This window comes from Cyrtonyx montezumae, unplaced genomic scaffold (assembly GCF_038088225.1).
Source record: "Cyrtonyx montezumae isolate F1298 unplaced genomic scaffold, pur_monq_1.0 scaffold_25, whole genome shotgun sequence".
NCBI classification, from domain to species: Eukaryota; Metazoa; Chordata; class Aves; order Galliformes; family Odontophoridae; genus Cyrtonyx; species Cyrtonyx montezumae.
Genome location: NW_027071992.1, coordinates 5,151,163 through 5,223,251, shown reverse-complemented (window position 1 = coordinate 5,223,251; position 72,089 = coordinate 5,151,163). Strand labels below are relative to the sequence as shown.

General features: G+C 39.2%; 2 protein-coding genes across 3 annotated transcripts; both read right to left on the bottom strand.

Annotated features, from left to right (window-relative positions):
• Positions 1–12,693: 12,693 nt before the first annotated feature.
• DEPDC1B (DEP domain containing 1B) lies at positions 12,694–33,341 on the bottom strand. 2 transcript variants are annotated; one of them, XM_065739850.1, is made up of 11 exons: positions 33,266–33,341; positions 32,502–32,767; positions 23,657–23,792; positions 21,476–21,603; positions 20,614–20,744; positions 18,845–18,892; positions 18,294–18,434; positions 15,920–16,086; positions 14,274–14,450; positions 13,482–13,667; positions 12,694–13,178 (listed from the first exon to the last, which is right to left on the bottom strand). In XM_065739850.1, the coding sequence occupies exons 1-11, from the start codon at positions 33,311–33,313 to the stop codon at positions 13,017–13,019; spliced, it is 1,590 nt and encodes a 529-aa protein (XP_065595922.1). In that variant the 5' UTR covers positions 33,314–33,341; the 3' UTR covers positions 12,694–13,016. The 2 variants fall into 2 exon arrangements, with proteins under 2 accessions (XP_065595922.1, XP_065595924.1); XM_065739852.1 differs by having other exon boundaries at positions 33,258–33,291.
• A 2,407-nt stretch (positions 33,342–35,748) lies between these two features.
• Positions 35,749–66,842, bottom strand: ELOVL7 (ELOVL fatty acid elongase 7). The gene is made up of 8 exons (XM_065739854.1): positions 66,789–66,842; positions 47,448–47,541; positions 44,882–45,072; positions 42,645–42,725; positions 42,217–42,273; positions 40,493–40,598; positions 37,711–37,847; positions 35,749–36,944 (listed from the first exon to the last, which is right to left on the bottom strand). Exons 2-8 carry the CDS (start codon positions 47,509–47,511, stop codon positions 36,741–36,743), a joined length of 840 nt encoding a protein of 279 aa, XP_065595926.1. The 5' UTR covers positions 47,512–47,541; positions 66,789–66,842; the 3' UTR covers positions 35,749–36,740.
• Between the last annotated feature and the right edge of the window lie 5,247 nt (positions 66,843–72,089).

Below are 72,089 nucleotides of genomic sequence, written 5' to 3'. Positions count from 1 at the left end.
CTTATGCCAACAAACATCAGCACAAAAGAGACCTTCATTCTCCCATGCTAACAATGGGCTTGTACCACCTTTCTGATCCTGCTATGTTTTTTTCCCTCAAATGGATTTAATAGCTCAAACTTGTCTTGCCCTGCAAAGCCACTGTGAGAGTATGTGCTGGACAGAGATTCCAGGAAATTAGTAACAAGGTGATTAGTACTGTAGGTGGTCTAAATAAAGAGCTCCTTACTTACTCCATTTTCTAAGTAAAAACACATTCTCTGAAAATTATTACCCAATGAACTTTCTAAACAAACATTTAAATGCTTACATGAAGTACACTTATCTTTGTATTGATTACTGCAGATTAATGAGTCCAATATGAAATATCTCTCACACTGGATCTTTGAGTACTACTGATCCACACAAAAGGCTACAAGATAGTCCTCTATAGACATCGTTACATAGGATAAAATAAAATTTTTGTTTTAAATAAAGAGAACTGTCAACCACTTCCTGAGTAAGATGAGTACCAGGTTTGAAGACTGCAAGTTTACTGACTTCTCAAGTACGGTGATTTTAAGATTCTGACTGAAAAATGCAAGATCTTAGTTTGTTAGCTGTGCTTTATCTAACAAGGCTTCTACTAATAAAACTTCTCTCTTCATACTGATGGAGCAAGCTCTTAAATCCTTCTTAATGTTACGCAGATCTTTTGTTAGTTCTAACTCTAGCAGTAAATTAGAAGATGCTTCCAACAGGAAGCCAAGACAATTAGGTATAGGAAATGAAAATTACATAATACAATACTTACATATTAATAATAATAATTTTTTTAAAAAGCTATTTTTGATTAATTCAAAGAACTCCTAGAGATTCTGAACAATGTACATAGGTTGAAATCAAATAATCTGAAACTCCATAAATATGAGAGACTTTTTCTTTGACAGTTTGTAGGGACCTGTAAGACTGCTTGCCAAGATGAGAGTTAAACAAGGCAACAGTTAGGAAACAGCTATCATGAAATACAGTTGCTGTCTTCACCGGAAAACAGGAAGGATGAAATAATTCAGAAGTTGCAGTCAGAAAAGTAAAGATGTTCTTGGCTTTTAAGATGGGGGAGGCAAAATATTCATGGGTTGTAACATGAATGGTAGACTTGTGAGGAAAATCATGTGGCACAAAAAAGTTGATGCGAATAACTACAGCTGATACAAGTTATGATGCCTGAATATTAGTCTAGAATAAGTTTAGACCTTTCTAGTTTAAGGCTCAGGTGCAAAGCTCACCTACTAACTCAAAGAGAGGTAGTAGGAAAAAAGAAACTGGAAATGTGTTCTTGTGCTTTTCAAGAGGTGTGGCTATTTGGCAACCTTGTCACATACTGGAGTGTTGGCAGCCCTGCAAAGGTGATTTCAGCATGTAGCACTGTGCCAGTTTAAGTAAGATTCATGGCAACTGCTGCAAGCAAAGGAAAATAAATATCTCAGTGGAAGTCTAAAGGATGATTAACATGAGGCCTTACTTGTAATATAGTTAAGATAAAAACATTGTTGTTCTCTATCCGGAGTGATACTTCTGAAGAACTTCCCACAGTATAACAACAGCCTGCAGTGCAGCAAAATAGTTTTCCTTCCCCATCTCCAGGCTCCATAGAAGCAGCATAGTATCTTCAAAGCTACTGTAATGGAAGAAGAGATAGCAAAAGGGAATTTCAAACATAAGCCGTTACAGCTGCATCAAAGAGACTAGAACTGCACTGGATATCACAAGCTTCTATGATTCTCCCTCAGAGCACAGACAGTGAAACTGACTCACTGAATCAATATCATGGTCTGAGAGGGAAAGAGAAAATGCAGGAGGGTGTATTTAAGAAAAGAAGAAAGTACAACACTAACAGATTACACTAACTTAAATAGTAATTTCTCTCACTTTGAAAAAAGACACGAGTGCTAAAGTATATGTATGGAAAACATTTCATTCATTATACACTTGCAGATTGATACTGATACCTTTTTCCATAAAAATGAAAATAAAATAATAATTCTGTTTGAACTCTGTCTATTAACATAATATCATCCTCATGTTCTCTGCAAAAGAATGTCAGTTAAAGATGGGATATACTTTTATACACTTGATTAGATATCAGGAAAGTGCTTTGTGCTTATCTGCATTGCTGGGGTATGTGGTCTCCTTATTTTTGAATGTCTATACAATAACAACAAAATATGCCAGTCAGCATGCTCTCTATAGACACCAAAAGGCAAAGAGATATGTAAATGATGAAGAAGATTCTAATTTAATCTACTAGTTGGTGCCAATTAAGAATACAATAAAAAAATCAATTTACTAAACATTAAGATTAACTAAATAATTAACCCTAAAATTACGTTAACAGCCATTATGTTTTTGAGGCAATCTAAGGAGAGATCAGTACTACTACAGAGTCTTTAGTTTATTGGGAAACAAAACAGAAGAGTATTTTTGCCCACTGAGGTAAGCAGAATTTCTCCCACCAGCCTTTCTTGAAACCCATAGCAGTTGACCACAATCTAAACTACGACAAATTAGGTGTGAAGCAAGCACCTATAGGTAAAAAATGTTGTCTGGAACACACAGCAAAGGAAAAGCTAACAAGGTTACAAATATTCTTTATGCCTGAGCCACTGGAGAGACCAAAGCAAGTCTGTAGCAGTAGAGATAAACCTCTCATTTTTAAAGACAATACGGAACCATTCACTTTTTTGTCTGCTCCTAAAGCTGCTTATTGGTATTTCCATTTCTCTCCTCCAGTGAACTTGAAAGGGGTTTTCTGAATACAAGAACACCATAGTTTTGTTACTGCTTATTGCAAATTAACAACCTTTTAAAAAGCTGTCTGACAGATCCTTTCCTGACTCCTGAGCTCAGACTAGCTTTCTAAGTTTCTTCTCAGAGAACTGTTGAATATCTTTTTTCCTCCCATGGGCTTATATTTCATTTTAATGAAGACAGAAACTTGTTCTCAATGGAAAACAATTCAGACAACTACAAGTCTTCAAACTGGTCTCTGGAAAGAAATACAAAGGAGGGGTTTTCCTTCTCCCTGGTAAATCCCTGTGTAGCAAAAGGCAGCCATTTCTACCTTCTAAGTCTTTCCTTAGTTTAATTTCCCAAAGATAGTACCAGACTAAGCCTAGTCTCACTACTGAATCCTTTTGGTTACTCTTTTCTGCACTACTTTAATTTCTGCATTACTTTAATTCCTGTTGTTCATTTTTTCATGTATAAATTCAAATGACACCCCATTAATGCATGCATTCTTGGATAAAATAGGCACCTTGATAGCCAGATAAGGTTCCACCTCATTCCAATACCATCACTGCATGGATTTTGTCTGAATGATGTCTAATATCATGGCTCACATTTCTTAATTCACCTACTTTTTACTACATCTTGCATTTGTTCTACACTCTACGGTTCACTTTTTTTTTATTTTGACAGACTTGCATAATACTCTTGTGTAGTGTTTCAGTACAGTAATGCTACTCTTGTATGCAATTACAAGTACAGTTATGACTGTTATTGGAGAACAGCCTTCACAAGAGCTAGATTCATGGGGCTCACACGGAAAATCCGGTCCTTACTTTGGTAACAAAGTACATCTAATTGATATTTGATAGATCAGTATCAGAGAAAAATGCTCAAAAAGATGATACTCTGAGCATGCTAGAACAAAGACTACTAAATATACAGGAATCTGAAGGCTGTAACATTATATTGCTTAATATTTTCACTGACAAATAAAATTAACAGGCAGAATCTTGTATTAATAGTGTCTATTCTTCCTTAAACAAAGGCAGTTATATACATTGAAAAGCCTGTGCCACTGAAACCAAACACTTTGGAGGACAAGTATATAAATAAATCACCTTTCATAATCTGGGATTATTCAGTTTATAATTTCTTCTCCATCTGAAGCATGTGGATGGCATTCATTCTCTAATTTGCTCAATGTTTATCTCAAGACAGACTCTACACTGTGCTAAGCTTTTGGAATGGTGTTAATGGAGTAACTTAAGCACATTCCTACTTAGCAATCAAGACAAATTTCCTGTTCTGACAGTGGAGGCCATTCTCACCTGATAAGCCCATGACATGCTGCAGTAATATCTCCAAAACAGCATATTCCACAAGCATTAGGCTATTTGTTTATCCAGGCTGGATGGCAGCAGACTTTACTTTTTAAATAAAAGTGATGTGTGACAGAAATTCATTAATAATACACCAGAGCAAATGCTAATGAGAAACACATATCATTTCCTTATCAATTTTATGTCCATACAGGGCAAGAAAACTCAAGTTCTTATCATATCAGTGTCTTTTTGAAGTAGTTCATCCCTGTGTTCATGAGGTAATTTATCTCTGTCTTTGACCTGCATTTTGATTCATCATCCAAAAACTTGCAGGCCAATATCTCAGAGTTCTGTCTTTCGGACTATTTAATGCTTCCTATTTGAACAGTCAGAAAATATATTTATCCTCTTTTTTTATTACTTTTAAAACCTCCCTTGCTTGTTAATTCTTGGCCATGTACTTTTATTATTCTGCGTCAAGTTGTATTCCCCATACTTATCCTGAAGAAAATACATTTGTCATAGCCCCCTTTTTCATAGATAAATATTCATAGTCAGAAAAGGAAAACTAGCTAACACGATTTCTTTTAAAGCTTTTCAATTTCCCTGGGTACATTTTTAAGGCTATCACTCAGCATAATACTATTTGATAGAAGCTGGAATTCTTCATTTTTTTATCTTCTATTCTTTAAATGCATGTTCACAGCTGTTTTACTAATAATTATATAATTTCAGTATGCAAGTAATTGCATCAAAATTATGCACTTTTCAATACTCTGTAAAACTGCATTCAGATTCATGTGTTCCTCAGGAACTTCTGATCAGCTGTTACCTAAAAACTAATTTTTTCCCCAGTATAATAGGGTTGCTCCAAAAACAATGCTTCCTATTTTATTATATTAGCCCACAATATCATAGGTGGTGGTTGAATCTTTACAACAATATTCCATTACATTTTGATTCTGTGTGACAGACAGCAGCATAAGGGCAGTCTGACAAAATGACATCTGGCATGGAAGTGTGAATGAAGCAAAGATGAATTCCTCCATGTGGAAAAGACTGTGTCAGTTGACACTCACTGATGCTTGCTGAACACTGATGGAGACCAAGCAGCAAATGTGAGCACAGTGAGGCAGTGGATGGTACACTTTAGCAGTGGTGACAGTGATGTGAAAGACAAACCATACTCCAGTCAGCCACTTAGATTTTTTTTACAAGTGCAGTATGCAGGCTGTTGTTCATCGCTAGTGAAAATGCATAGCTAATAGAGGTATCTATGTTGAAAAATAGTGCTTTGTAGCAGAGGATTTGTCCTATCAAACAGTGTTATTGTCCACTTTGTTGTAATTTCCATGGAAGTAAATAGGAGTCATTTATTTCAGAGTGATCTGACTATTCCAAACATCTAAGATGAGAACAGTCACAGCATTGAGCTATGCTGGCCCTAATAATGATTCTAAGATAGAGCACAAGAGCGAAGACTTCTGAGTAGGTCAGAAATCAGAGTACACGATGGCTCCAGGCAGGCTTTTAAGATATACTGAAAAATAAAAAATAAAATAAAAATTTACTTTAGCTCAAATGGCACTTCCTTAAAAATGGTAATAAAAGTGATCAAGTTAGGATTTATCCTTTATTTGGCTGAAGTTAAATATAACAACTTCCATCTTACGGAACAATATGCCTGCAAAGCTTTCTTAGTGACTTTATCTTTGAATTTCACTTTTAGGCTCTGGGGCAACAATTGCTTTCATCAACAGGAATCTGATATATTATTAACAAAATTTGGTGAATAATACAAAATAAGATTGCAATGTTTGTTACTGAATCTGGTCTGATACAGAAAGTTTGAATTCCAACCAAATCTTGAGGTAGAAAAAAAATGTAGTATTTTGTGTTAATATTACAGAATTGATGTTATACCTAAAAATGTTTTATTCTAACCAGGATTTAAATGTCCAAACAAAAGTGTTATCCTAATGGAAGCCATACAGATTTATACACTTCTGCATTTTCTCAGGTTACGTAAACATCTCTTCACCCCTAGCTGGGAAAAACAGAAAGTAAATCTTTACAGAATTTCTTGTGTTGTTTTTTTTTGTTTTGTTTTGTTTTGTTTGTATGTTTGTTTGTTTGTTTTTAATATCCGTTTTTTTTTCTATCTATCTCCTTCATAATCCACCATCCTTATTTTGAAAGGACAGAAATGGACTTTTTATTCCCGTTTAATCCAGATGTTTAGAATATCAGGGGTAATACATACTGGGTAAAAATATATAGATCAATTGAAGACATATGAGAAACTTTGTATACAGCATCCCAGAAGAACCTGAGCAGTGCTGTATACTTCCAATCAACTAAATTACTAGTCTGAAATGTTTACGCATGAGATAAGCTTATGCATCCCTGACAGATGCAGATGTCTAATGTTTGAAGAGGGTAGCTGAGGCTTACATACCTGTGTGAAATCTTGAAAAGCAAGCTTCTTTGTCAAAATCAAATCAGGCCTTTCTGTGCTGTCCTCTCAAATTCAGGAGTGGTGCAGGACACAGTGCAAACATCCCTGAGATTTTCCATTTAAGATAGTCTACATCATGTTGGATTTATTAATTTCAGTGCACCTTGACCTAAGTTGATTAAATTCAGAGCACCTGTTTTTGCACTTTGTTTTTCAATGCTTAAGAAAGACATACGAAATTGAAGAGTAGTTTACAAATCTGGATTTTCTACATAACAAAGTGCCTGGCAAAATAGGATTTTAAACTAAAGATTCTTAAGACAGTAGAGTAAAGGAGTACTCAAGAGTTGGAAGGCACCATATAATGGTAGTTACTCATGCACATTAACAATATATTTCCATTAGGTTAGAACCTAATTACATAAGCACATACTACCCAAGGCATCCAATACTATTTTCGTTTCCATGGAATGAGTGGACATACGTTGTTGCTCATAAACAATAATTAGGGCTTTTCATGTTAAGATCTTGGTTTTCCTACTCTTGAGCGAATGATAAACATTAAGTTGACCTCAGTAACATGTTCAAAAAGAGTATGCTGCAACATTCTCAAAACAGTATGCTAATAAAATGTTTTGATTTCAGGAAAACTTCAATTTTAACAGAATTATTATTTTATCTTTCTATGTTCTTATCAGATTATGCAAAATTATTATTTTATCTGTCTAACTATGTTCTTATAAGATTATGTTCTCTGGCTGACAGTTTTTTGGATAGTTTGTAATCATCTTTTGCAACAGATAATAGATGCTGTGGCTCCAAGCTGATCTTGCCTCCTTGAAGGCAAATATGAATAAATAAATAAATAAATAAATAAATAGTATTACCAGGTAGAAAAAGAATGCATTAAAAGGCAGTCTCCATTTCTGAGGGGGATTTTTGCCTTGAAGCTTTGCTGATGAAAAGAGACATGAAATATATTTCAATTAACTACTCTAAAATCTCAGACTATTATTCTCATCTCAGTGTTTTTAATGTTTAAAAAATACCCTCAGAGTATCTGTAGTCTCCCGTTTCATGGATGAAAAAACAAAGCAACAGTTACGGATCAAAACAACTTTGTGAAGTTTAGAAAACAAACTGGCTGAAAGAAAAGGGCAATATCTTTTTTCAGTTTCCAATGTCATGCTTTAGTCACTAATGCAAGCCCCACTGAAGCAGAAGCTTTGACAGTGTTATTGCACACTCACATCTATTGTCTAAGTGGATAGAGCTACTAGAGAGCTGGCTCATGTTACAGAGAAAATCATGATCAAACAAGGCAAAAATTTTACAATACAATAGACAGTCCAAGTACACAGAGAGAAGTTACACTGAGGTATTTAATAAATCACACTAACTACAACACAATATTATCCAACGCTAATTAGCAGAAATATATTTTATAAAAACAATACCAAAAAACCTTTCAAGAGCTTTAAAATGAACTTTACTCCTTTTCTTTGACTTTGTGACTTGAAAAATGTCACAAGGCTGACCTCTGCTGGGTCATAAATTACCAAGCACCTAAAGGGTAGTAATTCTAAATAGTTACAAAGCACGAGAAAAGGAAATAATTTTTCACAGGATACCAAACATTATTGCATAGATTCTAGCATCAAAAGGCCATTTAATTCACACAGTTTCGTGGAACAATAAAGCTAATATTCTACATGTCATTGTAGTAATGAAAACAGATATACTCACTAATCATTATCTCACCACTGTTTGAATGCAAAATTAGCTTCAGAATAGAACTACTGCTTTTGGTGACATCAAATTTATAAACTAGTGCTACACATCAGATTTGAAATTACACAGCATATCCTAATTATGCACAAGGACAGATCCTCATGCAGATAAGCACTTAAGGCACTTAAGTTAGACAAGGAAAAAAGGAAAAATTGCAAACATAAATATATCATATTATGCCTTTTATTCACCTTCAGAGCCTGTCTAGAAGTGTCAAGGTCAGTCCATCCTCTCTTCAGCAGGCAAGCTCAGAAAACACTTCTCTCACAGTCATTGTTTAAGTTTCAGAGAGCTTTGCAGAGATTTCATACCATGAATATAGAAAAAGAGTAAAACATTCACAAGAGCTAGCTATAGACAGCTTTATGGTAGTACTAAGATAAGAGACACTTTCAGCAGTTTTGGATGTTGGAAGCTGTCTTTCCTAGGTATGCATTTGATCAATTCAGCATCATATAATCCCAGGCTGAAAAATACAAGACTAAGGCATCCATTTTAGAATGCTTACTTAAGACAATAAAGCAACTGAATTGCTAGAATTCACACCAGCCAACAGATCATATTTCTAAGTATCTTATCCTCTCTCTAATTCCCAGGCAGAACATCTGCAGTACATAGAGACATACCTCACCCTCCCTGAATAGATTGTTGGGTAGAATATAGTTGATTTTCATTATTCCCAGATGCAGCTGTGCCATCACAAAATAGGATGTGATCCCACTTTGCCTATATTCATGGGCTTTGTCTGAAAAAAAAAAAGATACTGTTTTCTTTAGATGCTTTAAATAAAATAAATAAATCCAGAGAGGAATGAAAAATAATTCGTATCACCTACTGAACAGTAGATCACTGAATGAAACCAATAAATATGAACAGATGGATACCATGTTAAAATCCAGAGCATGCTGAGATCTTGTCCAGTCCAGAAAAAATGAAAATAAAAACCACCTCTGAAGACATCAAGAAAAGATAAAATTTACTGCATTCTCATCATTCAGTGCCCTCAAAGACATTAAAAAACCCCTCTATATTTAAACGTATCTGGCTCTATCTTCCAACTCCCATCTCAACTGATGTTGGTGTTGCTTACCAAAATATGTACTTCTTCATGTAAATGTACTTCCACGAGCTAATCAAGTGACTTCCTGTTCTTGTTTCTCATAAATGGAAAAGAATGAAGTAATGGAAACTCGGAATTTAAGGAAAGTAATTTTGAATTCTCATCTTCCATCATCTATAGTTTTATATAAAAACTGCAAATCCTGCAATGTTTCAGTATCAGTCACTCAGTACTGAGCACAGAGGTCACACGAGAGATGAGTCAGCTGATTTTATGTAACCACCTCCAATTTAGACCTTCAAGAATCAAATTAGCCCTCTGCCTCAGCATAATATTGGGAAGCCTAGTTCACCGTAGGAGGAAACTCTTAGAACTGTAGTTTTCCAGAGCACAATCCTTCCTCCTCTCTTTCCTTTTCAGGCGACCTAGATTCCCTGATCTTAGATGTACATTTTGGTGTTACTATGTTTGAATTCATCTTTAACATGCACAGTTCCTTTCTGATGCCTTGATTATTACTGAGCATTCTAAAAACACTGATATGGCAACCTAATGATACCAACAGTGATTTTTTTTTTTTAATATATTTATTTTTCACATCCTCATTGAAAACACTGACAGGAAAACGCAGTACGGATTTTCTGGAAAAATCCATAAAGTACATCTCCATCAGTTACAATGCTCTTGTGATTACACTTATGCCGTTCTTTATCACTTAACTGTTACTGGCTAATGTCAATATTCAATCTGAAGCCACTAGAAGTAATGCCATCAAAAGCCTAATATGTCCACAGTCTTCAACCACGTGTGAATCCATCAATACTTTCAAGGAATCCGTAATAAAACTAATATAAAAATATAAGCTAAGTATATTATCAATTTACCTAAGCATTCCATGCAGTATTCTCAGAAACACATTTTGAAATATAATTGTAATCTCCATCACTAACAAAACCACATTCACCATATTGCAAGTGTACTCCGAATGAAATATTAAAAACAATATATTGAATAATAACTAGCTATTTTATTCTGAATCAGATTATTCCCACTAAAATTCTGCATCAGGTTTTCCAGTATTCTGCAAGAGTTTTCTATCAGACTCATACGTCATCACCTATTTGGTGTTAGCACACAAAAATCAAAACTTCACAGAAACTTCTACTCAAAGTTTCTGATTCTTTTCCAAAAAAAGCCTAAGAGTAACAGATAATAGCATTGAAATAGAAAGATACAGATAATAGCATTGAAATAGAAACCTCAGTACTAAGAAGTTAAATTTAAAAAATGAGGCTGACTTCTACTTCCATACGAACTTGAAAGTAGATATTTAAGATACTGCTCATCTATACCTTTACTGTGTTTTCCACCTGCTGTATTTAAAAAGAATGTCAGCTAAGTCTTAATTTAGCAAACCTCTTCAGTAACAACCACTTGCATAAGCAGAAGAATGTCTGGTCCCCCAGTTCAAGGGAAATAAAGCCCAACTGATCCAAGGTTGTTCAGCAACATAAAGACACTAGAGGGCTTTCATAGAGAAGTTAAATTCCTGAGACAGGTAGTAAGAAAACTGAGGTTTCTATTCATTTCATACTAACAAAACAGAAACATTTTTATTCTTTACCAAGATCAGTCTTCTTTTTCTAGCCTCCACTCTGAAAGGATACCATATTTGCTTTGCATATATGCAGTTAGTTCAGTTATGAGACAAGGAAAAGCTGTAATAGCAACTATAGCCAAATATTCTTTATTATCAAGATGAGTTTTTGTCTGTCTATAAGATTAGACAGCAGTTAAAATTCAGTCTTGCAAAACTACAATTGCAGCTGCCATTCTCTTCCTCCAGTCCCCTAGAGGTTTTAGAGATTTTCTTGTGACAGATCTTTTTGTCAGGCTTGGGAATTTTCAGCAAATGGATTTGCTTGGTTTATTTTCATTGCAGATAAAGAAATAATTATTTGAAACGCAACTATAATTAACCTACAGAAACATCATGTCTTCTTCAACTGCTACTAATAGAAACTAATGACTAAATGCAAAATGCTGTTTAAAATAGGCTACGTGAGCAGTAGAAATGGATCACTGGGGGAACAATTCAGTGTGAGACTAGAAGGATCATATATAAGTAGTGATATTATTTCCAGTGCCTAATAGATGGAATTCCACTTTTCATCTGCAGTTAAGAACTGATATCAGTGCTGAGGTTGGGTGGATTTCATTTCTATGAAAAACACTGGCCTTATTTGCTCTTACACTCATTGATTACAATTGATTATAAACAAATGTTTATATAACAAGCAGTCAGCCTGAATGTAAATAAGAATATACAATACTATGAAAAACATGAGAGGATACGTTAGCACCAGAGATCTAATAAAAAAGCTAAATGGTCTCAGACTACTTTATTACTGATTTTAGTATGTTCCTCATATTTGAAAAGTATATCTTTAGCACCACATTTGCTTAAGAAGTGCAAGGATGAAGAGAGACCATGAAAACATGTACTGGTCATCAAAAGCACAATACCTGAGAAATATTCCAGTCTATTAAACCAACAGCCTCACAGCATACATCTTCAAGCTTTTTGATGGGTTGGGGGGTTAGCAAAGTGGATGTTGCAGATTAGTCAACATGTTGCTTATTGGAATTTCACACAAATTGGTTGAGATATCTGCTGCCTTCCCTCCTGCATAGACTTTGAGCAAGATATGAAAAAACTGTTCTTTAAAATAACAATGGATAACCCAAAACTTCCATCAGCATCATACCAGTAAATGCCTGCAAACAATTTTTAATAGCTCAAAATAGTTGCCAAAACCAAGTCAAGTTGCATGTAGAATAGTTTTCATAATGCAAAACAAACAGAATCACTGAAGGTATTCAGTACTTGAATATCAAGTCAATATTTGTATTTCATCACCAGAAGAAACACAAGGCTTCAACTTTTTCTGATAAAATGAATTTTAGAGGACAGGCATCCAATTTTGTACAGCACTATTTCATAACAGGCTTTGCAAAAGGCTTTTAAGTCTACATTGCTTGAAAGACTGAGTTCTACACTAAAAGAAGCAGCTCTTCAGCAACAGTTGACTCCAGATGTAATGCATCATAAGAATCAAAATCAAGCATGAGTTTTTACAGTTTTATGAAACAAATTTTATATAAGAACAACAAGGCACACAACAGCAAAACAAAATCCAGTGTTACAAACTTATGTACTTACAGAAGAATTTCTCAAGCTACACATGAACAAATGGCCTAGTTTATACAAAAGAAAAAAAATTCTCTTGATTAACTACCAACAACAGTACACTGCACACTAGTTTGATCATCGTTTCAACGTCAAAACTTAAGCAAGTGTACTTTATCCCCAACACAAGTTAATCATCTTGTTTTTAAAAGCTACAAAACAGACACTAAAAAAATCATGTTTTACATAAATACTGATATTGGTTCACATTTCTACCTCCTCAACACTTCTCCTTTAATGTTCTCTACAGTCTCAACAGTATCTCCAGTATTCTGAGGAAATTACATGCTGCTCAGTCTTCTTTTTTCTATCCATTGATAATCTGTTTTGATTCAATTTACTGATGTATTACATACAAACTCTTTACATACGAAAGCTTCTGGTTCTGTGAAATGGTTGAAAAGGTTTTCTTAAAGCCCACATCAGAAGTGGTGGCTTCTGTTTCGATTTTTCTGGAAATAGCACTGCTTCAGTTTCAGGGGTAGGAAATCGTACTCTATACACTTCAGGGTAAGATTTCTGAAACTAGAAAAAATATCAATTTAAATGAAGAATTCAGTCACATTTAGCATTTAAAAATATTAACTGTCACATCCAAGAAAGGAGCAAGAAAATTTCTCCAACACACTATCTATAACTCTGTATAGAAAATTAAGTGATGTTTTCCAGTTTGGCTTATTCATCATATCACCTCTATTCTAACCAATTAAAAGTTACAAAAACCCAAGATTATCTTCTGCTTTAAATCTCATTATTTTCTTACAGGACCATATATGTAAAAATTCATAAAGCTTTTAAAAATTTAATAAAGACCGGAGAAATTTTTACTTGTTTGAGCTTCTTCTTCTTATCTTTCACAGACATTTCTTTATTCATTGCAATTTCTTCCAATAAAGCTGCCAGTGGTTCCTGAGAGCCAGTTGCCCTTTGGTATTCAAATTCATCTGTGCTGATTTGGTGACAAAACAATGGAGCAGGAAAAGTTGCATCAGTATCAGCACCAGCATATTTTATCTGGAAAAAATATTTAAAAAGTTGTTCTCTGCAACAAATCAGAAAAAACAAACAAACAAACAAACAAAAAAACCCCCACTTCGCTAAGTTGACTACCATGTCAAATTATTAAATATTACTCAAAGTCATTCAACAGAAAGAGAAAAGACCCTAAATTCTACCTACTGCCTCTTGCACAAATAGAGTGAGTTCTAGTAGGTCAAGTAGCATGAAAAAAAGGAAGCCTGTGTAATTCCTAGAAGAAGAAATTACTAAATACTTCAGCAGAAATTAAGAAATGTTTAACTAAAAAAGAAAAATATTGTACTGCAAAAAGGAAATAGTTATGAAAAGGTTAAGCACATATGGATGCCTCTAAAATGTTGTGACCCCATTCCTGGAGAAGATGGAGTTGACCAAGATGGGAAGTTTACCTCTAAGCCATTCAAGATCTGTTTAGTTTCATTTAACTATATAGTTAGATGGAATATCAGTAGCCAAAATAAATTAGTTCTTCATATGCTAATAGGGACAGACCAAAGTCTAACATCAAACTCAGAAACAGAAAGCATGAGTTTGCTATCGTAGCAGAGTGACAAAAGATATTTTTTTCCACTAAATACCTACTTGAACTCTTTGGACATGTGCAATATGTTCCTCTATGGAAGATTTTAAGGAGGAAGGAACACTTAATATCTCCTGATAATTATCCATGAGAAATGATACTAGTTTAGCAGCAAGCAGTTCATCCAAGTCCATTTCATCCTTAGAGCAGAGAATACAACGGGAAAATGACTGAACCATCTGAGAAGAAAAAAAGAAAAGTTCATTTTTTATTTATAGAGAAAAGAGTCTATTTTAATATCTTTCCAAAAAGATCTCTTAACAAGAAATAATTTACCATACTTCCAAAGCATCGTAAAAAAAAAAAAGGAAGAGCATTGTGTACTGTGACACTGAATGGACTTGGCTCTTGCTGGCTTGGCTCTTGATGGCTCTTGACACTGAATGGACTTGGCTCTTGATGGCTCTTGCCTCAAACACTAATTCTGTCCTAAGGCATAGAATGGATGAACTCCATTTTACTCTCAAGACTTCCACAAATAAGCATTTCACTTGTTTTTTCCAGTCAAATAGGGCAAAAATATGTCAAAGATTTTAAAAACAACACAGCAATTGAATAGAAGTTGATCAGTGGAAGGAAAACTTAATGCCAATACGTTCTAATCCTCCAAATAAAATTTCAGGTCCATCTCACTACATGTAACTGAATACTTGAATAGAGGACTAAAAGAGTTTTCTAGCTGTGAACTAGTCACTTTTTACATTTTTAGCACAGTGAGTAAATGAGGTTTTCTGCTTTGCATCGTAGATTACACCACTGAAATAAAACAATACAAAAATACTTGCATTGGATTCGCTTCCAGAAAGTAGCATCTAGCTTATAATTATTTTGTTATTATTGTAATAAAGAATCATTTATAGTTAGATTATAAGTAGCAGTCAATAATTTATTTTATTCTAATAGTTAATTAAAATCCTAATTGCTATAGAACAAATTTAGATGTACACATCCTAGGATTTTTATGGAATGGCCCTAAAGCTGAGTTTTCCATTTCTCTAGTCCTTGTAAAGGATTTGAATGTTAACAAAAAGAAATAATCTGTCAGTTGGAATCGCTGTATATTTTGCCTAGCATAACCAATTCAAATATAATTGTGATAACACGTCAATGAGAACAGTGATAAATATATAAAAAAACCCTACAAAAAGAACATTGGCATAAACCAATGGTTTGTCAAAACCTAATAAAAAATAACATATAGAGAATGTTTCTGTAGTTAAGTGATGAACAAAAATGAGTACTGAAACAGCCTGGCAGGATTTGCTTTTCTCATTGCTAAAATCAGGTAAAGCAAAAATTCATATACGTATTTTTAACACTAACTGAAATTGAATTCTTTCTCTCACACTTGTTACAATGACAAAGAAGAGACCTCATCTATTATTTTGCTTTTTTCTCCTCCCAATGAATAGTCTATTTAAGACTGAGTGGAAAAGTGGTGATTTAACTCTAAGAATGAGGAAACCATCAAATCCTGAGCAAGTTCTGCATTTGCTCATAAATTCAAAAGCAATTCAGAGTTGCATTTGCATAGTTAGAACTACTCATCAAATAAGCAAGTGCTATTTTATATATGCTCTCCAGTAAGAATCTTATCTGTGCTATTTTGAAAGCTTTGTGAGATCTTCTACCTTATTACTATACATACCAAGACTCTGGTCCTCACTGATTCAGAAAGAGGTGGCAAATCTTTGTTACAGCTAATTCTTGCCATCATTCTCACCAACAGCTGTAATTTTCTACGATTTTCTGGAGGCAGCAGGAGGCAAGATATTTGAAGAGCTTCTACAGCCTCGCTGTGTTTTTGCAGCAGACCTGGTTTATTAAAAAAATAATAATAATAAAAAGACATATATCATTGAAAAATGTTTCTATTTCCACAAATATTTTCTAAATATTTTATGCATCCATCTCCCCAGATTCCTTTTCAGGGACGGAAATGTATTTGTCCCAGGTTACCCATCCTGATTTCCACCCTCTGTAGGTTTTCTTTCTGTCTTTCAGTTTTGCCAGGAGTTTCTTGTTCATTCGTACAAGCATCTTGATATTTTCGTCACTTTCTCTTTGCTGGGATATGTTGCTACTGAGCTTGGAGGTGACTTTTGAATGAGCATTCTTGAGCCTCTCTTCCCCCTAGGACTTAATCCCACTCTGCCAAGAAGATTCCTGTAAATGGTAAAGTTTGCTCTCCTGAAGTCTGAGGTTGAAAGCTGGTTGTGAACCTTTCTAATTCCCCTAAGGATCATGAACTCAACCATTCTGATGTCACTGCAGCCAAGACTTCCTTGGATCTTTACATTCCCCACAGACCCATTCTTGTTGGTGACATACATAGTATGTCTTCTCATTGAAGAAGGAAGTAATGATTCAGTCATTTCAGGAATATTAGTGATTATTTATGTCCTTCTTTGTTGTCTCTACAATAGATATCACGGTGCTTAATGTACCCCCAAGACCAGGCCTTGTGAAAGAGAAGCTTCTCCTTTTTGAGTAGAACGCCTCATCCACATGTTATTCTAATTCAGGCAACCTACAGCAAATCATCATGTCACCTGTCCTTGCTTTCCTGTAATCCATAAATTCCATCTGTCCCTGATCTACTCCCAAGTAGAGCTCCATGCACTCCAGCTGGTCACTGACTAGAGTGACTTTACCTCAGCTATATGCCATTCTTAAAGAACCTATGTCTCATAGGTTCATAGGTTCATAAGGATGGAAAGGACCCACAAGATCATCTAGTCCAACCATCCTCCTATCACAATCCCTACCCAACTACTAAATCAAATCCCTGATGTCTATCCCATCATGCCTCTGTGATGCCAATAAGATCATAGATCTAAAGGCATTCACAAGCAATTTCTCATTTATTCCCTTGTTATTTGCATTTGCATAGAGTTAGGCCCCTTATTTGCTTCCCTACTACTAGTTAGAGCCAATTTTTGTGTACAAAAATGGAAGTTAGGCATCACAACAGGACGAAGAGTCTTCCTTGACTTCTTGAACTTCCTTTATTAGCTAAATAGAGAATCTAATCTTGAATCATAAAATAATAAACTGGAGTGGAAAAACCATCTGGGAATACTGTAGTCCAACCACACTCATTCTTGCTTAAGTAATTGAAGGTACCTAAATCAGGTATCCCAAGACACCCCGTTTCAGCCAAGTGCAACATTTTGGACAGATAAATGCCAGTAAATTGGTGTCCAGAGCAGGCAGTCTAGGCTAAGCAAGAAAGATCTGACATTTACAAGCATATAATGTCAGTACATTTAAGTAAATTGTTGAAGTACGAAGACTGAAAACAAAGTAGTTCTTAAAAGCCTATACTTTCATGACTTTTGGAATTTATCTACTTTTGTTAAGAAAATATTCTAGATGGAATACACAATTTTTTGTGAAGTAAATGACTCTTTTTCACACTTATTTGAAACAGCGTGCAATTCATTTTCACTTCCACATAAGTGTTGATATGAATTCCTCATCCTCAATTTTACATCTGAAATACTGTGAAAAAAAACTCAGTCCTGAAAGATACTAATACAATAGGAAAACAAAAAAGCATGAAAGAGTAGAAAGGATTTTGAAGAAATTATCAAGAAAATTTGTTGTCTCAAAAGGAACTATAATTAATTTGAAGTAAGATTGTGAACTAACAGAGTAGAAAAAATACTATGTTCCAAAAAAAAAATGTCAGTAACTAATAGGTCCCTTTGCTAGCTGAAGAATTATTATATAACCTTAGCAATTATTGAATTATTCTTTTTTCAGTTCCAAAGTTGATAAAATGCAGTGTGCCTCTTTGCAGAGAGGGTCAAAAACAAAGCATGCCACAAAGCGTGTTTACTTTTAAACTCAGAATTTTTTCTGTCCTTAAATTTTCCATCTTTCTCTATGGGTCATCTATATCCACATGGTAAGTTAATTCGTTTTTGTCAGTGCTTAAAAAGCTATAGCTAAAAATTAAACTGTTCTTTCTCAAAAGCACAAGGAATACTTATTTTGTTACATTCCAGACCACTTACCTAGCACACTAACAAAAACATCAAAAAAATTAAATGTAAGAAGTGGTTCTTTCATCTGACCAAAGTAGTCCACTATTGTTTTGAAGACATCTCTTTCAAATCCTGAATATGAAGGCTGCTTCAAATCTGAGCAGATGGGCCCTATTTAAAAAAAAAAAAAAAGATGAAAAAAGAAGTTAATTTGCAGCTATCAACTTGATCACTGTTTGCTATTCCAGCTAATATAAGTGCAAATTCATGCAGGAAAGCTTTAATACACTATTAAGAACATTTTATTTATGTTTTTAACTGATATAGTGAAAACAAATATAACTGAGGGAAAAAGAAATAGTTTAACCAGATATTTCAGTTAAGCAAACTGCACTGGCAGGAGAACATATGCTGACTGACTGATCTTTTTCAGCACTGTTTTCAAGGTCATAATCAGAAAAAATATTAACTGTGAATGTAAGTGGTATTTGGTGAAATTTTGATAAAGTTGTTAAAGGCACAGTTAATTTCAATGATTTTTTTTAAAGAAAGGTTTCAGATTTTATTCCAGGTTTACTTACAGTTTGCTAGGCATTTCATTGCTGATAATATCCAGTGCGGTAAGTCTTCTGCACAAGGGAAAATTGATAAATAAATACATAAAATTAAAAAACCAAACACCTGAGAAGAACAAATTCTAAGATTATAGTAAACTAAAAATTCTTTAAGTTCCTCTTATTAAAAAAACAAAAACAAAAAAACGGCCTACAACTCATACATCTTAGGAGGAAAATTGGATCATACAGTAAATCCTTAATCTGCTTCATAGAATTTAACTAAACTTATTCAACTTATTATAAAGGACTAGTGAATGTGTAAAGTGGTTATTTTGTACTGAAGGTTCTGTCATTTCTGAAAATAAAGTAAAATTCTGAAGTGTTCCATCTGTCTTGGAGAATGAACACGCATATGCTCTAGAGGTGGTTACCTTCATAAACCAAATCAGGTTCCTACCTGAAGTTTCACTTCTATACAGATCTTGTGGAAAACATGGCTAACATTAAGTACTCTCAAATATCATATTTAATGTTTCCCTAGTGAGAAAAGCAGCTTTACATAGTGCTTGTTTCAAAATATATTGATTGAAAATGGAAAAATGAAAAGTTCTAAGACTGTGTATATTCTGATCCTTTCTAGTTTTTTTTGTTTTTTTTTTACTATATGTTGCTCTCATGTAGATGCTCCAGTTCAGCCACAAATAGGTTGACAAAGGCAGCTTCAAAAGATATATCCCTACAATTTTAACTGAAAATTTTCTGTTCTTTTACCTTCATTCAATACTGCCATGATGTTTTCACACTAGTAAGAAGGGTGAGCTTCGCCACACAGTTCTCATTCCTTCTCAGTCTCCCAGGGGGAGAAAATATGATTTAAAAAAATTTGCAAGTTGAAATGGGACAGATCACTCAACAATCACTGCCACAGGCAAAACAGACTCAGTGTAAGAGAAATTAGTATCACGTATTGCCTATTGCTAACAAAAACCTAAAGCATTAAAACTAAAAACAAACTATAACTCCCTATCCTCACCATCTGGAACGGAATACCTAGTTGTGGTTTCGTGTGGGCTTCCTGCAAGAACTGCTCCAGTGTGAGTCAGTACCACAGGATCCACCCCTCAAGAGTTAAACGTTCAAGTATGGGTCCTCCACAGGTGGCCAGCACAGGGCCTGGCTCCAGCAAAGCTCTCCATCAACTGCAGCATCCTTCAGGCAACATCCACTGCTGCACCATGGACCACCCCTCCCCCCCCAATGGAAGAATGCAAGCAGAGATATGCTCTGTGCCTGGAGTGCCTCCTGGCCTCCACCCTCCTCTTTCTCTGAGCTTGGTTTCTGTAGAATTGTTTCTCCCATTCCTCATGCCTCTTTCCAATCCACTGTTGTGCAGTATCTTTTCCCCTTTCTTAAATACGCTCTCACAGAATATGGATCAGCTTTGGCTAACAATAGGGTCTTTTTATGGAGCTACCTGGCACTGGCTCTGATCTAACATGAGGCAGCTGCTGGGCTCATCTTACAGAGGACTCCCCAGCATTATTCTTGCTGCCAAAGCTTTGCCATGTAAACCTAATACATGTCCTAAGGCAGGGATACAAAAGTGTAAGTTAGGAAAAAAAGACCATACTGATTCCTGCTATTGGGATGAACAACAATAGTATATCCCATAAAAACTCCAGTATAATGTGGATATACAAGCATGAAGTTGCTACATGTTTGTATAAATCTGAGTTAATGTTATTAACAAACAACAATATAAAAAATTAAACAAGAACTTCTAGAATACTCACTGGATTTGTCTTCTAAAGTGACAATGCCTTGCTTATTGACATTGTATGCATTTTGTACAATATGCTTTGAATTCACAAGCTTTGCATCTATCACTTCATCCAGGGAATCCAAACCCAAGACTTTCTGTAGTCTGCAAAAATACATTAACACACAATAAATACATCACCTAATTTGCAAAACAAATATCTAGCATTAGTTCACATACAGTTCTGAAAGAGGCCCTTTACATCTATTGTCTTAGTCACAAGCATGCAAAGTAGGATTAGAGTAGACTAACACTATTCTATGAACATACAAATTCTTATGCTACACTGCACTGCATCAAGTTTATTACATAGAGATAGCATGCCAGGTTTAGATGAAAAGAAATCATCATGTACAATTATCTAAAGCATATTTTTGCAGGAGGAAAAAATGTTCTAAAATAAGGTATTTAGCTTTGCATAGCATATTCCTTACGAAAAATAAAAGGAATGTCTCAAAGCCTTCTGGACATAGCTATTTCTTTCCTTATATTAAGTTTTGTACTTTTCATTAAGAGGCTTAATGGTATCATCTTTCTACATGAGTTCTTCAATTTCATAACGGGAAAAGAGAAAGATTGAGGGAAAAATGTGGTAAAACAAAACAAAGCCCACATCGTAAAAGGACATTACAAGAGAAAAAAAGAGAAGTCAAGAAGTACTAAAGTTTTCTTGTGAACTTGATGTGCTTATTTTGCAGAATAGTTGTTATCACCACTACGGCAACAACGAAAGGTGAGTGGATAAAGTTAGAAGCACTGCCAGGGAAAAGAGACAAATTTGTTAACCACTATACAGTTTTACTCTATCAGCAGATTACTAATATATATATACTCACCGTGACAAAGTCATTGATCTCCATATATCTTCTATATTTTCTTGTGTTAACTCTCTGCGGAAAACAAGCTTGCATGCTGGTAGTTCCCCTATAGCTATACTGTGACGTTTGTACCACATTTCAGAGTTCTAAAATCAGAAAAAAACCCACTGCTCATTTGCCAGTGATTTTTCAAATATTAACCAGTGTAATGCATTTGTGTTACATGCGATAACTTTGAAACATCTAAAGTTCTACCAAATCTCCAAGATTCAAGCATTATTAGCTTTTATCAATTCTCTGTTATTTAACATCTCCAAAGCTGAAAAACAATGCGAGTAGCCATTAAAATTCACAAATAAGCAGTCTAGTACTTGGTTCATCTTATTCATTACCAAAACCAGTTCAAATCAACTATAATACTAAGACTAAACACCTGTTTATAGAAAAATTATTGTAAGTTTTTTAGATGAGATAAAAACTTTTTTGTTCTTGTTTATCATGTGTTGATCATAATTAAATAGTAAACTCAATAGCAAGTTCAAAACAGCAATAGAATAAAAGTATACTGTTACAGATAAAGACATCCACCATCATACAAGAGAACTAAGGAGCTAATACAAGTTTATGTGACTATTATATTTTATTAAGAATCCTGATCCTAGTTTGGTACTTGAAAATTGTCATCAGCGTGCTAATGTGTGCATGTATAACGCAGGTATGTACACAATGGAATCTAAAACAAAGTTTTGGTTCATTCCCAGTTACTGTGCATTGGTTTGCAACACAGCAATCCTAGAACACATTAACAGTATTCCTTGTGATCACAACTAAACCATAAAATGCACTCCAGGAATGCACCTAATCACTATGACTGCTAACTGTCCATCACTTCATGACACTAGACTACAGATAGTTTGAAATAAAAAACATCCTCTGCAATTAATATCTGGCTTTCCACAAGAGTATTTCACCACCCAGATCCATGTCTGTCAATCCACACATAGGAATAAGTGCTATATTTGATGCTCCAGCAATTTAAGATTTGGTTAAACCACTTTCAGTTACCCTCACCCTTCCAGTAGAAGGCAGCTAGCCATAAAACAAACAAACATAGAACCACTTTCTTCCTTTGCCTCATTTGCTTCAAGTTATTAACTAAAGCTGTCAATGAAAGCGTTTTTCAGCAATGCCAGACTGCATATTGTCACATATGAGGCAGTTGTGCATAGGCAGACATTCGATAACGTTTTCCAGGACAGAATGCTCGGATGGAAATTTAGCGCACACAGTTGGAGGCCATAATGTGTTAAAACTGCAGCAAGTACTTATTTAAGTAATGATTTTTTTTTTTTGTTTTCTTTTGGTTTTTTTGCATGCTTTTCTTTCCTCCTTATAAATCTTTCACTGTTGCAGTTCTAAGGATGGTGCCTCCCCCTGGAACCTGCTGCACATGAAAAGAACATTTGATTTGCATGAAAATAATTGCATTACAAATGTGGAATAGCAATTTACTCAGAACCTCTTGATGTTCAGCAGAACAGTAGGAACTGCTTTTCCAAACAGATTATGATTCATCAAGAAATCCAAGGCTAAAGTCTTGCACTGAACAGCATTAAGAAAAAGGCTAACAGCCTAAAAGAAGTCCCAACAGTTTATAAAAAGGATGAGAACACAATTTATACGGAAGGAAAGTCTTACAACAAAGTAAACTCAAAATGCCTAGCCCTGTATGATATAAAATTGGAGATAAGCGACAAAATCTTGTTTTATTAATAAAAGCAATATTTCTTTCCCAACTTTGCAAAAGCTGGATCAATCCAAGTGAGCACAGAGCAAGATGATTCTCTTATGTTCACCAAGGGTAGCAACAAAAGGAGCACAGCTTTTCCTTCAACAGTAAAGGATCTACTAAGTCTTATATCATAAGAAACGTGTCACTGGAATTAGAGCACATCGAGATGCAAATATATCAGCAAATGACTCCATGCCAAACTTAGGATGCTAAGTACATTACAACCTGTAACAGAAAGAATATTCAAAGCCAGAATCCTCAGCAAATCATTAAAAATAGCTTTGCTCCACACACTTAAAAGTATTTTGCATGTAATTCTCTAACCAAGTAATTATGGCACAAAGAATTCCTAATTGAATTTTGCTTTCCAAACATATAGGTCTGGAGAAATTAACTGGACATCTTACCATCATGACTGATTTCACGGGGATGTGTTCTTGGGAAGTGCCAGCCTTTGGATCACTCCAATCTGGAAATTTAATGACTTCCTTTCCAAACGAAGGTTTCTTTGGATATGGCTTCAGTGGTGAGGAAGGAGGAAATCTATAATTGGAGAACACTTTTAAAGCTTCTGAACTTCTATTTCATGTTTACCAAAAGGAAAACTATGCAAGTAAGCCTTCACATGAATAAGTTTAGCAGAAACCTTGGACATTTACAGAGCCAGTTAGTTGCATGAAGATAGGTGATAAATAAAAGGTCAGACAACCTAAGATGTGTCATTTGGCCTTCATCTGCTGTTCAGGAACACTTTAAGTCTTTTGCTTATCCTATGATGTATCTGAAAGCCTTGAGTGGATGCCCTTGATACTCTGGTGCATCTCAAATAGTGTCACCGGCCTATCACTAAACACCTGAATCTTCTTTAGAAGGTGTTTCTGCTGAAAAAGCTGTAGGTACATTTTCCCCCTGTGTGCAACTGCTAGCATGCATCTCCTCAAGCAAAGATATATAATTAAGCCACATGACTACCACTTGCATTTAATTAGCATGCACTCAAGCCAGTGCCTGCATAAAGTTCTGTCCACATTACTGTATTCTTCTGTGTCTACATGCTTGCTATGCGAAGACCATATCCTGCAGTTTTGAAGTCTTTTTTCCAGCTGATTGTGAAGGAAACTCACCTTTTAAGGCATTTCAAGAAGTGCCTTGAAGAAATTGGCAGAAATAAACCCTAAGCTAGACATTATAGGATTTGGAATATAAACAATCCTCACCTAGTTGGGAGCGTATGTAAAGAAATTAATGACAGCGCATTAGAAAGAAATCTGTTTGATGATGATCTTCCAACAGTCTGATTCAGATCAAATCTCATTTTCCTGCAGTCCCAAGTTTTGGGCGCTAAGATTCCTGATGCTTCAAAAAACTGCTTCTGCCACCCCCATCCCCTTAATCTGCCATGTAAAGGGCAGTTATAGCTATACATAAGCAACAAGACCCTGTACATCCCTAGTTTTCATACATTCATACCCAGCCAGAAGGCTTCTCATGCTCAGGAATTTCTGAAGTTCTCTAAGTTCATAAGTTCATAAGTTCATAAGGTTGGAAAGGACCTATAAGATCATCTAGTCCAACCATCCTCCTATCACTATCTCTACCCAACTACTAAATTAAGTCCTTTAGCACCTCATCTAAACGCTTCTTGAACAGCGCTAGGGATGGTGCCTCAACCACCTCCCTAGGCAGGCCATTCCAGTGCCTGACCACTCTTTCAGAAAAGAAATGCTTCCTGAGGTCTAATCTAAATCTTCCCTGGCGCAACTTGTGGCCATTCCCTCTCGTCCTGTCATTATTTATCAGGGAGAAGAGGCCTACCCCCTCCTCACCACAACCCCCCTTCAGGAAGTGGTAGAGTGCAATAAGGTCTCCTCTGAGCCTCCTCTTCTCCAGACTAAACAATCCCAGCTCCCTCAGCCGCTCCTCATAAGACTTGTGCTTCAGGCCCCTCACCAGTTTTGTTGCCCTTCTCTGAACACGCTCCAGGGCCTCAATGTCCTTCTTGTAGTGAGGGGCCCAAAACTGAACACAGTACTCGAGGTGCGGCCGTACCAGAGCTGAGTACAGGGGGATGATCACCTCCCTGCTCCTGCTGGCTACACTATTTCTAATACAGGCCAGGATGCTGTTGGCCTTCTTAGCCACCTGGGCACACTGCCGGCTCATGTTGAGCCGAGCATCAACCAACAAAAAAAAATTAAAATTAGCCCATTTTTTCAATTCTGACATCTAATTGGTTTTCACATTAATTTTATTTTCTAGCTTTATTAGTCCAGGTTCAGTGTACTGCATGGATTAAACATCTTATTTTTATTTTGCTTTACAGTACTCTCAGTAGTTTCCCATTTCCCCTCCCGTTCATCGTAACATCAAAATTTGTCAATTCAACATCAACCCAATCAGTAAAGGAGTTCTTGAAACCAGAAAAAATAGGCACATTCCCCTCTTTTCAAATAACATGTTATAGTTTTATGACTTTTTATTATTGGTATATCAGATAGATCTAGAGATAACTCCATGACATAGCATTACAGCAAGATTCAGAGAGTCAAGTCGTTGAATGTACAGTGGAAAGCCTCTGGTTTATATACAAAAATAACCCAAGAGTTAGACTGAAACTGAGGAGCATTCATGGAAAAGGACCTCAAAGATCTTCTAGTTTCAAACCCCCTAACATGGGCAGGGTCAACAACCACTAGAGCAGGCCACCCAGAGCCACATGGGGATGGGGCATCCACAACCTCTCTGGGCAACCTGTTCCAGTGTGTCACCACCCTCTGAGTGAAAAGTTCCTTGTAACATCTAACCTAAAGCTCCAGTCTTAGTTTAAACCCATTCCCCCTTGTCCTGTCACTACCAACCTGTGTGAACAGTCATTCCCCCTCCTGTTTATACTCTCCCTTCGAGTACTGAAAGGACACAAGTTCTCCCAGGATCCTTCTCTTCTCCAAGCTAAACAAGCCCAGTTTCCTCAACATTTCCTCACAGGAGAGGTGCACCAGCACTCTGACCATCTCAGTGGCCCTTCTCTGGACCCATTTTAAGATCTCTGTGTCTTTCTTGTGCTGGGGGCCCCAGGCTTGGACACAGTACTCCAGATGGGATCTCACAAGAGCTGAGTAGAGGGGGATAATCACCTCCCTCTCCCTGCTGGCCACCCCTTTTTTAATGCAGCCCAGAATATAGCTGGCCTTCTGGGCTGCACACTCTGCTGACTCACCTCCAGCTTCCAAAGATGGTATGTCAAGATTCACATAGTTTTCTACCAACTGCATTAGTTTTATCAGTTTAGACAAGCAGGTAGTAAAGATAGCTTTGTGTGTCAAGTAACCTTGAATCAATAATGTAACAAATGTCACAGATGAATTTCCAGACATTATGGAGATTTAAAGGCAATTCAGAGACTAAAGGCAAACACTTTTAAGGAATTAAGGAGTTATCCTCCAAGAAGATGGCAAGGCCAGCTGCCTAGTTGAATAAGTGCCTCTACACAAACACACACAGCTTGGGATACAAACAGGAGTTGGAAGCCACCATGCTACTGGAAAACCACTATGTAGTTGCCATCACTGAAACCTGGTGGGATGATTCCCATGACTGGAGTGTGGATACTGACAGCTACAAGCTGTTTAGGAAGGACAGGTGAGGAAGGAGAGGAGAAGACATTTCCCTCTACATCAAGAAGGAATAGAAGAATGAAGAGCTATCCCTGAAGAATGGCCATGAGCAAGTTAAAAGCCCACAGATAAAAGTCAGAGGCAAGAAAAGGAGCCTTGTTGTTCACATCTGCTGCAGGACACCTGATCAAGCAGAGCCTGTTGTTGAAGCCTTCTTTCTCCAGCTACAGGAGACATCACTGTCACAGGCTGTCATCCTGCTGAGAGACTTCAACTACCCTGACATCTGCTGGAAAAATAGCACAGCAAGGTGCAGGAGGTCCACAAGGCTCCTGAAGTGCATCAAGGGTAACTTCCTGAGCAAAGTAATAGACATCCTCACCAAGGGAATGCAATACTGGATCTGTTGTTCACCAACATGAGTGAAAAGATTGATAACAGAACTTGAGATTGCCTGGGCTGCAGTGATAATGCAATGGTGGAGTTCACACTGTTGAGGGGTACTAGACAGGCAGAGAGTAAGACTGAGAAATTAGTATTAGGAAAACCAAATTCCAGCTCTTCAGACAGATAACAAAACCACAATGGAAACAGCCTTTAAGGACAAGGGAGTGGAGCGGAGCTGACAGATATTTAAGGAACCTTTCCATAGTGCACAAGAGCTCTTCATCCCCAAATGGAGGAAATTAGAGAAAATAAAAACATGAGAAAGGCATGGCTGAAGAAGCGATCCTGCTCATCGAACTGGAGAGTAAGAAGAAAATGCACAGGCATTGGAAGCAGGGACAGGTAACCCAGGAATACTACTAGGCTGAGTAGGGGTGGCATTGGGAAGGCTGAAGCCCAGCCAGAACTGGACTCGGCAAAAGGTGAAAATAATAATAAAAGATTCTACAGGTACTTCAACCAGAAAAGTATAATGAGCAACAAAGACAGGCTGGTAAAAACAGACAAGGAAAAGACTGAGGTGTTCAACATTCTTGCCTCAGCCTTCACTACCAACTGTTCTACACACAGCCCTCAAGAAGACGGTTAGGAAGGTGGAAATTGGCTGAGCAACGCTCATTCTGCTGTAAGCAGAGATCAGGTTTGCCATCACCTGAGGTACTTGAGCATCTGTAAGTCTGTGGGTTCCAATGAGATGTATTCCAGAGTCCTGAGGGAACTGGCTGATGTAGTCACCAAACCACTCTCAACGGTATTCAAAAAGTCATGGTAGACAGGTGAAGTCCCTGGTGACTGGAGAAAAGGCAGTGTCACACCTATTTTTAAGAGTAGAAAGGATGATCCAAAGAGCTATCGAGTTGTTTGTCACACCTCAGTGCTGGGGAAGATCATGGAGCAGCTCCTCCTGGAAGCTACGCTAAGACATACAGAAGAGAGGAAGGTGATACAAGATAGAAACCATAATATCTTCACCAAGCACAGATCCTACCTTATCAAACTTGTCACTTTTTAAGATGGCTCAACTTCATCAGCAGACAAGGGAAGAACCACTGATGTCATATATCTGGACTTTAGTAAGGCCTTCAATACAGTACCCCATAATATCTTTCAATGGCTCAATATCCAGGTGGAAATCTGTGACAAGCAGTGACTCTTAGGCATCTGTACTGGGACCACAGCACTCTAACATCTTCATCAATTACATCAACAGCCAGACTGAGAGTAACCTCTGCAAGTTTGGAGGCAATCCCAAGCTATGTGGTATAGTTGACATGCCTGCGGGATCAGGTACTATTCAGAGACCTAGATAGACTAATGCAGTGGATCCAGGTGAACTTCACAATGTTCAACAAAGCCAAGAACACTGTCTTGCACCTGGGTCATGTCAAGACCCACTGTCAGTACAAACTTAGGAACAAAAGGGTGCAACACAGCCCTGTCAAAGAGTTCATGGACGTACTGGTTCACGTCCATCTTAACATCCACCAGCAGTGTGCTCTCACAGCCAAGGAAGCCAATCATATCCTGGGCTGTTTAAAAGAAGTGTGGCTAGCAGGTCAAGGTAGGTGATTCTGCCCCTCTGCTCTGTGCTGGTGAGACCTCACCTGGAGCACTGTGGCCAGATGCGAGGACTTCAGTACAGGAGAGACATGGACCTGATAGAGCATATTCACAGGAGAGTCACAAAAATAATCCAAAAGATTAAACACCTCTCCTCCAAGGACAGGCTAAGTGAGCTGGAGCTGCTCAGCTTGGAGAAGAAAAGCCCACCTGATAGTGGACTTTCAGTATCAAGAGTGGGGCTTGAAGAAGAAAGGAGACTCTTTAGCAGGGTCCGTTGTGAAAGGACATGGGAAAGCTTCACACTGTAAAAGGGACATTTAGACTGAATGTAAGGAAGAAGGGTTTTTTGCTGTCGTTTTTTTTTTTTGTTGTAGTTTGTTTGTTTTTAAATAGGAGTGGTAAGGCATTGGAACAAGTTGCTCAGAATGATGGTGGAAGTCTCATCCCTGGAGAGGACCAGGGTCAGCTTGGACCAGGCTCTGTGCAAAATGATCTAGCTGGAGCTTTATTGCAGGGAGCTGGACTAGATCACTCTTTAAGGGTCCCTTCCAATTCAAAAGATTCTGATTCTATATCAGTTGCGTATGTGCCCTTTTAATACAACTGTTCAGATTCTAAGAAGTATAAAGCCTGAAAGCTTCCAAAACTGGAACATGTCATTTGTTGTTTTAGTCTACACTGAGCCATTAGGTCAAGACTCACAAAGTCTTCACTCTTTTGCAGAAAACATACTTTTTTCACATTCACATTTAATAATTTCCCTAACTATTTCAGGAAAAAAAGCATTTGACAATATATGCTTCATATACTCTATGGCATAAATAGAACTACAGTTACACAAGAAATTAAGGAAACATCTAACTACCTTAGTTTCCAGTGACAACTCCACATCGTAGTATATAGTTGCAGTTACAGTCAGTTAACATGGAAATTTATAGACGAGATACAAAGCAAGTTAAGATTTCCAGAGCAAGTATTATAATTGGAAGTAAAAACTACTTTCAATTTATATTAGCATTGTAAGACATGTATCTAAAAAATTAACATTAATGAAGTCCACCAGAGGGAGCTGCCAGGACATTGAATATGTGAGTAAAGGCAGGTCAGAAAACAAATGTTATAACTAAAGTGTATATGGGGAAAATAGGGAATAATAAATATTACAATTCTGTGCTACCATTCCTACAAAAAAGTTGCTTTAATGCAAGGATTCCACAGTTCTTCAACAGTATTTTGTAAAAACAGTACCCTGCACCCTCCCCTAATTCTCATCTTTTCCCGTGTTTCTTCAAAATCCTCCTTTCCTCTCCACTGATGCTGAAATACCTATGTGAAATTAACCTTAACACTAAGTACCTAGCCTTTCTATTCCAAACGTAACCTCTAGAAACATCAGACTAGCAGTACACTGATGACTGTTAATTATTTTGTCTTCTGTCATTCTCGGCAGAGGATGCTGGCATAAAAATATGACAGTCTTCCCAGCAGAAGGTGATTTATAGCTTTATAAACAAGCTGATACCACATCATTCCTTTATACTTAATCTTTGACTCCAGTTTAAAGACAAGATGCAAGAGTCCCTCATCTTCCACTATGAACTAACCAATGATTCAGCAAGCTAACTCAATATCTGCTCTCTCCTCCCACCCCACAGAGCAGCCATAAGCAGATGGCCAGAAAAGAGTTTAAGAACAGGACAACGCATTAAACTTCTTAGAATTCTTTCCCAGACTTCAGTAATTCCCAGTTTATCATCTTCATCATAGAATGGCCTGGGTTGAAAAGGACCTCAAAGACCATCTAGTTGCAGCCTACCTGCCATGGACAGGGCTGGCAACCACTAGACAGCTGCCCAGAGCCACATCCAGCCTTGCCTTGAACATCTCCAGGAATGGGGCATCCACAACCTCTCCAGGCAACCTGTTCCAGTGCATCACCACTCTGAGTGAAAAACTTCCTCCTAACATCTATTAGTTTAAAACCATTCCCCCTTGTCCTATCACTATCTACCCAATTTATAGACTGCATGAGCCATATTTTGTAGGCAGACACTTAGCAAGAGACTTTCTTGGGTGAAGTCATCAAAATATCTTCCTTTTACAATACATTTCATCCTTAGAATTTGAGTCTCAAGTTTCAGAACTTAACAACTAATGAATTAGTGAAAACTAATGAACTAGTGAAATTCATCCTATGAGGCTAAATTTGGAGAGCACAATCATTTTTTTTTCCTCCAAATTTATTTGAAATTTCTTCCACAAATGTTGATTAAAATTTGTTCAAATATTTAACTTGTCTGGCTAAGAAGTCACAACACTCATGTATTTCTTTTTTTTTCTTCAGAATATTAAGCCAAGAACTTGCAGCCTCTAGCTAAAAGATGTCATGCTCAATCAACGAAATTTGATGTATTAATTTGTTAATTGAATTGATTACAAATCCAACTGATTCTAAATCATCTGCATAAGTTTGTTAACAAAAAATGTTAACAAAAATTTCTCAGCCGTATTCTGTTTATGACACCAGAGAAAGAATTACATCATACATGCCTTTCACTGTTAAAGAATTCCAAGTTAATAAATAAAATTAGGAGTAGTGAAAAGCAGCACTTAAAGCATTTATATACAGATTAGATGGAAAAAAAGCTAAAACATCAGTTAACAGACTATTTAAGATTATATAGCAAAATGAAAAAACTGACTTCACTTTAAGAGGAGAGTCCACATTACACTTGTAATGATTTCTTATTGTTTTCCATGGGGGAAAAAAAAAGAAAGCTTCATGAGAAAAACTCACAAGCAGAAATGTAGCATTACTGCTTCCATTCCTTCAAAAGAAGATTCATCACAATGTAAGTTACAAATCCATACTCAAGATAATGTTTACTTGCACGTTTCTAAACAAGACAATATAAGAAACTGAGAATTCAGAATATGCAACTTCTTGATACCCAAGCCCTAACTGATGCCACAAGAGGTGAAAGAACCCTCTCCAATGATGCTTTTGACTCAAATAGAATTGTTTTCCTTTGTTAAACAAGTACAAGATGTTAAACAAGAATAAACAATTTGATGAAAGTAAATAATCATTTCTATCAGAATTTCTAGAATATCTACAGGATATACTGATGATCCCAGGTGTAAAGAAAAGCATTGTTACAGATGATTCTTAAATTCAAATAGCCAATCTTCTTAGGAGTGGAAACATCATCCAAGGCAGATGAGGTAGGGAAGGAGAACTGGAGCTAGATGCTCAGCATCATACTCACTTTCATCAGCACTTTACCTTTCAATGCACTTTCAGCTAGTGACAAGCCTGAAGTCTACCAACAGCATAAAGACCCAGCTATCTTGTAAAATCTACAAAAGATTGTGTTAGTATCTATAGCATGAAATCAAGTACAAAGTTCTTCTAAGAATATATTTAAAATACAATAAAAATCAGGCATTAAATCCTACCACTTACCACCACTAGAAGAAAAAGTGTTTTAACACGAAGGAAAGGAAAAAAGATACACTGATACCTCTGCAACAGCATTTTTCAGAAGGATCTGTAAGACCAGTACATAAAAACTACTGATGTTTTCATGAAATGTAAGTTTTCCACAGTTGTGATACATAGCTTTACCTATACAAATGGCCATCATCTTGAAAGTCCTCTTTGCCCCATCTTCCTTTAATATCTTCAATAACGTGATTTTTCAGGAATTTTTTAAGCAGCTTAACCGTTTGACTGCGAGTCACTTCCGGGCCAAAATTTTGGTTAGAGCCAAGTAGTTCGTGCAAACAGTCCACTGCCTCCGAGGCTTTGAAGCAGCGCTCATAGCTCTTGAAGCGGCACCGATGCTTCCGCAGAGGCATCCCAGCACGGAAAAGTTCTATTATCTCGTTCCACTAGGAAGGAGACACAAAGCGAACCGTTAGGGGACTTCCACGGGGAACGCTTTAGTTACACAGAATCAAATCGGAACTCACGCAGAACCGAACATACGTTTGGTTAGATTTTGTTCACCCGGACAACAAGCACGCTGGTGCCATTTAAACACTCGAGACGTGAGTACGGCAGCCAAGACGCCCACATCCCGCCACTCCTGTCCTCTCCTTCGGCTGCCGTGCAGGCAGAAGCCCGGACCACGGCTCCTTTCCGCAGGGCCGATCGTCCCGCACACTCACCTCAGGTAACCAGCACCTGGATGGTGCATACCTGCACGCGCTTCAGGACCCGGCCGCCCGGGAACGGCTTCCTGTACAGGCCCAGGCCCGCAGCGCTCAGCCCTCCAAGTCCCAGCTGTACAGAGCCGCCGTACGGGAAAGCTCTCCCCAGGACTCGGTAAGGGTGCCGAGCGGGAGAGGGGCACCCCAGTCCAGCCCAGCCGGCACTCACTCACTCACCAGCCGTGTGGCGCGGTAGGGCCCGGGCCCGACAAGCCCCGGCTCCATGGCCGCGGCCAGGCCACCCCGTCTCCACGGAAACCAGCAGCCGCACGCGCCGCGCCCGCCGACCGTTTGAATCAGAGCCCGCGAGACGTCGCCTTCGTTCATTGGGCGCCAGCCGCAGCACGTGACGGGCACGCTCCCGTTTTTGATTGGTGGACGGAACACCCGTCTCGCCCCCGCTCCCTTGGAACGTACTGCAGCCCTACCCTTCCAGCAGTCCGGGAGGAGGGGCGGGCAGACGTGGGTGGGGTTGCGCCGGTAGCGCCCTGCTCGGCTCGCTGCCAGCGCGCCCTTTTCCCGGTGAGGAGAGAGCAGAAAGCGCCGTGTGGGTAACGCCCAGCCGGGGGGTCCTCCCTTGGCCCCAACGGCTGAGCTGGCCCAGAGGGAGCAAGAAATGGCAGTGGTTGGGCAATACGGCCCAACAGCTGCTTCCCATTGCGCACTGCAGCGGGACACTTGGGCTTCCCAGAAGATAAGATTGCTAAACTGTTGAAACGAGCGTTAAGCACTCGTTGTCTGTGCTTCCTCCTGGTCCAGAGCAGTAAAGTGGTTGTGCAGAGGGGCTAAGGTTTGGGGCTGGAAAACATATGCCAGCAAAGAAGGTGGACTGACAGCTGCCTGTGCAAAGAACAGTGAATCACCACAGTGATTTCATTAATTCACAGAAAAGGAATAATAATAAGATACAGACTCAGTTCCTCAGGAGTATGTAGCAGTATTCACGTCTCTTCCTGCTGTAAGCCTAAGCCTAAGGGGGACACAGTCTCAAAACCTCTTCCTATTTTTACTGTCATACGGTTCCTGTATCACACAGGTCTACCATTAGGCAGGAAAAAATGAAACTCCATGTGCAGAACGGCTGATTTTCACAGGCAACAACCCAGAATGGGATAATGCTATCAAATGAAGCACTTAAGGTAGTTTTCTATACACACCCTCTGACAGAATCCCCATACAACACACAGGTCCACAACAGCTTGCAAGGAACTACCCAAACAGACTCCAAAGTAATCCTTGCAGACAGCTCACAGACTGATCAGCATCTCCTACTTAATTTTAATCCCCAGCACCTGCGTGCAGAGGAAATTGGCTGTTGCGCAAGTGCTAGACTTAAGAGATTTTTCTGGCTCCTTACAGGAGTCTAGAGCTCAGTTTTTAACTTAGTTCTAACATGCATAGTCACAGACCCTCCTTAAGCTTCAGTGTGTTGAAAGGATCAGATACTGGTCTAGGCTGCAGACCAACAAAACAGTGTGCAGCCCCTCATGCCCAGCTTGGGCCACACTCCACTTAAACTGCAACTTCCTCTCGGTTCTGATAAAGCTTCCAACTCTTTCTGATCTCTGCGTGCTTATGCATTTGTGTTGCTGGGGTGGGATCAATAATATCAAAATGGGCAGCCAAAATTAGGACTTACCTCAAGCACTGGAGTTACCTACAAGACTACAATGAACTTTCTTCATCAGCACTTATTTAATACATTGTTATACCCAATCCTGAGGAGATAACCCCCTGCTTTAGAAGCCAGGCACACACACGCACACTGGAATGGTTTGAGACTTAATGTCAGTTGATGGCATTTCCCCATTCAACACCCTGCCTGGCATGAGTTCTGTGCAGAACTGCTCCCCATGCTCTGCCAGGGAGATGAAACTCAGCACTCAGATTTCCAGGATTACGCACTTAAATGAGGAAGATCATGATATACATCACACACCAACCAAATCCTAATCTAATTGTAATCTGCCAAAAGAGTTGATAGTTGCCATGGAAAGGTAAAATATAAATTATTTTTATTTGTTTTATAAAGAAGACTCATATGCAATTTTGTAAGAAATTATTTGCAACATATGTCAAAGATAAAGTTTAAACTCTTTTTGCATTAACAGTACATCAACGTTGCTATCCCCATAAAAGTATCTAGGTTACAAAACTTATTTTCTTGGAATTGTACAACAGGGAGGCAATTAAAACCTGCACCAATGTTTTGTGTATTTGAAAATTCCATAGATCGGATACAGCACAGAAAAAAAAAATCACAAGCTTCTATTACGATCACTGCTAATAAAACAGAACATTTAAGTGTAACATTAATTTGAACACCTCTATATCCTCATTTACAGGTCAGTTGCATGAGCCATTTTCTTAATGAACTCAGTACATTACAAATGCAACTTGAATACAAATAGTGATGCTCTTTAATTTCTATGTATGCATGGCCTTAACAACCTGCCTAGCCATGGAAAGCACCATACCAGTCAACTCCTAGATATGAACAGGAGGCATGTCCTACCAGCTCTGCCTGCCCCACCCTCAGGAATTCAGAAAATGGCTCATATCTGTTTTCCTAGTCTGAGGGAACAAAGACAAAGTAACTGTGATACTGATACAGACACTTTAACCTTGAGATGTTACGCACAAACAGTATTAACAAAAAATAGTAATAAAACTCCAGAAAGCCTTCCAAGGGAGGTATTTCTATAGATAACGAAAATGGAAGAAAATACAGCACATTGCAATCATGGTAGCTGACATTCAATTTTCAATCAAAAATCTTTCTTGAAAACTTATTTGAAGATGTAAGATTTTTAGTACTGGTTTACAATATCTCCTCCCTACACAGTGTAGCCTACCTATATTAAAATATATTCCTAGACACAATGACTAATAAGAATATAATAATACTATGGTGAATAAATCAGTAGTTTGTTTTGAACATGACACTGCAAGACAGTTTAGATAATCCCTGTATTAGTAGTTTTCCTACATCTTAAATAATGTTTAAATGAGTTGTTTCCTACATGAAATGAATTTTCAGTAAAAGAATGTATATCCAAAAAAACTCTATTCAAATTAAGTGCCATATTTTAACAGATTAACATACATTCCTTTCTTTAAAGTAATATAGTTTGTAAGCACATTTTTTATGTATTAGCTATATTCATAGTATGATTTATGTCCAAGGATAATCTTTACTGATTTCTTTTAATAAAATGCAGCTAACTGTCTCAACAACGTGCAACCACTAAGGTGAAGAAATTTTTCCCTTAATGTTCGAAGTACTTTGTACTTGTCATACACATTTTAATTCTCTCAAATACATTTATCTTCCTGCATCTTCTAGACAGACATCATCTATCTATTCATTTCTTGCAGGGAAGACATGAGCAAGTTGTTGGAAAAAAAAAAAAAAGCCTTTCTCCTCCCCCCACTTTTTAAATCAGATCTACACTGTTCTCTTCTACCTCCCAAATTCTGAAACGCTAATAACTTACAGCAAAAAATACAAGTTCTGCTTTGGAAGAAAACATACAAAATATACACAGTGTAGTGTGTGCACCCAATTGTCTGGATTGTCAAGTAGTGCAAGTTTTAACTTTGACATATACTTTTTTTTTCTTATTTTTGTAAGCACGAGTTTGTTTTCTTTTCACTGATCTTTGCTGATACCATTTCTTGTCATCTTCGGTAGTCTCTGTCCCTTTGTGTAGGCATGGTACCAGAAGTGGAGAAACAAGACCAAAAACATGGAGCCATATAGCCAAATAATAAACATGAAAATTGGATACTGGTATGGACAATCATCCATGATATAGATTTGTCCTATATGAGCTGTAATCATAATAAATTGAACCTGGAAAAAAAAAAAAGAAAATACTTTAAAATACTTTAATGTAAAAGAAAAACTTTCTACTGGCATTTAAAAACATTTAGTGTAATTTACATTCATAAAACATTGGAGCCTTTTTCAGGTATTGAGATGCAGAATTAGATGTTTCCCAATTGTTACTGCATTGAGAGTAAAGAAGGAAGTCCCAGGACGGTATGAATTATATTCAGCATTGAGAAACCCGTACTACAGGAAAAGGAGACCACACTAGTCAACTCAGAAGAAAGAAATAATTTGACATTGACCAGTGATAAATTGAACATTCCTGTGGAAAAACTAGCAGCAGAACAAAAAACACATTAGAATTCATGAACATTAGTTTTCTTCCAGCCGCATATTGTCATGTGACACAAAGGCCTGCAGATCCCAAAAAGGAATTTAATGGAGGACTACAAGAAAGTTCCACATGACCTCCAAGTTAATAATCCACAGGTAATACTGCCAAGACAAAAGGCCTGTAAATAGCTTATAAACATTCAAGTTAAATCATTCCCAGTTACACAGAGAAGTGTTTGAAAGCAGCTACAGGCTACTATTCTCCATCATAAGATGAAAAAGCTGAGCCTGAAGCAAAATTAATCTTGAATTAACTCAGAATTTTGAAAATTCAGCCACTACACCAACTTTGTGTAATTAACATGAATATAAGAGGCATAAATATATTGCATTGCCTGCACTAGCCACAGTCAGCTTTCTGAGAGATGTTCAAGTCAAATGGAAAACTACTCACAAGTTGTATGGTTGTCATGTACTTCTTCCACCACAAGTACTTATGATAGGCCGGTCCCAAAGAACAGATTCCATAGTAAGTGTACATGATAACATGAACAATGCAGTTCAACAAAGCGTGAAATGTTCCTAAGCCACCTGTAGAAAAACAAAATAAGGTAGTATTACTGCACTGTGTGCTAAAAAGGACACCTCAGGTCTCAGTAGTTTGAGTCAAAAGAAAAAAAAAAACAACACAAAGCCTGTAGAAGCCTGCTGAGTTTAATTAACCTTCCAAGCACTAGACCTGAATAGGGTTGACACCAATTCTGAAGGATCTCATCATGAAGGTTTATCTGAGTTGTTCCAAAACAGCAGTAAAACTGTGGTGAACTGATTATTGTAAATAAAATCACTAACATCTTAAAGTAAAACATAAGTTACGAGAATTTGGTGTAAGACAGTTATCACAATGAACTTCACAGAGCTCTGGAGGATAAGTAATAAACCCTCAAAAAACATTTCCAGGGAAGGAATCAGTTTCAGACAGAAAATTTCTGGAATTATGATGTAAATGAAGGCCTCACAAATCTATGTTTCATCTCAAAAGCATGTGTACAATGAGGTTAAGGCCAAGTTAACAATGCTCTCTGGGGCAAACTCATGACTGAAACTGGGAAGATAAAAACATTTCATGAAGCATGTGAGAAAATGTTTCTTTTTCCACTGGATCAACAAAGGAGATAGATGATCTGAATGAAGGTAATCTTATTTTAAATAATTCAATAAACCTTATTATACAGATTATCCAAGAGTTGGGAAGGTATTTACGAGAATTATGAACATCAAAATGTTGAGCATCAGGAAAACAAAACATCATGAAGAGCACACACTTCATAAGAAACATTTGTTTCCAAAAGCCAATTTGCTGTTAAAAGTCACTTAAGTTAAAAATAAGTTCTATTTTGTGATCTTAGTGGCTTGCATTTCCTCCAGCTTGATAGATCAAGCTGCTCCAGCTGTGATTGCAAACTGTCTTTGAAACTAAGTTATTTGTATTTTTCAAAAATAATTTGAGTGTTCTCACAGTCCAAAAGTACATACTTTTTTTGGCCTGCACAGTGAATATGCAAAAGAAAAAATAAATAGTTAAAGCAGAGAGGGAAAAAGCAACAGTACAAAAATAGGGTCCAAAAAACAGCACCATATATATATATGCAATAGTTTAAATGTTTCCTGTTTTTATGAGATCAGAGGAATAAAATCAGCATATCCTTTCACAAATGTGTTGCATTTTTAACTTGGTTTCCAAGGCTTGATCAGCAGAGACCACAACCACATTACTTAGAAGCAAGGACAAATCGTGACAAAACTGAATACAAGATAATCATCTGCAGGACTGAAATTCTTGGGAAAAATTAAATTGTCAATCAAACAGCAATATTTTAAAGATTAATATAAAGATTAGCAATAGAGCAGAAATAAACACAGCTCCTCAAGACTAAGCAGAGGAGAGAACAGACCTTGCAAAATTTGCTGAAAGTGTTGGTCAAATTATCACATGGGAAACTTGAATCTGATGCAAACATCAGAAGCCTGTATAATGATTCAATATCCAGATAAAAGACAGGAAGTTATCCACTTATAAAAGGGAACTTTTCAAAGTTGAAGAGGAGAGGCTGTTAGTTGCTCAGATTCTTTGCAATTCTGTAGACATACTAAGCCATATGCTGAAAAAACTATTCAGAATTTCCTCATTAAGTTAAATTCCAGTTGTTCATCAACATTTGAGAAAGATTTGATCAAGCTTCCTATAATAACAGAAATTCAACAAATGCAGTAGAATTATACCCTGCTATACACAAGGAAAATCTGTGCACTGGGCTTGTTCAAAAGACCCCAATGTAAATCTTCTGGACTGCCTTTGGGGCTTGTTTTCATAACAAACTAAGAACTAGCAGGTCAGATGTTATCAGCATAGTTCTATTCATCAGTTTGCCACTGTTTTTCTGGGAGAAAAAAAGAGCACATCAGAAAACACAAGTAAGAAAACATACAAAAAACCAATGTTTTTGGTAAAAGCACCTAAAAGTAAAACAACCCTACACCCTCCTACAAATGTACTGCTAAAGAGTATGTGTTTCTCCATTATGCAACTACCTAGCTATTCTCATGGTATGCTCTGTTTATTAGCGTTGCTCACTAATTTTGTAGCATGCACAAAAACACAGAGTAGGGAAGGAGAAGAAGTAATCTGAAGAGGACAAAAAAAAACAGCGTGTTTCAAATAAAGGAATAGCCTAAGTTTCTGTAATAATTAAGGTCCATATTTTCTGAAAGCTGAAGTATTCAATGCAAATAAGCCTATTATGCTACCTAACAACAGTAAAAATAAAAATGCTAAGAAATACAAGAACACAATTCCCCTCCAATTCAGCTCTTATGTGCTAAGGGACAAATGTCTTCAAAGTAGTTTCAGGGTTCTCTGCCTCATACTTCTTCCCTACCACTTTTAATGTCACAATCACACATCTTTTTTACTTAATAGAGCTCTCTTACTTAGCTCTTTTCTCTGTCTTTTTTCCCCTCAACACTGAGCAAAATAATGTCAAATAAAAATGAGTACTGTCCCATTTACATAGTTGTCATGTACAGTTATCTCAGATCAAAAATCCTGGTGATGTACAAATTTTAAAAAGACTGATGATTGCAAGATTTTTTTAATCTGTTCTTCAAATATTTGCCTAGCCTGTTTAAATTGCACTACAGGAAAATATGTAGAAGTTAAACTGTCTCTCTGCTACCTGCAGCAAATTTGACTCCAAACCACCAGGTCCATGGCATGATGGAATGATGAAAGACATGCAGGAATGTAACTTGGTTGTTTTTCTTACGCAGCACAAAAAATATCTGAAACAGATATTAACAAGCAGAATGTTATGGAAGATATTCAAACCCAACATACTTACAAAAAACTGTTTCTGTCAGTGCTAATTGCTCTCTACTATATATTTGAAAATGCTTCACTGTTGCGGTTGCAGGAGAAAGTGGGAAACTGATGCTCTAGGCATATCTTACTAATTCTTAAAAAAACTGAGCCAGAATTAAAATTCACCTATGGAGTCTCAGTAGCCAGAGCAAGTGAAAGCATGTGTCCAAGGCTATGATACCTTCTAAGTGCAGCAGACAGTGGAAGATAGATTTGCTTGGACTGAGAAATTATCTAGAAGCATCAGACGTTTTAAGTATAATGAACTACAAGCACGAAAGAAAAGATACTTGAGAAAATAAACCAAATGACCAGCAATATAGAGAGACAAGAGAAAATACTAAGTTAGAGAAAGAACACTTGATTTTGAACAATAACTCAGTGACTGTTGGAAAAAGGCAACATAGGAAAGAATACATGCAAGCATTTTTAATTGATACTGATGGGCCACATTTAAAAGGACAAACATTGAGGTAAGTGTTAAAGAGAAACAGCAAGAAAGGTCAGGTCATGAGAAAGGTAGTATGAGATTGCAAGAAAAGAAGAAAAAGATTAGTCTGGCGTGCCAGGAAAAAATATTTTGCAACAGCTGACATATACAGCTAAGAAATCACTTTTACAGCAACACATAAAACCTCTTTTTCTGCTGAGAAACAGGTACCTTACTGGGTGGATTCAAATAAAACAAATAACTTTTTTCCCCCAAATCCAGAGCTAATTAAAAAGTAGCAGCCTTAACAAGATAATTAAATAGAGAACTAAGCCATTCAGGCTTTTCCAGTTTCAGGATTCTTGTCACTTCCATTACCATTCCAGTCAGTATGGTCTTCAAGTGTTCTACAATGACGGTAGATGAAAGTCAGATGGCTAACTTTGATGCAGGGTATAGAACATCCAAGCTGCTTATGAGTCAGCCTCTGAATCACCACTGTTGCACCCAGCACTGTATGACAAATGAAATCACAGCTGACTCCAGCATCCAGAAGTTGTTTTGAGAACACCTTCACCAGCCCTTCAGAAAGAAGGCAAGGCTGCTGGTGGTGCCCAAGGTCTGCATTCTGCTTTAACACACTGCAGCTTAGACTTTCTACTCTGGCCCCAGCCACACAAGCACACACAGGAATTTAGAGCAGGTAGGTATGACAACTTATGCTGTATTGAGTGCTGTTGATTTACATATTCCAGAATAAAATCTGAAGATGACGTGCAGAAAACCTCAACATCAACACCGTGTTTTATTCACTGTGTTGAGACAATCATTGCTGCAGCACCATGGGTTAGTGATAAACAGCCAACTGTCAGGGCTTCCTAATTTTTGAAAAGTATGTTTTCTAACTAGCATTTTCCCTGATTGTCAAGGAAGGACATTATAACAGGAGAGCATAATGAAAGAGTACGGGTAAACTTTCGTGGCATTCCAGTCATTAAGGTTGCAGAGTTAATGAAAAAGCAATTTATGCCTTCAGCCCCAGCAGCAGCAATTCTTTTACTGGGAAAAGGAAGCATCAATACATCATTTATTAGGCTATGAATACTTACAGTGTCTAATAATTCTATGAACTTGGAAAAGTAGTATAGCCAACAAGTTCGTACCATCTGCAAAAGTGAAAAACAATGTTAAATTCTTATACATAAAAATCAAGAAATTGCAGCAAGTTTATAAAAGGAAAACAGAAGACGAAAGTGGTGTCTTGGTGAAACAAAGCCACAAAAACTATACATCACCTTTTTTCTAAATACTTAATCCTTTAGAGAATTTTAAAACCAAAAGGAACAAGCCAACAAACATACTGCCCATTTCCCAAACAACCAACCCCTACAGTCAACTTACATGTTCTACAATACTCAAGAAGGCATTTTCCTTTAGATCACTCCACTCTTAAAGCAGTGCATTCAGTTGTTTGAAAGCATTTCCAAAAATAAAGCCACAGTAGCATAACAATTTGGCCTTCCATTTGGCAACTTACTCTTAGGGCTGTAGGTGACCTTGAGTAGTCAACAATGTCACACCGGAATGAGTAGCCAGTTGCCCAACCTGACATAAGAAACTGGAAAAAATAAGAGCATAGGTTTTCTTTGTGTTTTGCGAAAAAAAAGTAATTTCAGATTGCTTTTGTAATAACTAAGCAGAAAGTCAAAACAACATTAAAAACTTGCCTTATCAGTGACCTTGTCAGAAACCAACCTCTGTGTGGGCTAGCTACCACTTGCTGCTGAAGATTAACAAATTTATAATTCCAAGACCACACCTACAGACAAGAAGCTTCTTTCTGTACTCATTATCTCACAGCTTTAACAGGAGAAGAAACAACATCTCGAAACACATGCTACCTAAGCAACTGATTGTATAAATCAGACCACAAAAACAAGTCAACATTTTCAAAGCTTTTGGAAGTTACCACAGCCAAAAATCTTACTACTAAAAAAAAATAATAATCAGTACAACAGAAAAGCATAGCTTATTACCTTTTAAAGACAAGGAACAAATCAATATACACTACAGTTTTAGTACTCTAGTTCCTAAAATCTTCCTTAGTTAACTGCATGGTTCAATTAACTTTCACTAATGTAAAAACTTCAGCTTCTTACTCATTACAGTCTAGAGAAGGTGTACAGGTCAGGCCTGATGTATCATCAATAACTTCTCTCAATCATTTGACCATTTCTCTTGGACTGTGTTAGAACTCAAGACAAGAGCCACATTATTTATATTGCACTTAACTCGCTCTCCTGCCAGCCACCAAGACTAATATATCTTACATTAGTTTGAAAAAGTACTTCTCATCATAATCTTCTTACACACGATATGAAATTCAGCTCTCTAACCAATGAAATGATTTAGTCTATGACTGCAATAGATGCGTTAATTTCCTAAAGAATCAGTTGTTTAAATAAAACAACTTAGAACACCAACACAGCATAATACTTTAACACCCACAAAATGGCTTGGATCCTAAGAGAGAAAGAATCAGCTTTTTGCTGAGAGTCAGACAACAGCATAGATTCAATCTGCCATACTGCATCTATACATCCTTTCACAAAATTTTAAAACACAAATCTAGACAGCAGATAAATTGAATGTTGTGTTCAAGTTCTGTTAGTGGATGCTACTACCTTTATTTTATTTGAAGGCTTATAATCAACATCATCACCAAATAGCAAATAAACATTTGGTGACTTTTCAAAACAAAAAGTAAACAGCAAACACACGCACCTTGCCCCAACACTTTGAGCATTCAAAAGAACAGCCATTACACCAAATAACCATTGCTGCACTGTTCTTACAGTGCTGGTAAAAAATGTCAGGCAGTTCACAGTAACTCATAATGAAATTTTTGCAATTGACCTAACAGAATCACTTCCAGTTTGGCAGGATTATCTGTCACCTTTTCATAACTAGCTTGACAAACAGAAGCACATAACCAGATTTTCTATGAAAAGCGTCAGTATTAGTTACTAGCAAAATGATGTTTCATAAGGCTTTCCATTTTAAACTAAAAAAAGACTTTAAACAGATATCTATCTTCTGGTTTAAAAAACTGGTTCTAAATTAAACTTTCTACATAGTCTATACCATTCATTCTTAATGACCTTTTGGTCAGTCAGCACTTTGCCCTGTACAACACCAGACTTTACCGTCTTAAGACTTGCCTGAGCTATGAACTACAGCAAAATCTCAATGGTCCTTCTTTGAAAAGTCATCCATCTTGTTCAAAGATACTTTTTTAAGAATTATTTTAGAGGATGAGGAACACAGAATTAGATATTGTTAGCATTTGTAATTTAAAAGACAGACTTAAGATCATTATTTAGTATATGTATTCTATATGGCAATGAAACACTGTTGCCGACTGTGGCATAGGACAGAAACAATTATGACAAAGAAAAACAGACTGGACTCTACCTGCTACAACAGCCCATGGAAATTGAAGAAGCTGCAAGGATTTTTAAATCTGTATGTTGTATATAGTGGCATATAAAATATTTGACTGTCTTTCTTTCCTAGGAATGTTACTCTCTTATCAAGTATCAGCTCAATTCATTTAGCATACTGCTTGGAAAAATATAATTAAAACAATTAGAACAATAGTTTTGAGAACTGATGAATTGTATTAATTAGTTTATCAATAAGTTTATTAAAATTTATTAGGGCTTTTAAAGACGTGAAATCCATAAATATGTTGCAAATAAAAGTAATACTTACTTCATACGTCATATACAAGGAAAGTATTACCACACTAAAGTTATAAAATGCCATTATCTGCCTGAGTTCAAAAGGTTTTTTATTTTCCATGAGTTTGGGTCCCAGTGAAGTGACAAAATAGATGTAGGTTCCAACAATAAAGGTTGTTGGAAAAGGTGAAGACATGAGTGGCCAGCCTTCCAATCTTGGATCTAGAAGAAAAAAAAAGAAATCAGATCTTTCTTGTACTCATTAAATCCTAAAAAGGCTACTGAAAAGTATTTAATTCTTAATGGCTTAGGTTTTGCTTTCAATGATCAAGATTCAGAGACCATTAACCTCAAATCTGTTCCAGCTGGATAAGAAGAGTTAGCACCTGCCAGATTCTGTGCTTCTTCCTGCTTCACAGAATCAAAATCACCAAGTCCCACCAGCACCCTGACCCACTAAATCCCACTGCTAAATTATGTCCCATGGTGCTCTCAAATGCCTCCATTGATGGGGACTACACCACTCCCCTGGGCAGGCCATTCCAGTGTTTGACTACCCCCTCCATGAATAAATGCTTTCTGACATCCAACCCAAACCTCCCCAGATGGAACTTAAGGCCACTGCCGTCTGTCCTGTCACTTGCTGCCTGAGGACAGAGACCAACACCTTCCTTACTTGCAAGCTCCTTTCAGGCAGTTGTAGAGAACAATAAAGCCTCCCCTTAGCTTCCTCTTCTGACTAAACTTCTCTTAGCAACTCCTCCTAAGTCATCAGCTCTTCACACTACGCAGTGAGTAAGACACATGGAATCAGGATCCATGTTATTTTCAGTCTACAGCTCTCCCCGATGAGAAGTCAGCATTTTCATACATTAATGTGGCTCAGAAGGTAGCACAGGAAGGCAATGCACAAGCAGATTACTGAGGCTGCATTCCTCTGGAAAAGCATGAACCTTGTCTCACAGGTTCAAGGTACAGACAGGGAGTAGCTCCACTTTACAAGATCCTCAAGTCTTATAAACAGTACACTGTTAGAAGTAATAAGCATGGGGATTTCAAAGTCAGAAAACATTCCATCCCATCAGTTGGTATTCATAACTTGTGCCTAACAAGTCCTGACAGGTCACTGCTTTTACAGCACAGAATTTCATACTATAAGCCTCCAAACAGTAACAATGCTCCAAGTTCCTCTCTAGCTACACCAAACTACTTCAACTACTGCAGTCTCCTCCACACATGCTCCCATTCCTTTTAAACTTCCATCTTTATCCTACACCTATTTGTGATTCATCACTAAGTCCCAGCAAAAAGAGACCCTGAGATATCTACAGACTCCATAGACTGCTGCTTTTATGGCCTGCTGTTGTGTGCTGACAGTGAAGTTATACTACTGCAATTCTTGTTAAATGTTTAATTTATATTCAACCTACAGCACACTCAAGTGACGTGCTATCCGTGGGCACTCTGATGTTGTTTACAGTCATGTAAGTGATACCTGTTAGTAAATTCAGGGCTTGAAGTATAAAGAAAACTGAAGAAAGCAAATTACAGTGCCACTAACAGCCTGTTATGTGCCCAGTGCTGCTGCCCATCACCAGCCAACAGGGACTATGAACCACTGCATGGCAGATTATAAAAAAATTACATCTGTATGCACAGCAATGCAAGAGAATCACTCAGACTTCACAATTGACTGCTTTTCTGCATCCCCCCCTCGCACTGGTACTAACAAAACATTTCCAGTTTGGTTCTGAAGAGACCACAGCACACTATGAGATGCCAAATACAAGCACTAGTAGGCAGAGATAAGAAACTCCAATTGTGACCTCATGGACAGTGCAGCAGAAATGCTCCATCACCCGTATCAACTCACTATACCCACATGCATCATAGTGATAACTCTCTGATCATAGGCAAATTGAAGTGCTACCGAACAAGATAGATGATTCTTAGCTACACCAGAAGCTAGATTGGAAAATGTAAGTATTTACCAGACCTTCACTGCTTCTCAAGTCTCCTTGAGAATCAGCTAATGCCATTAATACGTGGCTACCACAATGAGGAACACTAACATTATGTTAAAGCAAAGCATGTTTAATATCCTCACATTGGGTGCACCAAGAGACTAATCTTTGAAACAGAGCTGAGAGAGAATTACTCTGAGGCCTAATTTCAATATACTGTACCTTATCATGGGTTTTATTTTGCAAAGACAAAATACAGTAACACCACACACCTATCACTGTTAATAACCTACCACTGTTTGGTAATGAAAAAGTTAGAGCTTTACATTTGGTAGCATATTAAAAAAAAACTAAAGCAAGACAGAAACTCCTACTGAGTAATCATCACTGGCACTTCATTAGTCTGGGGTTATGGCTGTAAGTTAGCCAAGTTTTGCTTCTTCCTTTTTTCTTTTATATATTCAGAAACTAATTTATTCGTTGTAGTTAAAAATGTCAGCAGCTATCTTGACAAGTCTATGAAACATGTACAGGAAGACAAAGCTACTTTAAGCTAGTACCAGAACACCTACAATATCTACAGACTGAACTGAATTATCAGAAGTTAATAAGTTTTAGATTTAAATGACTCACCGGCGTCTTTGATCCATTCATCATAGAGCAGCGCAGCCTTTGAGGTCAGATTGCTAAGAGCCATTTTCACTCGATTAAGATTTTATGATGTTGCCTGCAGGAAAAACGAAAGAAAACACAAATATGGATTTCTGTAATTAATAAAACAAACCTCAAAGCATTTTGGAAAATATTTTCAGCAAACAGAATGGAAAGGGAAAAAAAAAGAAAAACTAACTGAACACCGCATGAAATACAGATTAGGGAGCATTATGTGCTGGCCACATCTCATGATGCTTGATGCCAACATACAGCTCAGCTGTTATACACAAAGATATGATTTCATAATCTCTACAGACTGAACAAGGAGCTTCCATGCCATAAAGCGTTCTCTCATGCAACCACACTGTGGTTAACCATTAGAGTGAAAGGGAAAATATAAATAACGAGCAGTTGCTTAGTTTGCTTTTATTGCCATTTCCCTTAGAAGTCCAACTCACTAGTAATGTGATTAAGTTTCTCATTGCAACATTTACTATTGAAAAGTTCAATTTTCCAACTAAGGAGGGTTTCTAAGACAGGTGGGAGGGAGAAGAGACGCCACTGTCTGCACACTGGTTTTAAATACAGTAATTAGCTACATTATAATTAGCATGCAAATCACACTCTTATGAATCAACTCTTTCTACAACAGCATTATGAAGCATTATAGTACCACTGGCAATAGCATAAACTCAAAGAAATTTCCAGCACATCCAGCTTGCATGCAGTACCATCCACATATATAAAACAAAGAACAACATTTGTTCGAATGCTGATTTTCACTCAAAAAAAAAAAAAAAAAATCAAGTACTCAGTCCTTACCTTAGCTCATTTTCCCCAGAAAATGTATTTTTTTTCTCAATTCCAGCATGTTTGATTGGTGCCACTCCTACTCCCACTCAGCACTGCTCTCAGTACCTCAGCATAATCTTCACACAACATTCACCTCTTATTCCAGGCTGTAACACACCTTTGTTCTGGCCTCTTCCAGTCAAGGCCAGCTACAGCTTTTGAGAGCTAGTTCTACCCACGTGATGGTGTAACACCTCCCTGCTCACTCCTCCGATCTTTCTACTGTCTTTTCATTTGTCCTCACCATAGCGAGCCTATAAAATAATATCCTCCTTATCTCTAGTTCCAAAAGCATTTCCTGTTCACTGGAATTTCATAATATTGAAAACATGCTACACCCGTCCCCTCGTCACAAAACACAGCTGACTAGCCTGCATTCATTAGGGTTCATCTGATCCATCTCTTACCAACTCTCATTTTTGCTACCCATGTTTTCCTGCCTGCACTTGTACCCTGTGACTATACATCTGAAACTACCATTTCTAGCTCAGAAACTGTTACCTCTGCTCATATCTTTCAGAAACACCAACTTCCACCATCATTATAATTTACCCATCAAAACATCACTGCCTTTATGCTGACCGTTTTCACATGCCCTATACTACCTTGATTTAGACTATCAAAAAAATTGAAATTGTTAAATGAAGCACCTTCAGTATAACTAAGGGGGTGAACTCCTTGCTTCTTCATAGATATCATGATTAAGATATGACAATTACTTCTTCTGCTTTACAGATGCTGCAAAACTATTTTTTGTGGGTATCAGAAAAGTCAGCATTGATCCAGAAAGCCTATCACCTTTCATCAAACAAGTTAAAATGAAGACAAGTTTCTTATTTCTAGGCAATCATCACACAACATAACATTCTACATAAAATGCAAAATTACTCCCTAATGCAAAACAAAAACAGGCATAAACACAGCTACAAAAAAAAGGAGAGAATAACCCCCCACACAGTTGCAATACTCACTTCACAAATTTTTATTTTGCTGTAATGCTGTACTAAACTCTTTACATTAAGTCTCTCCCCCACATGCCCAGTGGCATTCTGTGCTGCTAAGAAAGCTCTGAGACAACTCTGAACAATCACTGAAATTAAAACTTTAGTAAAATAGAAATAGCCTGATGGCTTTTAGTATGCAAGCACCTAACAGCCAATTCCTACCTAAAAAATTAATTTGATTGCCCTAAATTACTGACAGGGCTATTCTAACATCCTAAGTGTGGCTCACACACATGGACATTGAAGTGTGCACTATACCCTTCAGTTCCTAGTGGATCAATTTTTTGTTGTTTTTTAGTTTTAAATTAATCATGAATTTCCCCTTTTTTGCCCCCTTTTCCACTTAAGCAAGCAAATACCAAGCAATCTATATAGCTAAGATAAACACACCAGGAGCTAGATTTCTGTAGAGACCAGTTTTACAGTCTTTTTTATTATTTAATTTTAAATCCAGTGGTGTCTTGCTCTAGCAATTTATTGGGTACTTAGCATAACCAATAAACAAGTATCCATACATTCCTCAGCAATAGCTGTGCCTAGAAATCCACAGCAATTGTTTTTATTCCCCTACACATGTACAGTCACACTGGAGTTCAAGGAGCACACACAGGCCCATACACGCATGTAACAAAGCTCAACATTAAAGAAGATGATGTCCACTCTCACACAAGTATTGTAATGTTTGCTACAAAGGGTAGCAAACGAAAGTGTTATAAAATTCTATGTTTATAAATGTGCTGGCAAAATTAGCAAAAGCAGGAAACATCCCCTTCCTTTTCTATTGTAAATTTCAATGGCCTTCTTCTTTTTGGCAAATTATAAATAACCCTGTCATTTTGTTCCATAAACCAAAGTATGAATGATATCAAAACTATGTAAACTCAATCCAGTCTTGAATACAAGGTATTTCAGATTGTACGACAGTGACAACCAATCAACTTGGCTCAAGGTAAACTTTTTTGGGGGGAAAGTGTTGAAAATCTGTACTTTACTAGTAATTATTAAATAAATTGATTACAGTAAGTTAACATTACAGTAAGTTAACATTAAAATACAGAATTTTTCCTATTTCAGTCACCCAACAATATATATCGAGGCATATCAAACAAGATGCCTTGTTTAATACATTCTGCCAAAACATATGAAACACCTTGTTCATAGAACAGCTCAGTATTTCACTGAAAAAATTTATGTTCACTGAATACCAATAACCACACAGTATTTAATCAATACTTCAATGAAGAATAATGATGACGATCTAAATGAAGCTCAGGCTGGTTACTTCTATATGCTGACCAAGGCCTATGCTAAATAAGGAATCTACTACCTCCAAACATACTCTCAGAAGTCCAGAAACTCTGTGGACACTGGCTTAGAACAGACTGCCACTTGCTACACTTTGGGGTGTTGATAAACTTTTCCTGCTGCTCATAGAGGAATCTCTAAGCCTCAGAAGTGCAACGCCACCAATGCACAACTCTTTGCAGTTACCTATTTGACATGTCAATATCCCTTCAGTTTTGTATTAAGAATCAGATAAATATGCTGTCAGCATTTAAACAGTAACTCAAATGCCAACTGGCCACTGAGACCAAATGCAAGATTTTTTTATCTGGAACTGGACTACTTTTAATCCCCAACTTCCGCTTGTGGTAGAAACACAAGAGACAATAATGCTCTCTTTCCATACTCCTACATAAACACTTGCCTTGTCTCTCACAACCCCAGCACTTACAGCTCATCTCCCTTAAAAACATTTCGCAAGAACTGATACAACAAAGGTCCTCAGCCTTCAAAGTTTCCTTTCTGTTCACAACCAAGCAAGACAACTCCACAGCAGCTGCTGAACTTACTCTGGAAGCTTTTCAGCTTAGCTGCCATACAGAAGAGAAGGGTGCAACAGCCAGAGCAGCCCTCCATACTCAGCTTTGCCTCACAGATACTAAGAAATTACTCCACATCACGAAGTAAGCAAAGAACAAAAGGACACAACTAGCTATTTATTCCATGAGCAGGAATAACATCTGCAAGGAAGGCAAAGCTGCTTATAACTTCCCTACAGCTAGAAGATTTAAAAATCAATTTTTGCATGCAACACTACTACTTTATTTTGAAAGCATTTTACAATTCTACTTGTTTTCTCATCTAGCCACTTACCTTTCCTATGCAAGTCTGCTTCTATGAGTAAATACATTTACATTAGGAGGTCTGAATTATTTGCTTGCAGGTGGGGTGTTTTGTCTTGTCACCTTACACTTATTTCTCAAACACATATGTTCTGGAAATATCACTGCTATCAAGGCTTTTGTTATTTTTCTTGCTTGTTTCTTTTTAATTTAAGAACACCTCTCCTTCCCCCCCCCCCCCAAGTACAAAAAAAAAAAAGACAGGAATCTCCTGGGAAGAGTCCAGCAGAGGGCTACAAAGATGATAAAGGGTGTGGAACACCTCCATTATGAGGAAAGGCTGAGAGACCTGGGGCTGTTCAGCCTTGAGAAAAGAAGACTCAGAGGGGATCTGATGCGCGTCTATAAATATCTAAGGAGCAGGAGGCAAAGGGATGAGGCTGGACTCTGCAGTGTATGGCAATAGAACATGGGGAAATGGCCACTAACTGAGGCACAGGAAGTTCTGCACAAATGTTTGTGGGAACTTCTTCCCAGCGCAGTGACGGAGCAGTGGCACAGCTGCACAGAGAGGTGGTGGAGTCTCCTTCTCTGGAGACGTTCCAGACCTGCCTGGATGCCTACCTGTGCAACCTGGGCTAGGGAGCTGCTTTGGCAGGGGGTTGGACCTGCTCTCTAGAGGTCCCTTCCAATGCCTACAATTCTGTGATTCTGTGAAACCTGCTGAAGCTCTGGCACAGGTCTGATTCCGCAGTGTTTGCCACTTTTGAAGACTACAGAACTTATCCTCTAAACAAGAAATAAACTGGAAGTATTTGGCCTGAATGGACAAGGACCTGAGGCAAGGAAAACCATTTCTCAAATACACAGATTTAGCTATTCACACTGTGAACCTATCCACACATTAAGCATTTGTTTAGTCACAGTTCAGTTGGTTTGACATACATTTAGCTCATATACCTGTTAACATACCAGCAGAATCAGCGCATCAGCACTTATACTTCCAGTGTTCCTGCTTACAATAACATTAAAGAAAGCAACTACAAAACGTTAGCAACAGGGGATTTTCTTTTTAAAGCAGTCTAGTCTGTACTGAACTTGCTCAAAATTATTGATCCTAACAGTCTACTTTTCAGAATTCAGTTATTTTATATAACGTATTATAAATATATACATATTACATATATTTATGCATTTTTTTCAAAAATCCAGCAATTCAAGTTCAGTTTGCTGACTGAAGTTCTGAAGAACAACCTGCAGTCCTCTGAAGCTCTGGAAAACTAGTGTGGAAATCACTTCTATGAAACTAAGAAAGTCATCTGTGAAGAACTTCATGAAGGTGCTCAGCTCTTAGAAACAAATGAGTGCTTTTATATAAATATATTTTAAGATACCAATGGAATTCATCCTGTGCACTGCAGTTCAAGCCAGCTGCACTAATATCATTTTTAAACAGACCTTTAAACAAACATGCCTCATCATTATAAAGATGGGGCAGCATAAGTGAACCAAAAATGATGGAACAGGCTGCATCAGCAGAGCAATGGCGTTTGCTGACCTCCAGATCCCCATGGCTCAGCAGACAGCTGAAATAGCTGCAGCTGAATTAAGGCATACAGTTTTGCAGAACTGATTTCAAATCTGACCATTAACTCTACTGGAGAGGGGTACATAATAGGGTAATTTAAGCCAGCCAAGAAGGTGCATTTTCCACAGAACACCATTACAGAACACCTCATGATGACAAGCGGTAGGCATTAAGTTGCTGTAAGCGCTTCTGTTCTGTTAGTCCACAAAAACTGTTTCCTCTGAGGGGAATTACTGGTACACCACAAGCATTCTTTTATTTTAAATGAGAACAACAAGCTTCTAGCATTCTTTGGCTTAACCCACATGAGAGATATTTGCCATTCTTTGCACTTACTTATTCCCCCTACATAGTTTTTAATATTGCAATATATGATTACTATTTAAAAGCAAATCTTGATAACACCACCCAAGTAAAAAAATGTATTCTACCATTTAACTTAAATCTCTTCTCTTTTAGTTTAAAATCATTCCTCTTTGTCATATCTTTACAGACCCTGGCATTGAGGCCCCTGCTTTTACAGGTACCTCTCAGCAAAACAGGAATTAAGACAGCAAAGTACAAGCTTCAGTGGAGTAACTCTCACCCAAGCAAGGCACTAGAAATAAATTTTCTGGAATATTACCCATCTGACATGTTCAGCAGGTAATGACGGCAGGACACCACTCACCCCACCAACCCTGCTGGAACAAGGGAGAGCACAGATCCACACAGGTCTGATTTCACAATGTCTTAAGAAATGACAGTAATACTAGCTGACATATTCCAGCACAATTATGAAACTTCAATGTTTCAGAATCATTTAATATACAATTGTTAATTCTGCTCCTGAAGTTCACATGGTAATTAAATCAGAACATTTCACAGATCGTATCTTCTGCATTACCTGGAGAATATCGGCTCTGCCCTTCCTATTTCCCAAGGGTACATGGTTACGTAAATGCAGTTATTTTAACTATATTACTCCCTTATGCCACACTGCAAACAAATACAGAATAGCTATTACATTAGATTGATTACTCACCTACGTTCTGCAATGAAGTTGTATATCTCCTAGCGTTACAGATTTCCCTAAGAAGAGTTTCTGTGACCTTCCCAGTCCTTTATGCCTTCTCTCAACTACACTTCCCACTTTTTGAAAGGCTTACCTCACAAGTAGGCTGGCTTTGCCCTGCTTAGCATTGGGTGGAATTTTATTTTATTTTTTTAATATTGAGATTTATAAGTTGCCTTGATTGAATTTCAAGCTCTGTCTCTGAAACTACTTCATTAAAAAAAAAAACTAAACTACATCAGTTACCTCTGAGTATATTTAGCAGAGGGAACAGGGATGGAATACCAGATTTCAGAATAAGTGTAAATCCCTCCACAAAGAATTGGGACATCTTAAAAAGCAAAGAAAGAGGTTCAGAAGCCATATCAGAACACCTGCTTGCAAAATCCCACAATGGCAGTAGTCAGTAAGAGATCTAATACTTAACCTCTGTTGTTGCCTTTATTGAATTATTTATATGTTACCTCTGTACTTAAAGCTTCCCTTTTAAACTACCATCAAATCTATCATTTACCTACACAAGTAGCCTGTAAGCAGCAAAACTAGTGAAAACACTTAATTTCAATCACACTACATACTGGTTTTCTGCCAGCCAAGTGGATTTCCCATCCCGATAAAATAACGACAGTTTGTATTTCCTCCCACATCCATTTACAACTTGTTAACTGATACTGCAGACTTCTGTCAAGGCTGAAGACAATGGAAGACAATGAAGGTAATGGACACAGTAAACTCCATTTCATGCCCAGCTTCCAGCGGGTATCAAAGAGGCACCCTTCTGCTCCATGCACTCCCATCCAACCACCAGCAACTGTGTATAAAGAACCTCCATCACGTAATCCCATAGCATCCCTAATGATGGGTCTGATCCTTAGGCAGCTGCAGGATAAACCACTGCAGCTCAGCAACCCAACTGGAATTTTCATCTTCTGGGAAAAGCAGTGGCTGCACCAGAGGAAGCTCATGCAAGGAAAACAGCAAGACACGTGAACTGGGATGTCACAGGAAGACAGAAAAGTGGAATTAGCAGCATTGTCATAGATGTATAAGCTGATGGTGAAATTACATAGGGAGGGCACAAGATTGTCATGCCTGGTCCTGCATAACAATAAGCAATCGTGTGTTATAAATTCAGCTAAGAGAAACATCACTCCAGCAAGCCCCCCACCTGTCTATCACATGTACGAAAGACACTTCACAATACAAGAACCAAAGCCACACAGATTGCATTGTGCTATGATCGGCAGCAAAAGACTAGGGACCACAGCGATGCAACTGTAAGCAACCCCAGGAACTAACCTCATAAAAAGACCCATCAAGTGCAAATAGTCCCTAAAAACTGCAAGGAAGGTTTTGTGCAAGTCTGAATCCAATTTATCATTTTATCTCAAGGATAAGAGAGGCACTGGGCTGATCCCCAAGAGGATTTCTAGAGTCGCCTGGGAAACAACCACCACAAACAGCCATGCCTTTTTTTCCCCCCTCCCTTCATTGTACTCCTAGTGTTTCAGAGAAAGGCAAAAACATACAGAGAAAAGCTCCTAGAGATGTAAGATTCTGTGCTCCCTCCCTTTACTTGAGCCCTTGCATATCAGACACCTTGCTGTCAGCTATTCTCACTTGTCCCCTCACCTGCTGGTGTAGGCCACTCTGCACCCAGCCTACAAGAGTTCCTTTCCCTCATCCCCAGTGCATGGCCTGCACTCAGCTCCTGAAGGCCTCACTCCAGCTGGGTGGTACCAGCTCCCAGAGCTACTCAGTGCTGCCAGCACAGCAAGCTTTGTGTCACACTATGTGACAACCTTCACCAAAGTAAGATTCACTCTGAATGTAACATCTGCAGTAAGACAACCTTATTTCCATTAGCTACTGGTACACAACTACCCCTATCAAAAACCCCTGGCAAAGTATTCATTTAGTATTTGGAGCAGATCTGATTCCAGTTAATCTCCTCTTTAGCCAAAGGACTTAACAGCACCTCCTTTTTCCTTCTTCTTAATTATGTAACCAGAAAATCTTCAGCAGTGTTTTCATTTTTATTTCAAGAACGGATCAGTTGGCTTAAGTCACCTTCAACAGGCTTTCACTGAACAAGAGTCACAGGCTAGACAGTAGTGATGCAATCTAGTATGCTCAGCAGTACAGTCGCATGCACCCCGTGCCACACAAATTCTCCCACAAGTTAGTATCACAACACATAGAGCTTATACCCATCTGGACTTCTTCCTTCTACAGTAAACTCTATTTGATCTAGATGGGTAAAGAGTGATATTTAAGCTGCAAGGTCAGCTTTTTTTTTAATAGGTTTTTGGTTTGTTGATTGGTTTTTGGGTTTTTTTTTTGCCTGTATAATAGGTAATTTACTTTTAAGAAATAGATGAGCTCTAAGAAGGTAGGGAGGAGAGGAAGTGTTAACTAAATAAAATGAATGAAAGGGACCAAAGACATCTGATGACATCAAAAGGTCACATTTTAGAAGGCAAAGAATTAATAGAATTTATGGATGTGCCCACAGTACAGGATTAAAGCTATTTAATTTCCCCTGACAAAAGTAGCTCATTTTGAGTACAAACCAGAGGGGTTTTGAGTACTTTGGTAAGACATTTTTATCTTTCTACCAGGCAGGCCTCTTATGGCAAAGCAGAGATGCAGGTAGAGCACGCCCATCACAGTTCTGAGATCAGGCAGGACACAAGTAGAACACATTCAGCTAACATCAGGTTTGCATTCCATCTAAGGCTCTCCCAAATTCTCCTCTGTGATACTAGTACACAAAGTCTGCCTCATTCTTGAACCTGCAGGTAGGATGGCTTAGAATTGACTCCTGTTATGACCTCCACTGCTCTAAACTACATAGCTTGCTCCAAAAGTAGTGCCATCTATTTTCTTTCATGGAAACTACAACAGAAACAAAGAGTACAATTACACTGTCTGATACAGTAAGTTCTTAGCTACAAAACACTCTTTATCAACAGTCACCACCATTAGTTGTTCTTTTTCACCAGTGACAAACAAGAGCCTGCTTGTAACAATCAGCACCATCTGAGGAGAACCACTGTTGCCACTGCTGAAACACACCAGCTACCCCTCACTGTGTTCACACCCACTCTATGGTCTCCATCAGTGTTCAGCATGTGTCACTTAATGACAGTGGATGGTAATTTCTCCACATGGAGGAATTCAATTAAACAACTTTGCTTCATAAGTGCTCCCATGTCAGACAACACTTTGTCAGACTGTCACTCTGCTGCCATTGATAACACAGCAACACAATGTAATGGAATATTGACATGAGGGTTCAACCCCTAATGCCATACCACCAATGTTCACCTCTGACACAGTGGACCAACATAATGAAACAGGAGGCATTACTTTCAGAGCAGGCCTTGTACATGCCTGATTATTCATGAAAATATGGAGTGGGATAAGAGTGAGGACCACCCTCTTTTATTCAGTTGTAACCTGTACCTCCAATACATCATCTCCTCATTAACAGACAAAAGGAGAACCGTATATGAGGATCTCATATATCTAATTATTTAAAATATAATCAGTTCACTACCAGGAACTGGTAGCCAACTTAGTTTTTGTCCACTCATCCTCAGAAAAGTAACATCAATAAGTTATCATTACATTGTCACTGTGGGGCAATCCATGAAACTTGAACAAAAGGAAATAAAGAGACTAAGAGCTAGACTAGTTTCCAGTGAAGGACCCTTAAAACAAGTAGGAACAAGGTTTGTTACACAGGTAGCATCTTGCTAATCTAGGTAGAAACAACAGAAAATAAAAGCAGACAAGTTCCAATTACATTTTTTAACCAAAGAATCAATTATAATGTACCTGTAGCTACGGACAAATATAAACGGAAAAAAAATCGGACCTCAGATTTCCTCCTGCATTGGAAAGGAAGACTGCACTGTCTTTTGTAACACGAAAACTCATGCCAGAGAACAGAATTTAATGGGAAGGGGAGACAAATGTGTAAATATACATTAGTATAAAGTCCCCTTAAGAATGTAACATTCACCTTAAAAAAAAAAAACTTTTAAAAAAGGTGAACAAATAAAGTGTGTAATACTCATCAATACTGAAGGAAGAAGCATTTTCCTACAATCATTTCTTGCCTACAGCAGTATTACAGCAACTGACAGCTCAGGTACTGTCACCCCAGAAACCATGATGCAAGGTCACTGTCACTTTACAGAACTTTTATTACAACACCTGCAATATTGCTGGGTTCAGAATGTGAGTAATAAGGAACACTGATAACACTGGAGCGGAGTTGTGACATCTCATTTTGTTCCCTGTTTAATGCAGCAATTTACAAGAGCTGAGCTGCTCCCACACCACTTGTTCACGCTGACATGGGCTAATTTCCTTCACCATTGTTTCCCTCTGTCTTACACTTGCTCAGCCTCCCCAGCTTCAGGTCCTGAGCTGATATCCTCAGCAGCAAAATAATACATTCCTTCTTCTCCAGCATTGCTTGCATTGCATTATGCAGCCATAAATTTTAAAGGCAGCTGACCCAGAATTGACACCCTCCCCATCCACCCACCATCCAGCATAATGGACATGCTGTTACACACTGTAAACACTGGCAACTGCATCCTCCCCAGGAGGCTCTTCCAAAAGAAAACTGGGACCAGCTGTGTCCACAACCTTCTGCCGTGATACATGCTGTGCAGTGGTCAGCTCTGGGGAGAGCAACAGAGGCTGCTGGACTTTGAGAGGAGACAGCAAGGGCAGCAGTGAGATGAGCAGTTTTAAAGGAAGTCCATGCTCAGCACATTTTGAAACTCAACTATCAGAATAAGGAAGTCCACTGTCATTAAAAGAAGCTGCTGCTCACAAGTTCAATCTTGGTGCATCAGCTGATGTGATGCACACCCTGAAGTACTCCAAGAAGCTACTTCATGGCCACATCCTAAACCTTTCCAGTGCTGAGGTGAAAATTCATAGAGATGCAGTTGGAGGTCCCAAACCATTGAGGAACATACAACTACAGGTGTTCTGCTTTGTTTGTATTTTAAAATCAACATTCACCAGCATGGCAAAAGGTCACATTAATCTGTACAAAACACACTTGGGAGTAATAGCATCAGCCAACCCATGAATGATTACTATACCACCATTTTGAGATTCAGGCCTCTTGGCCAGAACAACTAAATAAGAGCTATGAAAACAAGGGTAGACTTCTAATTTCTCCTAACAGTCCAGCTTTTCTCCTGCATCCCAAAGAACATCCCCACTAAGAAAGAAAAAACTGTTTTGCACTTGACCAGAATTACTACAGAAGAAAAATACTTTCAGAAATCGACATAAGATGGAAATGCCTTAAGAAAATGTCAGACATTTCCCAGCCATTACTGGTGTCTGATAGGTCAGTCTGTCTTCAAGGAAGGAACTGAAGAATGATGGGAGAAAAGGCAGAGATACCCAAACATCAAGGACAGATGGAAGGAGTGACCATGTAGGTTCATCCACAGTCAAAAAAGACAACATTGTGCATACACTTTGGGCATGAAAAGATGAGAGCTTGTACACTGAGACTTGATAATGTCTGAAATTTGGTTATGTTTCTGGGTTCCACCCGCAGGACTATCAGTTTTCCAGAGGTTGGACACATCATGAACACAAGGAAGGATTCACCTTTGCTTTAATTTGGCATTAACAGGAATTCCAGAAACACCATTTTCCACTTGCTCTGCAGATACCCCCCCCACAGAGGGATATAATGGTGTTAGGAACCTTTGGATGCCCACAAAAGCCTGGTTGGTCAGGATTTAATATACAGATGGAGCAGGGACACTCACAGCTACCTACAAGCACTACTGAGAGGAAACATCTGATCCAGGTGACTCAGAGCAATGAAAGGCCTACGGAAACAAAAGAAAAAGGTTGCTCCAAGGGCAAAGCAATGTTGGGTGGGACAGCAGCCAGATGACAACCTACTCTCAAAAACTTACATGGAAGAATATTCCATGTATTCTAAAAATATGACCTTTCTGGCAAAGAAATGTCAAGCCAATTTCAAATCAGTTATTTATTTATTTATTTAATAAAATTGATGTTTGAAAGGCTATCAGCACTTTGTTCCACTTCCAAGCAAAAAAACATGCAGCAGTCTGCACAACACCAAGTGCCAAGTGGAGGCCAGTGTTATGGGCAAAACATATTAATGACATGACACAGCTGTTAAGGTTGACATCTGCCCCAGATCTTGTTACTTAGATCTCAATTCCTGCACTAACCAGGACGTTAAGACACTGTCAGTATTTTGCGCTTTCATGAAGCTTAGGAAGAATATATAAAGCTGTACTGTGTGCAGGTTTAGAGCTTCTTAAAATCAGTTTAATACTGAATAATACCTTCACAGAGGAACAGGACAAAACGCACCAGATTAGCAGACAGGCTTATCACAGGTACATTACGAAGCACAACTACATCTGGGAGAACTACTGAATATTTTCCATCTTCTATCAGTATTTTCTACAACCAAAGCAGTCCCCGGGCACCCGGAGACCACCCAGGACCGCAAGACACAGCTGCAGTTTAAAATAGATAAGCTGAGCTGGACAGCATGGAGGGATCAACCAGTTCATATCAACTGCACTTATCTTTCACATTTCTGTTCCTGAAAGATTGCCAAATACAAATAGCTAAATAAATAAATAAATAATCCCGTCAAGAAAATACATTAGGCAGTGAGTGTGCCACATTAGAACAACGTGGGAGACGATAATACTTTCAGAGCAGAAGGTTGGCAAGAAGCAGAGCACTCAGCCTAATGCTGATGTTCCCATATAACAGTATACAAGAAGCACTCAGCATGCAACATCAGGAAAGGAGAACAAAACTGGAATGCCTCCAGATCAAAGAAAGATTAAGCTTATATCCAACTGTGCATTTCAGTTACCAAAAGTCTGAGATGGCCTTCTTTGCATGAAGGTTTCAGGGCACTGTTGAACAGGCCAGTATGTTTAGTTTGTCATCCACTTGGAGTGCTCAGACTCTAGAGAAAAAGTGCCTCTTTTCCCACTTGTTGGCACAGCAAAGCCATGAAAACTAAAGCGCTGTGCAAGCTCCATATTCCAGTTACCATCCAAAACTACCAGGACACACACTGCTATCTGAACCACAAGCAACACCACAACTCTCATCTTCCCATAAGGTTTCTAAGCACAGTCACTTTTCCATCTCTCTCCTACCTTCCCTCCACAGGATTTCACTGCTCACAATCAATTCGAGGAATCTGCTTTCACCCACGCTCACTGTCTTCGATACAAGATCCAGCTGCAGGTTCACCCAGATGACAACACCCACACAGTGAGAAGCTTGCCCATGGACTGGACATCTTCTCTCTGCCCTTGTCTCAACAGATGTCAGTCACATCATTCCACTATCCATAAGAGCAGCTTCCTTTCCTATCACAGTAACCTGTCTAGATTCAATTAAGTTTTGCCCAATGCTCTGACATTTTGGATGAAGGCAACTGATGACATGCAAGTACATTCTATGAGGACAAAAGCAAGCACGCCAAATTGCACAATTTCCACAGATCCAGAGGTAGTTTTCCATTCAATAACTTGAAACAGGTCAAATGGTGCACCTGAACTGTTTAGTTCTAAAGTACGGTATCAGCCTTATTCCAACAGATCTGTCCAGATCAAACCAGAACTCTGCATTTTCCAACCCGCATTCAGGAAGCTTTCTTCTGCAGCTTTCATATAAGCCCCACTCAGAGCATTCAGTTTTTGGGAAGCTGTTTCAAGATAACGTGAAACTCAGCTGGTGGATTTCCTATTCCGTAACATTTCAAACATTCATGAAAGGACTCACTGAAGGCAGGCAACGAGAGCTCCCACAGCTTGCAACTTCTGTACTCCCCAGCTTTCCCTCTCGCCAAACTACAACGGTCATGGTTAGAACTGAAATGAGATGTCTCGAATACCAGAGCTTATTTATCATCATAAAGTGATTTTCAGCATTCCTTCACAGTTTTTCATAGAAAAAAAAAAAACATTTAGTAGAGTGGACTCCTATAATCTAAGTACAGAAGTGTTAGTGAAACGATGATGTTGGTGTAGCAGAAGTAATACAAACAACAGAAGGAGTAAGAATCTGTAATAAAGTCCCATGAAACAAGGCTTAAAAATAGTTTTCAAAAGCTTTAATTTCAAAGCTGACACTGAACACCTCCCTTACTGCATTAGCCTTCTGGCTTTTGTAAACAGCTTCTTCCATACATCTTGGTCACAAGAGATGAAGGTGGACAGGGCACTTCCTAAGTACATTACAGTAATTTAATTAAGCTTGTCAGACCCATTCTGTACAGCTAGAAGTCTCAAAAATGAACCTTTTATTTCAGTACAGAGAAGGCAAGCCACAGAACTCTGACTACAAAAGCGATTAAAGAATATAATTCAATTCAAAGATTTCCAACTGTACACCTAAGCAAAAAAAAAAAAATGGGATTGAAGAGTGACAATAAACGTAAACATTATAAAGCACACTATTTAACTTAAATACATATCTGAAATTGATTTTCACCTTTATAGGAAAAGGCAACATTACCAGCTACCACTCTGAACAGAGTATAGACTTTTCTGTGCAGTCCATCCCTATCCGTTCATAACACCATATGGCAAATACCACATTATTTGTTTAACAGAAGGAACAGTCACACCTGACCTATAAACCGTGATACTCTCAAAGCTTCAGCCAATACCTTTAATTAAGAAGAAAACCAGAAACAGTTTACCACAAAAGAAAATAGAATGAAAATATTGTCTATTAAATCCTTACCAGAAAAAAAAAAGTAGCCTTTAAAAGCCTCTCACATTAAAGCATACTGCATTTCACTGAAAATGAGTATTTTTTCCCCTATGAAAGATACTTTCCTCTTCCATCATCAACAACAGCTATAGATCATGAAGCTCCTCCTTTCCACTCACCTTGCACTCTGCTCAGCACATATCACAAAACACCAGCTTCAACCACTGCTAACACTTTTCGCTTTGCTTTTCAACTGCTCAGGGAAAACACAGAAAATAGAAAACATTAAAACACTAATGTGAAATGTTCCAATACTCTACTAGTATACAGAGAGGCACTGAATCAGGTCACTGTGACTTTGTTTTAAATCATTTCAAGACTGATGTTAGAATGCAAGTTATTTCCAAATCAACAAGCCAATCTTTGTGTTTCAGACTCCAGAAGGAGTTGTCCCGTTCCTTTGTTAGGAGACAAATAATAGAAGGAATGGAGTTATTCTTAACAAGCTCTGTTTTTAACTCAAACGCATTTATAAATCCAAAATACAGCCCCTGGAATAGCAGAGCTCTCAGGAGATGCCTATAGGAAATTACTAACTTTTTGCACTTATTAGAAAATGTCTGTATGCATTTTTGAAGTGTACGATACAAACTAATATTCATATTCAAGCACATTTGGTGATGCAATGCTTTAAACAGGAAAAAAAGTAGCTTGAGTAAAGGCTCCAGACATGGGGCCCAATGGGCAAGGCATGGGACTGATACAAAACATAATGCAAAGGCTTCACGATACAACTAAACACAGTGGGAACACGCAGGAACCCAAAAAGACACAAGAAGAAGGCCAGCAAGTTGTTTACAGATTAAGTTCACAATTAGAACCCTTTTAATGAGACCAATGTCATCTTAATAAACATTAAGCTGTATTACTCACTCCTACTCGAACATGGCCCCTTACTCATGCAACCTTTTCTGGCCTCACGGAAACAGATTGGGAAACACAAGGGTGGGGGTGACAACCCACAGGAAAAGGAAAAAAAAAAAGGCATCTTTATCCAGGAGGGCAGTGGGTCACACCCAGTGCCCAATGAGAGCACTAGGAGCAGCACTGACAGAGGACAGGAGAAACGCTGTGAAACTGCAACAGCAGGTGGAGGTGGGATCAGGTGAGGGGAGTCAGCAGCCACCTATCTGACAGCACTGACAAGACCCTGACACAGGGGAGGGGGCACTCCAAACACCATCACTCCTGGCAAATACAGTGACTCACTGCACTTATTTGCTGCCACCTGAATTCAGTCTCCTTGTGACATCCGTGCTACTCTGCGATGGCACCCAGCTCCTGCTCAGAGCTGGCAGGCTGCACCAGGGGCAGTCACAGAGGTCATCTGCATGCCGCCTGGTGTCAGAGTGAAGACTCAGATCCTGCCATCCTCATACAGCACCAAGGTAACAACCTAGCCTCTGCATGCACCCGTGCTGCTCTGAGGTTAGTGTTCTTCTCCCAGTGCTCTATTCATCACCTGTGTATAGGTCTTCTTTATTCAACATCTTAAGTAAAGAAATATTTTGTGTAACCTCATAAGCAAACAGAGCATAAGTAGAGAGATACACCAAGGGGAAAAAAAAAAAACAATGAAATCATAACAAGTACACAGAGAGCATTTTACTACATTAAGGGAGGAAAAGAAAAACACCATTCAACACTTCCTGCTCAATATTGAGCATCAGACATGGAAACCAAAAGACATTAAAAAAAAAATCCTATCTGCTCTGGTTTCCATCATCAGGCTGAACTCACATTTAGTATTAGCTGAAACGATTACTGTTACTTCCAGGATTTCACTTCAGTATCAGGACAGAAAAATTCTTATCTGCCCCATCGCCTACAACTGCACAAACTTCTGACAAATCAAACATGTGAAAACAATCCTTAGAAAGCCAGACTGCACTGCATGTATCTTTGACTTTCATTTTCTTCTCTTTAAAAGGAGCTACAATGAAAGAAAAGTAAAAATCAGACACACAAAATGTATTGCCAGTGATTTTGTTCAAGTATTTCAATATTTTCAAATAGGAAAAGGTTTACTTTTCACCCTTTAGGCTGCACTTGCTTCCTGTAGCTGCAGCACTTCCACATACTGAAGGAAGCCACCAGTGCAGCATAACCATGTGGAGTTACCAAACAACTTGTAAATTGTATTTAAGGTAATTGTAACCAAGCAGAAAACTCTTAAAAATGTATGTGCAAACAAACTACAATGCTTTTCTTTTTGATAGGCTTTAATTTTTTGTTTGTTTTTTAATTTCTTTTTTTTTTTTTAATGTCAGAGCTTCTCTGAGTGTCCCAGCACTGGATTCCCAAGCACAGGTCAGCTCCCTGCCCAGCACTCAGAGCCGCCTTTGGAAACATCAGCAAACGGCAGTGGAGGAAAAGGCAAGCAGTTCTCAAACTCCACATGGAGCTGGGCAGTGGGGACAGAGGCTGGAGGCCACCTGTGTGCACCACCCACTGTGCCTCCAGGAATCAAAGACGGGACAAAAGCAGCTGAGAGGGACGGAGCTCTTTTTGGATGCACACGGTCTGGGGAGCAGCTTAACACTTCGGAAATCCCTTCTTCCCACCCTGCATCAGCCGTGGGAGCTGTGCACAGGCACTGCTGCGCCGGCAGCTCAGGCTCAGCAGCCAGCGGAGATAAGAGAAGCTTTAAACTAGGAGTAAGAGCAAAAGTACAAGGTAAGAAGGAAAAAAAAAAAAGTTTCACAGTTTTCCGGTTTATTGCGGCAGGGAGAAACAATGCCAGGAAGGGCACGGCACAGCCAGCGAAGGCAGCCGAGTCACGTCAGGATACAGAAACGTACCTGATTAGTTCTTTCAGCAGCGTGTAATTTAGTGGATAGATATTTCATGATATTCAGAGAGGTCTGTAACTAGTCAAATCCTACACGGCATGCATTTTCCTTGACTAACGAACGCCGCGGCGTCTCCTCCAGCACATTCCATGAATATCGCTTCCTGCAGCACAACCTGCCTGCCGCCACTCCTACATACTACTTAGCAGAAAGTTGACCGACGTGCTGCGATGAAAGCTGCGCTGCTTCCCACACGAGCGTCAGAACAGTTCCCGAGGAAGACTCTCGGCCCGAGCCGGGACAGCTTTCCCCAGCCCTTCGCTGCCTCCGTTCCCACGCGGCCCCCACCTCCAGCCCCGCACTGCCCGCAACACAGAAACCGCGCGAACTTCCACACGGGGCAGCCCTCAGACAGAGCCGCGCTGCGTCTGGGAGAGCAACGGGAAAGGGAAAAACTTTCCCGTCCCGTGAGACAGCTTCTCTCCATCTGACACAAACTCAAAGCCATCGCTTGGAGCCGACCGGCAGCTCCCTGCTCCCAGGGCATCCCCCAGCCCCTACCTGGGGCCGGGCAGGCGGGCAGAGAGGCGGCAGGGCCCGAAGAGCGCCCAACCCGCCCGACGGCCCCTGACGAGACAGCACCCTGCGGCGCTGCCTTCGAAGATCTCCGAACACGTGTGCCACGCCTCTCCGCGCCTCCTCCAGCGCCCGAGGCCCTCCACAACCCCGCGCCCCCTACCACTCTTCCCTAGGGGGAGCGGGGAAAGGCGTTTCCGATGAGAACGCCGGCAGCGCCCCGCCATCCCGCGCCTCCTCGTTGAAGGAACGGCTCTTCCGCTCCGCAAGAAGCGGAGCGCGGCCAGGGGATGGGCACCGCGGGGTGCGGCGGTGTGCTGAGACGAAGCGAGGATCGGAAACAACCGAGGATCAGTGACGGAGACAGGGGAGAGGCGGAGGAGCCGCACAGCCGCGACATCGGGGCAGGGGTTGGGGAGCCGCGCGGTGGGGGGCCCGCCCCGTCCAGTCCCATCCCTAGCGCGGAGCCCAGGAGTCACGCACGCACCTCCCCGCGCCCCGACGGCACTCACGCAGCAGCGGCACAGCCACACCTGTCCCCCACCGCGCCGGGCAATAACTATGGGGCGCGCGCAGCCGCCCCCGACTGAGCGCGCGGGTGGCCACGCCCATCGGCAGGGCACGCCCACCGGCGACGGCCCGCGCTCCCTCCCGCGGCGCGGCACTGAGTCAGCGCCCGCCGCCCCCGGCTTGGGGAGGGCGGGTCGTGCGGGACGGGGCGGATAAACGCCGGGGTTCTGCCGGAGCGTGGCCGATGTGTGAGAGCCTTCCCCGGGCAGATGCTGCCTGCGAGTCGCCAGTGGCTGCGCCAGGTCTCTGTGTTCAGGGAGCGCCGAGACCAGGGTCGCGGAAGGCTAAGCTTGCTAGATGGAGTCGTTCCTCGCAGGATGGAAAAGAGAATAAAATAAAACAAAGCTAAACCGATTGGCTTTAGTTCGGTACTTCAGGTCACGCTTTCATCGCCTTAGGATTAGTGGGTACCACAGAGCTGTTGAAGAAGTTTTGAATGAAGATGGAGCTCCCAGTGACCCCGTCTATAGACGTAAAGGGCAAAATGGGAGCGATTCCCGGAGTGTTTAAGTGTGTACTCCTTTGGTCTTTCTGCCACTTCAGCCCACAGGGAGCTGCAAACAATGCTTCTAAGGTTATTAGCTAGGAGGCAATACCCAGAGACTGAAACCAAGGAGCAGTGAGAGGGCATGAGCGCAAAATTGAAGAAAATGGCCACACTCATTTTATGATATGCAGAAAAGTGAAAGTGTGTGGTGTGAACTAAGCAACGTTGTAAGTGCAAAGGGGCCTCTGGCCTGGTGGCACCAAGCAACTCAAACGTGGAGGCAGAAGCGGCAGAAGGCAGCGCAGGAAGATGTGCACTGTGGGTGCAGAGATGTCGGAGGAGCTGGAAAGCAGACGGGGAAGTGGGGACGGAGAAACACAGCTCATAACTGATCCTGTAGAAACTCAGATCACTGAGCAGCCCATCAGGATGGAGATCAGCAGGGGGGAGGCCATGAGACTGGGGTGTGCTTCACGCTGCTTTCGCGATTATGCTGAGTGAAGAAATCCTGGCACTTTTGGGAAGGCACCGTGATGAGATTATTGGGTTTGGCCAAAAGGGTTATGTAGAAATCTGGCAGTCCATTGAGCAATACCACTTGTCTCACTTAGGACGGGAAAATCACAAAACAGAATCAAACAATCCCATTCCCCCTCCCCACTTTGATGTTCAGTAGATGGAAAGTTTATTTAATTTCTTTATTCAAAACCTTTTTTCTAAGACATTAGCCAAGAAGAATGACAACAGACTGTAGGAATCAGCATGTCCCTGCTCAGGCAGAGCCTGGGGAGCCTCACACCTCCTAAGTCCTGACTTGTCCAAGGGATGCAGCCATACAGCTCAGCAAGCCACTAATATTGTGCATATGTTGTAATACCCATGTATTGTGTTTTCCCATGCCTGATAGGGCTGCCCTGGCTGAGACAAAATGGGGCACTGTGGTACATAACAATAAAAGTAAGTAGGTCACCTGGACACTTTCAAGTCATTAGTGGGGAAAAAAAAGTATTGGCGACAATTGCCAGATGCAAGCTGGCAGCTCCAGCACATCTGATGCCAACAGTGTCAGCAACAGCTGCCACTGCTTCTCCCTTTGGAGTCCCACCAAGGGAGAACAACACAGTCTAGCCTTCGGCGTGCTTGAGGACCAAAGGTAATGCCAAGCATCGGGTGGATGGGACAGCAGTAATGGCCAGCATGCCGGCAGCAGGTAAATGATTAACGCCCAACTGCATGCAGCATGGGCAGGCAGGGGGAGGAGGCAGCTGTGCCCTGCACAGGAGGAAGCCCAGGCATGCAGGAGGTCAGGGGCACTGAAACTGTAGGAGAGGCAGCTTGCAGCAGCTCAGCTTTCTCAGCAGTCAGGTCAAGCAGCCCTTTGAGCCCCCCCTGCATTCACCACCCAGGAGTGAGGATGTGGATGGCACTGGAGCAGCACTGGGCATCACCAGGTGCCTTCTGCTCTGCACCATGTGGCAAACCATGCTTGCCACCACACAGCTAGCCCACACTTTCTTTGCTTTGCTGCCTCACCAAAAGGTCTTGGGTCCTGCCCTTGGGTGAGGCCGCGCCTCGAAAGCCTTCAGAGGTGGACACTGTCCGGGGCCATACTGAGTAAGAAGGCAGCAGCATGACGCAGGCAGGAGCTGCTCCCCAGGGCACCCTCAGCACCGAACCTACTGAGGTTGCACGTTGTAGGCAGGCCAGGAGTCACCCGGCGAGCACCGGCAGCTATCTGCATACCAATCTCACAGAGCAAACGCTACCCAGACCTCTTCTCAAGCACTGCTTTCCTTAACGTCACCCGTGCTGCTTGTGAGGCTCTGTTGCCATGACCAGTGTCATGCAGCTGCTACAGAAGTACAGAAGTACCTTGGTTTACACTTTCAGGTTCTGCTTACTGTTTACAGCAGAAGTGTGTGATGCTGGTTGTAACCCTGCTGGAGCAGCTGATCTTCCATGGGGTACCTTCACATACACAGCAGTGTGTGGGTGAGAGGAAGGTGCTGTCCTGTATACGCATGGGCATGGAGATGTCCCTATCCCATGGACATCTGCTGAGGAGCTGCACAGAGTACAGAAATTTGTGCCCACTGCGAAGCTGCTGAGGTGCTGCAACAGGGATTTATCTCTTTTATAAATTCTTACCAAATCTATTCACATAGGTGAGTTTATAGGTAAAGTTCCCCATATTAAGTAACAGCATTAAAATCATCAGGTCATTGCTATGGAAGGATGCTCTCTACAGCTGACACTCAGCTGGTGCTAAGCAAGACTGAAGGAAATTGCTCCAAAAATAAGGCAAGAAACAGCCAGGGCAAAAGCAGAAGCCGTGACTGTGTGTATAAAAAATGACCTAAATTACATTTACTAAAGGTAGTGTCATGGTTTTATTTTTACACACACACACACACACACACACACATACATATATGTTTATACACATTAAATTATGCATATGTTAATATATATACGTGCATTATAAGTATACACTTGAAATATACATAGTGTAGATATAGTATATGTACACTTATATACACATATAATATATGAATGTCTAATGTGCATATATATGCCCATAATATAATATATATATACCATAATATAATATATATATACAAAATCCAGTTCTTCTGTGCTTCTCAAATGAAAACTTGTAGTGACACACCTTTCCAGAGGGTATCACTTACATGCAGGTTGATTTTCACTCAATCCATACTAGGAAGGAGAATTCAGAGAATTCAGGTACCTGTAAAAAAGTGTATTATATCATTGTAGTCATTAACTAAAATAAAAATTAAAAAAATAAAAATAAAACCCATAATTAACACAGTGAGAAAAACAGAGCCAACACACTTAGCCAGCTTATTCCCAAATGTTATAATGTTCCATCACCTGATTTTTTCATCTCATCTGTCCCATTGCTGAAAACAGTACATGAAAATAGAACCAGCCTCACTAACACCATGAATCAAACCTTCAGTTTAAAAATACACAAACATGAAAGTTTAAATGACCATGGCCTAGAATGGGCATACACTGAGTGAAGGCTGTAAGCATGTGCCATCGTGCTGCAGCCCATGGCATCTTACAGGTTTTCACAATTGAGAATTTGATTGGAAGCTGTCTATCAACTGTTTTCTGTACAAAATTAGTAGCTACATCTTCTGTAAGACAAATTGTACTCGTATGTTATTACTGACAGTGATGGCAGCAAATGTTTTATTCCATGGGAGCTAACATACAATAAATTAAAGGAACATCTGGGTAACATGGAGGGTGTCTGAATTTGGCCACAATATTGTACCGTAACTACAGCCCCAACCCTGCACTGGAAGTGTAAACACATCAGTAAAAATAACTTCATTTTGGAGAGCAGCACTCCATGACTACTGACAATATTTAACACATTCTATAAAAACAATAAACAAACAAAAACCCCTCAACAAATTGGGGAATGCTAACCTGCCCTTTGCTCGATAGCTTTTGGCTGGCCAAAACTTGCATGTGCAGGAACATCACTTTGTAGGCACAAAACCATAGAGTCTTTAAGGTTGGAAAAGACCACTAAGATCATCAAGTCCAACCATCCTCCCAACACCAGCATGCCCACTACCATGTCCCTCAGTGCTACATCTACATATTTCTTAAACACCTCAAGAGGCAGTGACTCTGCCATTTCCTCGTGCAGCCTGTTCTGATAGCTCACCACTAATTCTGAGAAGAAATTGATATCCAACCTGAACCTCCCCTAGAACAACTTAAGCCTCTCATCTTACAAATACTCCAGAAGAGCGCTAGGAAGATCAACAATGAAGTGCTGTTAACACAGTCTCTCCCCAGAATGAGAGCAATCAGTGAGGACTTTACCTGACTTAAAGTTTATCTAATGCTGCTAAAAACAAGTGAGTTAATTAGGCAACCTGAAGATAAAACAGGCCAGCCTAGAGAAGCTCTTGGTGCTGGTGAGGATCTAGCTGTGCACATGACTGTGGCATGCTGTGTTGTACTCAACTCCTATCTGCAAGAACAAGAGCAGAATCGTTGATAGGAGTGGATTTGGGTAACTGCTGGTTTGTGTTTTATCTGAAGGTGAAAGGCACAGCTTCCTCACCTATGTCCAAGCAGCATGTGATGACATGGGAATGTGCAAGAAGCTACACTTCCATGGTCATTTTGGCCAAAAGACAGTGCTATGGGAGCTGATGGTCTGCTCTGCCCCTTGAACAGGAGAGGCAGGTATGTTGCTAATGAACATTCCCTTTGTTTTCCAGTGTTCTTGCAGAAGCTCCAACTGATTTTGCCTGTTTCCAGACATTGTGCTGAGTCACATGTGCATTACTGAGTCCAGCAGCAAGGAGAGTGACCTTTGGGTCAGAGCCCCTGAGTTGTTCTATTTGTTCCAGGCTCTGACACCCAAGGCTCAGGAGACATCTTATCAGGAGACTGAGGAGCACTGTGAGCAGTGGACATCCACAATGCTTTTGGAAGAGCCAGTAAAAGTTCACCTGCCTTCTCTTCAAAGACAAACCGTTTATTTTTTCTGTCCTCATATTTCTCTTGCAGTGTTCATGTAAATACTCATAACCACTGCTTAGTGGCAGAGCCTCACTAGTGGCAGAGTGGCTTCCCTTCTGTTTTGCTGCCAGTTTCAAATAAGAACAAAAGTGAAGGACAAGGGAAGGGAGCTTCAGCATTCATTAAAACAAGCCCTCAGTCTGCTGGCCTTGA

Coding starts and splice junctions, on each gene's coding strand:
- DEPDC1B (XM_065739850.1), bottom strand. CDS start 33,313: ATGGAGCCGGGGCTTGTCGGGCCCGGGCCCTACCGCGCCACACGGCTG. Junction 23,793..32,501: donor GATGATGGCCATTTGTATAG/GTAAAGCTATGT, acceptor CTCCAATTATAG/ATTTCCTCCTTCCTCACCAC. Junction 18,435..18,844: donor AATGAAATGCCTAGCAAACT/GTAAGTAAACCT, acceptor TTTTTTAAATAG/GGCCCATCTGCTCAGATTTG.
- ELOVL7 (XM_065739854.1), bottom strand. CDS start 47,511: ATGGCTCTTAGCAATCTGACCTCAAAGGCTGCGCTGCTCTATGATGAA. Junction 45,073..47,447: donor TGAATGGATCAAAGACGCCG/GTGAGTCATTTA, acceptor TTTTTCTTCTAG/ATCCAAGATTGGAAGGCTGG. Junction 36,945..37,710: donor ACATGACAACCATACAACTT/GTGAGTAGTTTT, acceptor TTTTTTTTCCAG/GTTCAATTTATTATGATTAC.